At 40.3% G+C, this 72,089-nt stretch overlaps 2 protein-coding genes and 1 pseudogene across 2 annotated transcripts in view; 2 read left to right on the top strand and 1 right to left on the bottom strand.

Moving 5' to 3' along the window:
* Positions 1–22,196: 22,196 nt before the first annotated feature.
* LOC139450014 (dopamine receptor 4-like) lies at positions 22,197–25,143 on the bottom strand (annotated as a pseudogene).
* A 15,991-nt stretch (positions 25,144–41,134) lies between these two features.
* On the top strand, positions 41,135–59,709 carry LOC139450621 (uncharacterized). The gene is made up of 8 exons (XM_071232404.1): positions 41,135–41,426; positions 49,482–49,583; positions 50,141–50,319; positions 51,221–52,090; positions 55,146–56,603; positions 56,920–57,056; positions 57,691–57,809; positions 58,086–59,709. The coding sequence occupies exons 1-8, from the start codon at positions 41,195–41,197 to the stop codon at positions 58,277–58,279; spliced, it is 3,291 nt and encodes a 1,096-aa protein (XP_071088505.1). The 5' UTR covers positions 41,135–41,194; the 3' UTR covers positions 58,280–59,709.
* A 3,466-nt stretch (positions 59,710–63,175) lies between these two features.
* Positions 63,176–72,089, top strand: part of LOC139450618 (uncharacterized) — a 12,120-nt gene continuing 3,206 nt past the window's right edge. The window contains exons 1-6 of the mRNA XM_071232402.1: positions 63,176–63,267; positions 65,687–65,924; positions 67,519–67,620; positions 67,750–67,928; positions 69,096–70,025; positions 70,414–71,862. Of these exons, the coding sequence (XP_071088503.1) occupies positions 65,693–65,924; positions 67,519–67,620; positions 67,750–67,928; positions 69,096–70,025; positions 70,414–71,862 (2,892 nt within the window). The 5' untranslated portion in view covers positions 63,176–63,267; positions 65,687–65,692. The remainder of the gene's footprint in view (positions 63,268–65,686; positions 65,925–67,518; positions 67,621–67,749; positions 67,929–69,095; positions 70,026–70,413; positions 71,863–72,089) is intronic.

Here is a 72,089-nt window from a genome sequence, read left to right as displayed (position 1 = left end):
AACCAGCGCGGACCATAACAGCAACTGCCCCAATCACAACATCAACTGGAAAAACACGTTGAAATCTTCTCCAACATTCTCCATGACTTTACTGAAGCAGTCCACATTCGCCGCCACAGGCCATCAATCAACAGAGATCAAGGCTATTTCATCCCATCCACCTTCTATGAACTGTTTAAGCAAGAATCATCCTACCTATGTATACTTATCCTGTTTAATTGGCTTCCCTCTTGTTGACTTCCCCATTATGTGTTCTCTGTCCATCATGTTGTGACAAGTATTATCCTTCTGTTGTCGTTACTTTACCTTCTCATATTAATCTCCCACATGTATGCAATTGTTGTGGTTAAAGCTCGTGGATTGCTCGTCACGCCGAAGACCCGGGTTCGATTCCCGACTTGGGTACAATGTATGAAGCCCATTTCTGGTTTCCCCCGCCGCGATATTGCTTAAAGTGGCGTAAAACCATACTCACTCACTCACTACTGTTAATCTTCCATATATATCCTGTACCATGTTCATCATTCAGGTTTGCTTGACATCGGTATAAGGATATATACCAAAACGTCGCCTATTCAGTAATAAAAGAAGTTGTTATCCATAACTTTGTCATCCGTCAGCTTCTAAGTAGTGCCTATTAAACAATTCAATGCTGATTCGGGGGCACGGGTGGCCAAGTGGTCTAAGGCGCCGCGATTCGCTGCGCAGAGTTGCATTCCTTGGGCAAGCCAGAAATCTATGATTGTGGGTTCGAATCCCGGTTCGCCGCGATTATGTTTCTAGGTTTGTCAGCACCATACCCATCCTCGTGGGTTTCACCGAAGTGGTAAACATCTGAGACCTGCATCACATCGGGCTTCCCTCCCACATTAAGCTGACATGCCGCGATATAACTGGAATACTGTTAAAAGCGCCGTTAAGCCCAACTCACTCAATGCTGAATCTATCAACACAACTTCTTACGGGATCGGGTGGTCGGGCTCGCTGACTTGGTTGATGCATGTCATCGATCCCAATTGTGTGGATCGATGCTCATGATATCAATCACTGGATTGTCTGGTCCAGACTCGATTATTTACAGACCGCCGCCATATAGCTGTAAAACATTGCTGAGTGCGGCGTTAAACAACAAACCAACCAAACCAACCAAATTTCTAAGTTTGCTGAAAACTATGATATTCGTTATCGATTTCTGCCCTGTTACTTTTTTCTAAGGTTTAGCAGTTTGTTTCACCTTTAAACCAAAACCAAATTACACTCTCAAACTATGAGACAAAAAAATGTAGTCTGTCTTATGCCTGGGTAAGGTGTGAATGCTGTTAATGCTCGTTTATTCTTCAGGAATTTTCTCATGTCATGTTACTATTTTTCCCTCATTTGTTACCATAGGAACAGGAGGGAAAGTAACAGTGAGGAAATCGTGTCACAAAAAATTGCTTTATGATAAATGTATGGTCCCTATGAAATTCAAAAGATGGGAGAAAATTGAAGAGCATTAAAAATCCAGTTAAGTGAACAGTTTCAAAAAAAATATATAACAGTGAGGAAATCGTGTCACAAAAAACTGCTTTATGATAAATGTATGGTCCCTATGAAATTCAAATGATGGGAGAAAATTGAAGAGCATTAAAAATCCGGATTGTGAACAGTTTCAAAAAATATTTTTTAAATTACACAGCATTATGACGGTCACGGTAGAGAACACTTTAGCGTATAAAATAAATATAACACACTGATGTCTTATCATTCCAGTCTTGTTTGAAGGACGTCATTTTCCGATTCTACATCAGACATATCAAAGATAAACAGTTATTTGGCAAATAAATCATTCTTGAAATGCAATCTTTGGGAGCAGTATGGGCCGGACAGGAATTTTAATACATTTTTTTACAATGACCCACTTACATCACAATTCAAAAACGGTTAACCGAGTTGTAGTTCTAGGCACAATATCGAAGACCGAACGAATATACAAACTATGTTGGCAAGACATGCTCTCAATTCCAAACCGTCCTTTCAATTGATATTTGTAATTTCAGTTAATTGAAATATCTCTGCTTTTCCAAATCCTGAAAGAAATGCGAAACGATCAGCTATGTAACCAAAATATTCTGATTGCCTCTTTTATTTGTTTAACAAATTGTATGTCAATTTGTTTTTTCCGATTTCACACAAGTATTATAGTCTACCTTAACATTATAATTTTACGTATGGACGTATCAGAATGATGTGCGAATGAAAGAGCAATGTTTTCATCAAAATGTATAGAAAATACTTGCGCAATCAGGTATATCCCTCATTTCTATACGCTCAGTGACATAGTAGTGAGATCTGTGAAGATCCGGGGTAGAATAGGTCTTCAGCAACCCATACTTACCGTTAAAGGCGACTATGCTTGTCGTAGTGAGTGAGTGAGTTGGGTTTAACGCCGCTTTTAACAGAATTCCAGTCATATCACGGCGTGTCAGCTTAATGTGGGAGGAAAGCCCGAAGTGATGCAGGTCTCAGACGTTTACCACTTCGGTGAAACCCACGAGCACGGGTATGGTGCTGACAAACCTAGAAACATAATCGGGGCGAACCGGGATTTGAACCCACAATCATAGGTTTCTGGCGTGTCCAAGCGACGCAACTCTGCACAGTGTTTCGCGGCGCCTTAGACGACTGGGCCACCCGTGCCCCCTATGCTTGTCGTAAGAGGCGACTTACGGGATCAGGTGGTCAGGTGACTTGTTTGATGCATGTCATCGATCCCAATTGCGTGGATCGATGCTCATGATATCAATCTCTGGATTGTCTGGTCCAGACTCGATTATTTACAGACCGCCGTAAAACAACCAACCAACCAACCACAAAGTTACAAGTGGCGTCATTGTACATCACGTTTGTGCATGAGCAATAACCAGTATGTCGACCGAAACTTTAGTTAGTGGCTTTACTGATTCTCGACTGGGTTTCTACCTATAGGCGACCGATTGGCTAACACATGTCGTTAAGTTTCGGGTGTAACACAAAAAGAGACACACTAAAAGAGAGGATTTAGGAAATTTAAAGTATAGATAGTCCAGCTTCATGACGAAGGCAGTTTAAGATGATTTGGTTGGTTGGTTGGTTTGTTGTTTAACGCCGCACTCAGCTATATGACGGCGGTCTGTAAATAATCGAGTCTGGACCAGACAATCCAGTGATTAATATCATGAGCCTCGATCCACGCAATTGGGATCGATGAAATGCTTCAACCAAATCAGCGAGCCTGACCACCCGACCCCGTTAGTCGCCTTTAACGACAAGCATAGTCACCTTTTACGGCAAGTATGGGTTGCTGAAGACCTATTCTGCCCCGGAATCTTCACGGGTCCAGTTTAAGATGAGTAGGTAACCAGAACACTAACTCACTCTGTACAAACTATATGTGCTGGCTTGACCTGCAATAATGCTTGGCACGCTTTCCATCTTCCGATGTACTGCATTATTCACATTCCGTTTTGTCCCCCAAGAAATCCCAGGGCTGTTGAAATCTCTCCACGTTCTGCAAGAACTACTTGACTTTAATGTACCGAACGCAACTATTACAGCAAATGGAGACAGAATGTAGGCCACAAAAGCACAAGTGCTATCGCTTAATGAAGGCAAATAAGTACACCGTCTGACCCATTCATAAAGTCATAGCTAGGTCTAAAATCCATAATTGTGGTGCTTGAGAATCTCAGTGGAATCAATATGGAAACGTCTAATCTTCACCACATCAATTTCACACAAATCCCTAGTGTATTGTTGACGTTCATGTGACCTTGTAAAATCTGGCCGTTTTAGTTGAAGGTTGCTGTTGGTTTTATCCCTGACACAAGATAAGGTCTGCATAGACACCGGGACATGATACGGTTCCATTTGATAGTTACGTAACGCCGCAGTCAGCAATATTCCAGTTGCATGACAGCGGTGTGATAGATATTATGAACAACGATCCACGCAGTCATGTACAATAACATGGAACCAAGAGATCAACTACCCGTGAAGATCTGGGATAGAATAGGTCTTCAGCAACCCATGCTTGCCGTAAAATGTGACCATGCTTGTCGTAGAAGGCGACTAATGGGATCGGGTGGTCAGGTTCGCTGACTTGGTTGATGCACGTCATATCATGACACCGTACTATTAATAAGATATTACACTACCAGAAAAACATCGGCCGTGTGTTGTCAAAGCTAACGATACAATGAACAGATGATTAAGGTCCCGTTATCCCTTACTCCAGCATTAAATATGATTTTACAGAACGGAAATAAACTCGCATTGATTTACGTCCATACCTCGGAGGCGTAACGCTCGAGTATAAAATATCAATATCATTTACTGCCCTTGATGATTTTTCTCCCCAAAGATATCCGACCCGTCGTGATATTGATACCTGAACGAGGCTATTCACTCAACGCTTCTGATACTATCAGCTCAATTGAAACCAATAAACAACGAGACAAACTATCCGGGAGGTGTACCAGTGACTGAGTGGTTATATTGCAAAATCTAAGCATACGTTCAATACAATTTGATTTTCTGTATAAGATTGCTATACTCTGCTGGGGCAAAGTAAATCAAGATATACATGATCTGAATATCATCTGAATTATTATCTCTTTTTTTAATGTTTCTGTATAATTATGGGGACTGTTGGTAATTAAACGATCGTATTCACTCCCAGTAACCCATGATTCCCACAAGCGACTATTTAGAATGGGAATCATGGTCCAAGTAACTCCTGAATAAACAACGTCATTACTTTGACCTCTGTGTTATTGTCCCTCGAAGACCCGTGAAGATTCCCGGGTAGAATAGGTCTTCAGCAACCCATGCTTGCCGTGAAAGGCGACTAAGCTTGTCGTAAGAGGCGACTAACGGGATCGGGTGGTCAGGCTCGCTGACTTGGTTGATGCATGTCATCGATCCCAATTGCGTGGATCGATGCTCATGATATTAATCACTGGATTGTCTGGTCCAGACTCGATTATTTACAGACCGCGGTTATATAGCTGGAATATTGCTGAGTGCGGCGTTAAACAACAAACCAATCAACCAACCAACCCTCGAAGAGGTCGTTGCAAACCTCATCCATCTCTTGTTCTTTCCCTACTGAGACTGGACTATTTCAATGATCTAATGTTCTTTCACACATCACTATATAACCACGAAGAAAATGCTTCAATTGTTGACATGTACTTGTTTCTGATGGTCGTCATAACTGTGAGCACTGTGCGAACTATTTGTGACTGAACTAGTTAATATTATCAAAGACAAGACACACAGAACCACATATAATTATTTGTTGTTTTACGCCGCACTCAGCAATATTCCAGTATATGACGGCGGTCTGTAAATAATCGAGTCTGGACCAGAAAATCCAGTGATTGACATCATGAGCATCGATCCACGCAATAGGGATCGATGACATGTATCAACCAAGTCAGCGAGTCTGACCACCCGATCCCGTTACTCGCCTATTACGACAAGCATAGTCACCTTTTACGGCAAGCATGGGTTGCTGAAGACCTATTCTACCCCGGATCTTCACGGGTCGAATACGCTTGGAATGTTTTCCCTGTGTGAGTGAGGTGTGCTACCGTAAGGGCGGAACATGTTTACCCTTCTTGCGAATACCTGGTGTCATCACAGTTATGTCATTCGTATGTTGACACTTGTTGATTACAACATGAAATTCCAACCAATAATCTTGATTCTTGATTCTTTTCTTATTCTTGTGTCTCATGTACAAACATTAGATTGACTGTAACAGATAGAAAGGATTTCATTGAGTATATGGCTTTTACATTTCCTTAATTTACACATTAATTTATAATACAGCAGTATTATACTAGTTTGGGCTTGTTTACTTTACAAAGGCATGAACATTTAACAATAAGGTAAATTACAACACAAACCTGGAAATTGCACTAAGTGCATAATAGTCCAATAAAATGTACAGAAACAATGCCTTAACTGCACTAAATAAACAGGAAGCTTAATATTTCATATACCTTTCATAACTTTAGGCCATGAGAACATTTGTAAATAAAGTTGAAGTCTAGGGCGTATTTCCATGAGCCAAGTCTAAATCAGCCACAAACCCTCAATTATGAAAAACTAAGTTACTATGGATGGTAGAAATTAAGAAGATGCATTTATAAACAAATTCCTATTGATGAAGTTTCAAATGAGTGAATAAATTTGCCTTTTTTCATTACTTTAGACCTCACTGGCTCTTAGCATGACTTCCTCATGCATGCTGCTTAAAGCACATGGTGATATGACCACACCAATCCATGCTTATCTCCCTTCTTATTAAGGCTGATATAAAATTGGCACATGATTAAAAATGAAACATAACATTCAAAACCAGGAAATTAAATAACCATCCTCACCATAACAATTATGTAATATTGTATACTACTGTTGTTATATGCAAAACATAATTTGTGGAAATTGTAGAACCCAGATGTCATACCTCCTTGACCAATTAAGCTATCATAATTGATAGAAAATAGAAATAAACATTTTGACCATTACAACACTGTTAGTTTCTCGACATGATTTTCAATATCGAAAACAAACTTCTTATTCAGTATGACTTTTAATAAAAGTGCGGATGGTAATGAGAGTAAAAATATGTATATCACACAAATATAACTACACTCGTCTCAAATTGATGCTTTCCTTTTTCGTGAAGACCTCGTGTCATCACCGATTTGCAGTGATCCATGCATATAATTTTCACCGCTATTTTGTCATTTACGCTTAAGACCCGTGAAGATCTTGTGTAGACTAGGTCTTCAGCAACCCATGCTTGCCGTGAAAGGCGACTAACGGGACCGGGTGGTCAGGCACGCTGACTTGTTTGAAGCACGTCATAGATCCCAATTGCGTGGATCGATGCTCATGATGTCAATCACGGGATTTCTGGTCCAGACTCGATTATTTACAGACCACCGTCATGTAGCTGGAATATTGCTGAGTGCGGCGTTAAACAACAACAGAAAACTTAACGATCTCTCTTAACTCCCTTGTGCATTAACTGATGGTGATCCCTTAAGAGACCGTACACAAGAAGCTGCCATTGTTCATTCTTTTCTTGTCCACATCTATTTTGTAGCTGCCAAACCTGTTTTGTGTTTCCGAGAAGTAAGCAACGTAAACCAATCACACCAGATTGCAGTGTAATATAAGCGGATCCCGCACAATTTACGGTGACAAAGACATCAATTTACAGGCAAATGTACCAGCACTTTTAACACTGACGAGCTTCACAAGTAAATGACTGCATTAATGTAAGATTTAGTACACTCGTTTGTATACTAAGGATATCTTTGCAATTATTTCAGGAAACACTTCCCATGATGTATAACCTTAAATAGCCGAATTCTCACGTGGCAGTTTCAGGAGAATTACATTGTGAAAAGAATTTCCAAGTTAAATCGTCTTTTGTATGAACTCAATTCCCTTGGCACAAATGTGTCTTCCTCTCTACCAGCAGCTTTATGTGATGCTGCTGAGGAAGTGCATGATCCCCAGTTAGGTGGTCTAGCTTTGGTCGCCAGTGCTCTCTAGCCAGGTTTTACTTTCTAATAAAATGTACAGAAACAGTGCCTTAACTGCACTAAATAAACAGGAAGCTTAATATTTCATAAACCTTTCATAACTTTAGGCCATGAGAACATTTGTAAATAAAGTTGAAGTCTAGGGCGTATTTCCATGAGCCAATTCTAAATCAGCCACAAACCCTCAATTATGAAGAACTAAGTTACTATGTATGGTAGAAATTAAGAAGATGCATTTATAAACAAATTCCTATTGATGAATTTTCAAATGAGGAAATAAATGTGCCTTATCATTACTTTAGACCTCACTGGCTCTTAGCATGACTTCCTCATGCATGCTGCTTAAAGCACATAGTGATATGACCACACCAATCCGTGCTTATCTTCCTCTCTACTAGCAGCTTTATGTGATGCTGCTAAGGCAGTGCATGATCCCCAGTTAGGTGGTCTAGCTTTGGTCGCCAGTGCTCTCTAGCCAGGTTTTACTTTCTAATAACTGTATTGAAAACGTCTTTGTTTTACTATTGCTCAGGCAAGTTTTATGTCTCCACTGTGATAATTACCTTAATGTTTTACTGTCCTTTGACGACAGAAATTTTAATATAATCAATTTGCGTTTACTACTTGTTTTGGTATCTTGATTATGTTCGATGTCAAAATTGCATATAGTGTGTTGAACTATATTTATTAACCGGTACCTTCTGAATACTGCTGACACTGAAAAAATGAATTCAAATACCTGACATTGTTTCATGCTTTGAGATGTTAACATGCGTTGTGCGCAAACAAATATTTGTATTATTGAACTTATTATGAAGTCTGATCGTAATGACATACAATGTATGTGTTGAAATAATACAAATGCTTGTATCTTCTAATGGGATTAATGTTATGAGTGAGTGAGTGAGTATGGTTTTACGCCGCTTTTAGCGCTATTCCAGCAATATCCCGGTGGAGGACACGGGCTTCATACATTGTACCCATGTCGGGAATCAAACCCGGGTCTTCGGCGTGGCGAGCGAACGCTTTATCCACTAGGTTACCCGAATGTTATGAATGAAGATCGTTCTGTGTATTCTGAGGAAATCCACATCATGTACCCGTGCCAGCTGCATTGGGATGTTCAGAGCGGTAATTGTATGTTAAACATATCACGGTGAAGGGGAGCTGAGCCAGTTTTACTACCATACCTGCTGCCTCTTTCACTGAACACATTGTTATGTATACATACGCATATGTCTTTCATACCCGATTGCTTACTTTTTTGTTGTTTGTTTGTGTGTTGTTTAACGCCACATTCAGACCCGTGAAGATTCCGGGGTAGAACAGGTCTTCAGGAACCCATGCTTGCCGTAAAAGGCGACTATGCTTGTCGTAAAAGGCGACTAACGGGATCGGGTGGTCAGGCTCGCTGACTGGTTGATGCATGTCAACTAAGTCGGCGACCTTGACCACCCGATCCCGTTAGTCGCCACTTACGACAAGCATAGTCGCCTTTTACACCAAGCATGCGTTGCTGAAGACCTATTCTACCCGGATCTTTTCGGTTCCTGATTGCTACGTAATTCAAGTAAATTGAGATATTGATGATACACCATGCAACCGATCGAGGAATTCTAATCATGTTTTATTCTTTAAAGTAAAAGGCAACTATGCCTGTAGTAATGGTTGGTTGATGCATGTCATCGATCCCAATTGCGTGGATCGATGTTCATGACGTCAATCAATGGATTGTCTGGTCTAGGCTAGATTATTTACAGACCGCCCTCATATAGCTGGAATATTGCTTTGTGCGGGATTAAACAAACAAACTCTTCTTTTAAGAAGAGATATCGATAACATTGTTAAAAAAGTATACAAGGTAACCCAAATACAAAGCAATCCTTGTTAATGACACCTTTGGGGAAAATCATTCCTTAATCGTTTAGTTTTGTATTTAAAAGGAATACACAACGTCCCTTGATACATTGGTGTTAGTGGTAACAAATGAAATAAGATGTCCATATGTTCCTATGTTTTTTTTTAGGTGAACAGTTGATTTTCTTTGCTTGTGTTTGTGACGGGTATCGATGGTACAGGATACGCTCACGTTTTCGACCACCTGATAACATCACTATTTGATAGTGATTCATACACACGTGTTCATGATATAATCGGAATGGTACAATCGATTCTGCTTTGGGCTGAGATTTCTTATGAGTATGGAAAGGGTTTTGTAGCTTTATTATCATTATCATTATTATAATTATTATTATTCTTTACAGATTAAAATATAAATTGCAGCAAAGAGGGTTTGGGTGATCCTGGCAGTCAGGCTGGTTAGGCTCATCATCAGCTCAGGGCTGTTACAACCCTTAATGTAAGAATGACTCTTAATGTAAAATAAATTACATTAAGGGTTGCGGGTTAACTCTTGTGTGTGAGCCTTAATGTAAAAATTACTCTTAATGTAAAAATATTTTACACTAAGGGTTGCAGGTTCACCCTTGTTACAACTCTTAATGTAAAAAATACTCTAAATGTAAAAAAAATTACATTAAGGGTTGAAGTGATAGATAATATTTATTTTTACATGAAGGGTTGTCACTTTCATGAAACTTCGCAGATTTAATTGATCGTTACTTTTACTAGATGTGCAAATGACTAATCATTTTTAGATTCCCCCTCTACAGTGACCACCTGGTTGTTATATTCAGGCTTCATAAAAGGGTTTATGACCCCTAACACTTTCAACCGATTTTTATCAAACTTACTGTTTTACAAAGGTTATTTTTCGATACTCTGCGAGGTAACTTCGATACTATCCTAATACCTTAACGACGGAAAGGAGGACTCAGCCCAAGCAGATCAGACCAAATTGTAGATGGTGGTGGGTTGTTAGAATGGTCCATTAACAGAGTTTTAGGCTTAAAATAATGGACATTCTGTTCCAGTATTTTGGATATGACTGTTAAGCATACACCAGAATCATATGCTGGTACAAACGACAGGAATTCCAATGCAATGATGTTTGGTTAAAAAAATCCGTAGGTTTCCCAAGTACCGTGCCGAGTCAAATATAGCCACTTCAAGTTTATATTTTTCGGACATGAAGTCTATATGTTTTCTATAGCAGTTTAGCATATCCTGCGGTAAGACCACTGTTGGTTGCAAATAGCGAAAAAGAACATTAGGCATACGGCCTGTAGAGTATTGTATGTCAGTTAGGAACCGACCATTCGATCTTCTGGGGGAGCTGACATAGGCTCATCACGGAACTTCGTACCAGGTGACCTGTAAATTCTATCTTTCGACATATTTTATAAATAAATTGTACTGGATTGTGAAGAAATTTCGCATGACGGATGACACACGCCGTACAAAGACCGATGGCGATACGTAACATAAGCCTTTCGGACATCTTGCATGTATGGATAAAAAATAGCCCAGCTAGAACTGTCCTCTGGGAAATTAATGAAGGCATGTCGTAAAAACAACAACAAATGCAATGATTCCAACGACATGTTGAAGTGGCCGTGTGTACAAAGTTTAATAAAAATCAGTCAATTAGTTTGGAAGGAATTATTCGGAAAGTTATTTTCTGCGGACAGAACGACAAACGGGCTGACACGCTGATTCCATTATACCCGCTAACTTCGTTACGGGGCTACAATGAACTAATAATCTAATGAAACGATATTCACGAGGGTGTCCAAAGGATTTCATAAATAGATATTTACTTATTTAGAGTGAGTGAGTGAATTGGGTTTAACGCCGCTTTTAACAGTATTCCAGTTATATCGCGGCGTATCAGCTTAATGTGGGAGGAAAGCCCGAAGTGATGCAGGTCGCAGACGTTTACCACTTCGGTGGAACCCACGAGCACGGGAATGGTGCTGACAAACCTAGAAACATAATCGGGGACGAACCGGGATTCGAACCCACAATCATAGGTTTCTGGCGTGCCCAAGGGACGCAACTCTGCACAGCGAATCGCGGCGCCTAAGACGACGGGGCCACCCGTGCCCCCCTTACTCATTCAGATGTTTGAGATCTCTAAATTACAAAATGGCGACTATGAGACCATCTTGGATTCTTGAATGAGGTTACAACTGTATGTTGTGCTGATCATCCACACCTAGTTTCATAAAGAGCACTTATTAGTATGGTAAAATAGTCTTAAATAGGGTTAACTATCTAAATTTCGACCAATCAGAGGACTCCATTCCGTTGGTATTTGTAAATAATTTCAAGGAACTTATACTAATTAACAGGACCATGAACACTTGTCTTGCCTGAATTGCAATATTATTTAAGAATTCGACCTCAGTAATCTATTTCTAAAATACAAGCAAAGATAACTTTATCCAGTAACTACATCATACGCATTTCCATCATAATACCAGTTTTCTTAACGTGATAAACCTCCCCTATTTTTGAAAAAACAACTATTTTTGTTTTCGATAGATTGACTGGCATTTCCCATTTACAACAGTCATCATGAAAGACATTCAACTTTATTTGTACGTTGTTGACAGTATTGCACAAAAAGGTCTTCCGCAAATAGAAGCAGAAAAATATAAATAAATTCCGGATGTAACTTAATATCAAAACGACAATTTGGTTCCATTTCAGTAACCAATTCGTATATAAAAAAACACACCTGAAACAAACAAAGACAAAGCATACACCCTTGCCTCACACCCATGAAGCAACAAATATACCAGATACTCTGTTGTTTGAAGGAACACAAGCCTTTACGTTACTCTACATGGATTTTAACATTTACTTTACCCCTTTATAGCACTCAAACCATGTTTGTACAATGGCCAGCTGATTTATTATGTTTCTTGGCACTGATGCTTTCAAAAAGTTCGGATCTGGTGACCCCCCCAAAAAAACCACACAAACGTTTAGAGTCTTTTTATAGGTTCCATACAGTTATCTATATTCATTGCAAACTTTGTTGTAATTGATAAGGTATATGAGCTATCTTTAGTTTCTTCTGAACACATTTCAATAATGGCACCGTTCATGTTTTTTTTACAGAGACATTCATCATCATCGGGGAACACGTCACTCGATGCAAATCTAATCTATCATACTACACCCTAAGTGCCCAATAGGCGCCGCAATTCGCTGTGCAGAGTTGCGTCCCTTGGGCACGCCAGAAACCTATGATTGTGGGTTCGCCCCGATTACATGTATATTGCTAGGTTTGTCAGCACCATACCCGTGCTTGTGGTAAACGTCTGAGACCTGCATCACTTCGGGCTTTCCTCCTATATTTAGCTGACATGCCGTGATATAACTGGAATAATGTTAAAAACGGCGTTAAACCCAACTCACTCACTCACTCACTCACTCACTCACTCACTAAATGCCCAATAATTGTTTATCCTTTGAATTGAATAAGACTACGTTCTGATATTTTTGCTGCTAAAATAAATTTTGATACTATAGTCCCAACTCAGCTTTTCTCTTCTCCACCATGGCATTTAGTGAAGCGAGAGATGGATCTAACCTTAACTAAACTCCAGAAATCTGAAACGAATTTATCAACAACAATATAACGAATTAAGAAACAGATATGATACTTACAAATCTATATTTTCAGATGGGTCCAAGGATGGTGACGCTGTTGCCAGCGCCACTGTCATCGGATCCAGGGCTATCTCATCCCGATTACCCGAAAACTGTTCTATTTTTACAGCAGAAGCAAATGCTATTTTATCAGCTTTAAAGTACATCAACAGCCAAATTAAACATAAACAGTTCATTATTTTTCGGACTCTTTCCTGCCTCCAAGCTATTAAAAACCTGTCGACAACACATCCTCTTTTAATAGAAATTGTTGAATTGTTCAATGATCTTGTCCAATGCGACATCGTTTTTTGTTGGTTACCCAGCCATGTTGGAATCACTGGGGACACAATGGCCGATGCTGCTGCAAAAGCAGCACTCAACGAATCTGTGACACCACATCTGATCCCATACAGCGATATCAAACCTGTAATTAGATGTTACATCCGAGACCTAATGCAAAGGAAGTGGAACACCCAGGTAGGTATAAATAAATTGCATGAAGTTAAACCAAATATTGGTTACACCTACTTGGGTTGTCTGTTCATATTGAAAAGGCCATAATACGACGATGTCGTATTGGCCATAGCAGGTATACAAATGAATATTTATTGAAAGGTGAGGATCCTCCATTTTGTATCCCTTGTGATGAAAGAATCAAAGTCAAGCATGTCCCGCTTGACCGTGTTGATTTCTTCATCACAAGGGATAAATATTTCAAATCATCATCAAATAAGGATCTTTTTAATACTATTAATTCTCATATAATTATCGTTTTTTTAAAAGAAATTGAAATCATAGATTAATTCTGACTTGTGTAGATAGCTATATTTTATATTGGAAATGTATAATTGTGACTTAGATGGTTAGTGGCTGTATCCTCAAAGGGGGTTGAAGTAGCGTAAAATTATTGTCCCTCTGAGAAGATATGTAAGGCCACATCATTCAAAGTACATTATTCATACATCAGTTTTAAACGTAGAATATTTGTTTATTTTAACTAATGGCTTCACTACGTACCATCAACAGCAGCTGAAGGTGTGGTGTAAATCCTGCTGGGGAACCATGCAGGTAGCAGAAGTATTGTAGGTCCCCGCAGTCACTCACTCAGTCACTAACTCACTCACTCACCCAATAATTGTACAGTCGCCGATTTGATACTCAGTTCCAAATCTTCCATTCACAAGATGTATGTTCAGAATTGAACACATTTCCCAAAGAGTTTTTTTTCCGTCTCAAATTGTGTAAAACAATCTACTAAGTTATTATTACTTTCAACATGGTGAATAACATCGTTCTCGAAATAGTCCCTCGACACACCGGTTTTACTGCTCATATACAATTGACCCGTGAAGATCCGGGGTAGAATAGGTCTTCAGCAACCCATTCTTGCCGTAAAAGGCAACTATACTTGTCGTAAGAGGCAACTAACGGGATCGGGTGGCCAGACTCGCTGACTTGGTTGATGAGTGAGTGAGGTTTTACGCCGCTTTTGGCAATATTCCAGCAATATCACGGCCGGGGACACCAGTAATGGGCTTCACACATTGTATCCATGTCGGGACTCGAACCCGGGTCTTCGGCGTGACGAGCGAACGCTTTAACCACTAGGCTACCCGACCGCCCGACTTGGTTGATGCATGTCATTATATCCCAATGCGTGGATCGATGCTCATGATATCAACCACTGGGTTGTCTGGTCCAGACTCGATTATTTACAGACCGCCGTCATATAGCTGTAATATTGCTGAGTGCGGCGTTAAACAACAAACCAAATCCCAGGAAACGCTGCCGAGACGAACCCACCCAAAACTTTTCGGAGAATGTGAAGACTCCTCAACACTGCAGCCTTCTGCATCACCCAAGTTGTCAGAAGGGATGTATTCCTGTTAGCAAAGCCGGGTACTCTCCCAATGTCAGTCAACAGATTAGAAGGTACCAAACCTAAGGCACCGAGAACAACTTGGTACTTTGGATGCAAGCGTGACATTTCGAAAGCGAGGTCCGCATATTTGCCATGTTTTTCCTCAATCTTGTCAATCACATTACTGTCAAAGGGGACAGACAATTCAATGATATAAATGATTTCAGTGGATTTATCTAAAAGGACAATCTCAGGTTTGTTGGCCTGGATACGTCGAAAACTGTAATTGGGCCTATTCCAAAGAATTTTGTATTTATCATTTTCCATGACGCCATTATTTTTATTAATATTATTATTGTTGTTGTTGTTGTTGTTGTTTTTGTTGATGTTGTTGTATAGCTGGACTCTGCTTTTAGTAGAGATTTCTTACGATAATGGAATAATTACAGTGGAAATGATAATTATTCAGACTAGAATATTGATTGTTGATGACGTACGTCCACGTTGTTCAGTGTCGCTATCGCGATATCGCTACAACACCTGTGCCCCTGACATCGGACGCAAATGAGTGAGAGATCGCCCGACGTGATCTTGCTGAAATATTGTACCATCTTGTCTGGACAAGGTAAACCCGTAATCTGAAGCTTGTAAAACGACCCAACCCTTCGAGGGACGCACAATCAGCAAAGTCACCGTGAGTGGCACTAAATCTCCATTACAGCTGGCTCTGCCGACAAGCATGAGGTTCTGTGGCATCACATTGCCCTGGAATCCCCACAGGCTGCAGAAGTCTTTAAACTCAATCATGTATAATTACCTCCCAAAGCGAGATACACCGTGAGCTTGTAATATAATACTGTCTAATATAATATGAGAACAGTCTAATTCCGGAAGTCTGGCCTTTGGTGACAATAAATAAGGCAGGTGTTGGGTCTCTCGGGACTAGTTATTTTTGGCTTAAACCTTAAAGGTACGGAAGCCTTTTAGGGACATTTGGTTTTTGTGTGTATTTTTTGCGATACTATCTTGAAATTTCAAGATACTAAGTTGAAATGTCAAGAAACTAAGTTGAAATTTCCAGAAACTAAGTTGAAATTTCAAGATAGTATCGAAATTATTTTTTTTAAAACAAATGGCCCTAAAAGGCTTCCGTATCAAGGTGTTGCGAGTCATATTAAAATGAAGAATGACGTTAGAGGAAGTAATACTTAACTTAAATACCCCCCAAAGGCAATCATTTTCGGCAGAGGTTAGAAGTATGATCTATCGACTAAATACATACTGCAATGGCCTTTTTTAGCTCACTGTTGTTTGTCATTTCGTCACCTCTGACACTACAAGGCACCCGGACCTGAGGCTAAAGTTGCTCACGTTATCATAGTCCGGTTCTACACATGAGTTAGTTGGGTTTAACGCCGCTTTTAACAGTATTCCAGTTATATTACGGCGTGTCAGCTTAATGTGGGAGGAAAGCCCGAAGTGATGCAGGTCTCAGACGTTTACCACTTCGGTGAAACCCACGATCACGGGTATGGTGCTGACAAACCTAGAAACATCTGGCGTGCCAAAGGGACGCAACTCTGCACAGCGAATCGCGGCGCCTTAGACGACGAGGCCACCCGTGCCCCCTGATTCTAAACATGAAAAATGCCATTTGGATTCATTAGCTAGCATTTCTGCATACATCGTTACGATATTGATACAGAGCAAGTGTATGGTTTTCGGATTGACAAATAATACGATTTGGAGCATAATTCTATTTTTCATCTAGCTTGGACGTTTGACTTTCAAGTACCCTGTGGTGGCATGTCTTCCGTGGCGCACAAGTTTCAAATGAGGTAACGTTACGTAACGTTGGTGCGGAGAGTAGTTGGATGGGGGACTGCGTTCGGCAGCTTGACTCAGCTTCAGTCCTTCCCCACACTGACGTAATGGTAATGTGACTTACAAAGCCTTACAAGCAGCTAGGGTTGTTTACCCCTCAGCCAGCTGAGAATATAATCAAGTGACGATTATTTAACAATGCTTTAATAATGCATTATAAACATGAAATCTCGAAATCTTCTCTGTAACTACAAGGAGTGTGGAGTCACGGCAGCCATATTTGTAAAACCTTAAAAATGTATTCAACTTTACCATAGGTAAAATACGTTAAAGGATAGTACCTGTTTCCCTGCCTGGATCTCGGCATTAAGGGGATAAATGGTCTTTTGGACTACGGCATCGCATCTCAGCGGGCTAGCAGTACAAAACCGGCTTTGCACCAGCAGATTCGCGCACACACAAAGCCTATACCCAAGCCATTTGTGAAATGACAAATCGATGACTCAGTTGAAGTAGGTCACACAAACCCTAACTGAAGTACCAACAGCCTTTGTACTCTGATGAATGTAACCTTGATTCATATGACCTCAAGAGATTTTAGCATTCCAAGTATACTACTCTGTTAGTGGTTAGGTGAAACTACGTACGTCACCGTCAAATTGTCAAATGGTTCGAATTTTCACTTTTGACATTTTGAACTTAAAGTGACTCTTTTGATTACAAAACCGTAATTAAATTTACCGATATCTTTGTTCTGGTGACATCAATAATAAGCAAATCTAAACTTCAAAATCATAGAAGAAATAGGCGAAAAACATTAATTCTTGTGTGCATATTCGTTTTACAATTTAATTCAAACATATTCAATGACATGGGTCAAGATCATATTGACAAAAATCCAATACAGTAAAACGAAATTCATATTGACGGAAGACGCACTATATGTATCACACGTGAATTACTACTCATGGTGTATTTTCTCAAAATTGTGAAAATCAATGACACGATTTATGAAAAATGTATGGATTCGTTGTGTACAGTTTCTGATCTATAAATCTATTGAGTAAAAATATCGTTATTTTCCCCAGTGACTACTGCAACTTTGCTGCTTAATTGAAGCTTTCGATTTGCATTTGTGTCATTTATATAGCAGTTGGCCAAGAAATTGAACTTAAGCTTCAGGTTTATCTGATATAGTTTAATAATTGTCAAATAGCTAACTTCTTTCATTTGATTTACCCACGTGACCCAGAAAAAAATCAGTGAAAACACCTAATTTGTTTCATATTTAGATATATGCATTATAATCCGAAGTGACAAAAAATACTCCCCACTGACTGTATGACAAGAGGGATTACTTCAACCTTCCAGAAGTCAACTTTCCCACTATGTCGAGGAATATTCGAGCGCGCGGTTCCCGGCTTTGGTATCTACATTTCACAACTTTTCAGGCACAGTCATTCTACGAAGATTTGAAAGACCCGTGAAGATCCGGGGTAGAATAGGTCTTCAGCAACCCATGCTTGCCGTAAAAGGCGACTATGCTTGTCGTAAAAGGCGACTAACGGGATCGGGTGGTCAGACTCGCTGACTTGGTTGATGCATGTCATCGTATCCCAATTGCGTGGATCGATGCTCATGATATCAATCACTGGATTGTCTGGTCCAGACTCGATTATTTAAAGGCCGCCTTCATATAGCTGTAATATTGCTGAGTGCGGCGTTAAACAACAAACAAACCAACCAACCAGCCAACCAAAAGTTGTTTGATCAGGGTTACAACATTCAGTGCCTTAGTATAGCTTTTAAATGTTTTTTTTGCAGACATGTGAAGGATTTTAAAAAAAATTGTCGTATAAGTGACTAAAAGTATGTTCGATGCAATTTCCAATTTGACTTGTACCATATATTGCCATATTTATTAGGTGAACAATTGATTTGCCTTTGCTTGCATTTGTGACGGTTGCCATCAGTTGGGCAGAATACACTGTCATGGCCATGGTACAGTCGAAATCGTACACTGGATATTACGTACGATCTTTTCTCAATGGATCGTTTTTTTTTATATATTATTTTTTACATAAACCTTTAAATTGATACGTCTTTCGTATATTGTGTACATTCGATTCTCAAGTAAATAATATGGCATGCGTATTATGTCGGCCACAAAAGATTGATAGTTGTTATAAAAGCGTCTTAAGGACACTGTCTAAAACCGATATTCCTTGTATAAGGTCCTGATATCCTTCTTGTCTGATCTTGAGGATCTCGTGCCACTAGATATGATCAGAAGGTCTGAATGTATGTCTGATACCATGTCCCTTTGATGCAGCTGTCAGCAACATCTCCACAATGGTGCACAATAATACCATGAGGCTTTAAGATCGCTGGATGTCGTAAATGCGATACTACCAGGCTTATACTTTTACGACAGTGTACAAATAACAAGAGCAATGCGAACGAACGACAAACTAAATATTGCTTACAATAACAGTTTTGTTTTTGTACATGTAAGTGGTCAATTCAGACACAATGGAGATCGATAAGTCCATCGCGCCTAATTAACTGTTGCAGGATTCTGAGCAGATGGAACTAGTGCAGCGCCTGGTGGATGCGTTACCCATCATTAATGAAAGTCATGGTCATATGGGTTGGAGATAAATCGCTGGATGAATCATCCAGGTGTGTAGGATGTAGAAGGTAAAACACACGCACGGCAACGGCAGTGAAGACATTAATTGGTTTTAGTCAGATCTGACTATAAACGAGGAGCGTTAGGTGTTGCAGATTCACAAGGACAACCTGCAAAACAAGAGGGTTCGAGAACAATACGTTGTTAGAAGTGTGATGATACAATTCATACAAACGATATCATCTCTATAAACGAACATATTAATCCTCTTTACTAAATAATACTCACTAAGCAATCGATCTTCTCGAACAGATTAAGTTGTGTTTAGAGTAAGGTTTCTTTAGTCAGTGAAAGGATACAGACACCTGCTGGATACCACAGCATTGGCTTCTCAGTTGTCAACTGCCTATGGAAGAATTGTTCCAGACAGAAATCTGAAATTATTACTTGTTGTGAGTTCCTGCTGGGAGCCGGGGGTAAGTAGCTAGATTCTGCCGAGCCCTGGCACAGGCGCTGATCAAATCAAATGTCAGTAATGACTAAGTCCCTGGAGAGGAAATGTCGACGGTTGAGAAGAGACAATAAGCGTCTGAATTTATCGCCTTTGCTCTAATCCATGATGGCTGTAGAACTCTTAGGTAAGACGCGGCGAATGCTTACAGATGATTTGACACAAGGTCTTGCAGAGTGCTAAGCAATTGATTTGGGATCTATGTGTGGATAATAGGATGTTGTATTCTGTTATACACCGATTATACAATAATTATTATATCATTACAACTTTTCACTAACATTACCATTTCACATGTATTGATAATTCAAACTGGTTCTCAGTTAGTGTTGTGTTAGTGTTTGAGTTAGTGCTCTACGTTTCCTGAATCCTGATACCTATCAACACCCATATCTTCTTTCAGTGTCTTAATCATTACTAGAAAACACGTCCCGTAATTAAGTGATGAAATCGTGTTGCGTGCATCTTAGATAGAAGAGGATTATCCATTTGAGAAGTCCCTGAGAAGTATATTTAAGATTAAAGAATCCATAGTAACAAGTGTTTGAATATGCCGATAAATTACTGTGTACATAATATCTGAATTGAAATATAAGTGATGAAAAGAACATGAATGATACAAAAATAAATTAAAGAAACTAAAATTTATATATACAAGTACTGAATTTTACTGCAGAATATTACGCTCTTGTTATACCTCGGACAATTAACATACTGTTGTGGAATACAAAGGCCACAAGTTACAAAGAACATTTGCAATATTGCTGTCCGTCCAGTATTCATTGATGCATGCAAAGGAGGGACATTTAATGCGTATAAATTAGATAAGACTTTCAGTAATGGTAAACCAATATCCTGGTTCGATTTAACACTGAACAAGAAATTGCTTATGCCTACAAGAAAGGAATATTCGTCGTAACGTTCGACTTCCTAGTTGTAATGAATGAATTATCCCTGAACTCGGTTCTTCTGGCCAGCACATTGCACTGAAACTGTCTCGTCAATGAAAGCATTCCTGATTTATCGATCGGGCTGTTGCATCGTAAACTCAAAGGGAGGGAGAAGAAGTCTGTAGGATTTCCCAGTTACCTGTTATGTCCACGCTGCCATTGGTCTCTAATGTGATTTGACACCGTGAGCATTGCGATAAATATTTATTGCCCTTTTGTACACAGACGTATGTATATTATTGATTCACAGAGTACCACATATTTATAGTTCACCGAACACCGGACACTTTGTCACATAGAAGATCTTTCCATTATGCCACTGTTCACTGTCCATAAGAACCCCCCCACCCCCCCACCCCGAAGAGAATAAAATTTAAAACAATAAATAATTAAAATTTAAAATTAATTAAAGGTTCTTCGCTAACCTTTCAACAATTCAAATCATTTACCAACTTTGTTTCAGATGGAATTCATGATCACACGGGAAAGAAATAATAACTATGGGAGAAGTAACTATGTTTTCCTGCATTTAAGTGAATAGTAAGAGGCTTTGAACCTATCAAATACTATTCACTACAAAGCCTGACAGTGATGAGTTGATTTGTTTTCAAATATTGCATTGCAACAATCTCTATTATCCCCACAACTTGTCTACAGATAATTGTAGGGCAAGGTATTCTCTGGATAGAAGGTGGCATTATGAAGAGAACATACTCTATTTACATAGCCTTCATTCATGACATGTACAAAACATAAACATCTTTATGTTAAATGATGTATTTCATATCAAAATAGATATACACCATCGTTGTATCTTAGAATTCAAAACAAAAGTAAAAAGAAAGAGTATGAAGCAAGGTACATGTACCCATGAATAAAAGTTTGGAAAGTGGGTAAATGACACATATAATTCAACACGAACGATTATAAACTTAAGGATGAAATTGTGTAAATACACCATGAAAGACCATCTTTCGCTTACAATTAAACATTCATGATTTATATATTTTAAGATTCGGAAGACCGCATCAATATAGTAACTGCCCTTGCACTGTAACAGATATATACTTGAATTTGGTGTACAGCTTCGGAAAATATTTACTTCTTATGGATATTAATGTATTGCATATAAGTACCTCACTATGAGTGCGTGAGTTGAGGTTTACGCCGCTTTTAGCAATATTCCAGTTATACCACGGCTTCACACATGTTGGGAATCGAACCAGGGCCTTCGTGACAAGCGAACACTTTAACAACTAGGCCACCTCACTGTGAGAAAATGATAATAGTTTGTGTGGCACTAGTTCTGATATGTTATGTTATACTCATATTATACTGTGCGGTGTTACATAATACACTAAAATATGCCAATAAGTCATTAATAATAAGTCATTGTCATGGGGAGATAAGCTACGTTTTACATATCACAGGGTTCATAATTTAGGTATTACACAATACTGAGCGAATTAAGATGAAATGAGTATATGTATGTACTCCCTGGTATTCTACACACATAGTTTGTATTTGAAACCCTTGTCATAAAATGTTCAGTAATAAGAAACAACAACATATGCACCTTAGAAATAGAAAGTATACAATATTAAATTTTGAATATGGAATCAAAATCTGGAACCTGAACACAGGCAAGCATCGTTATCATTTATGCTCTTGAAACACCTATATCGCCCTTGGAATTCAAGGTTTACAACTGTTTGGGTCTGCATTATGGGATCATTGTTAAAAACTATATTTTGAAACGTAACACACGCATGTATAGTGATTTATATGTACAATCGATAGTAGCGACATCTGAATCAACACGACAATGTGTCCTACTTTATAAAATAAGAGAAAGCAATTGTGTTCGGAAGAAAAAAAACATTTCCTGTTATTATCCATTTTCCTTGATACACATCAACCTGACATTTAAGCATGTGTAGGGTAAGTCTTCCTGTCAGTGGCAGATGATGGAGCATGCAGCTTGAAGAGCACTTGTGATCTTGTGACTGTCACCACTACACGTACAGAGATTAAAGTCAGCCATGCTACAGTTACAGCCGTGAGTCACCACTGGAGTGGGAGTTCTTAGCAGACACCTCCTGATCACTGTCCAGTAAGCTTGTAGAAAAAGCTTGTTGGGGAATATCCAATGACAAACACTGCTGCTTGGTTCTCTGATCCCGCATTTGGGCCAAAGCCTTTTCTTTTCTACACACGTAATGCCGAAAGGCACCGAAAATAAAAAGGTCCCAGAATCCTCTGGTAAAGGAGAACATTTGAAGCACTTTATACGCACTGGCGTCATTTGTTAAAAACGACGCAGCTCTGTGATCGATTAAAAAGGAAATGATCTCCAGCGGTAGGTGACAGGCTACAAAACATACAAAAAGAGCGAATGTAAACACTATTACCGACATGGAAGGTTTGTAAGGCCTACCTGGCTGATAAGCATTCCGATTCCGAGTTACAAAAATCACAAACAGACCGAAAGTTCCGATTGATGGAAATAAGAAAATGATAAGGAAATCCAGGACAAGAAATATCTGGTAGAGATACATGAAGGACTCCGAGACAAAGCACAAGGCAACTCGTGTAGGTAGGTGAGTGTTGAAGGTGTAGTACTCAGTGGAGTACAGAACCACAGACCAGATATTGTAGGACGCTGCGAAGAACCAGCTCAGACTTGTGAAAAAGAGGCATCTTCCTGGAGACAGTAAACGCACTTTGTGGTTTAAAGCGGCCATGATTCTCTCCATAGCTAGCATTAGAATGCTGTAGCTGATTGCTGTTCGTGCTACGTTCGAAAAATAGAAGTAACTTTTACACAGATATGGCGAAAGGTCGTTGACAAATTTTTGTACAATATCCAAAGGTATTGTTACAATAGCTGTAATAAGGTCACCAACGGCTACCGAAAATACCAATATGTTCGTTGATTGTCCCAACAGCTTCCTAGTGAAGTACAGAAACAGTAAACAAACATCACCAGCGATTATCACTAGGTCAAATGCCACTTCTACAACCACAAAAATCCAGTGGAACTGGCGTTTTTTCCAAATTCTCGGCTCCACCTGGAAAAGTTACATTTGAAAATGTGTCCTCCAACATAATGACTTATATTCACTTTAAATCCATTTGGTGTACTGATTCAGCGTGTCACTCCAGCACCATCAAATCACCTCGAACATTCCTCCAAGCGAGTCCCTGTGTTGCCTATTTGTATAGCCGTAACACGATCCCCGTTCTATAGCCATTGGCGTTACAGTTTCCCATCTCGTACCATACTACAATGCAGTCCTCAAATTAGGTCGATGTGTGAGGATCTTTAATCAGTAGTGAATGCAGAGGTTGAGGAAGGGCATGAAAGGCTACAAGTTAGTCTGGGTACAAGATAATGACTTCACTTGGGCTGCATACCTTCTGGCAAGTTTAACAGAAGAATATGCTTGTCAAGAACGCCATTGCCGAGTGATGTTTCACTGTCACACATCATATATGATAAGAAGAAAATATACTTTTATAAATTTATACCTAATTCCGAATACTTTCAAATTATCTTAATAAGTCATGGTACTTCAGAACATGTCTTATGCCGTTTTTGTGAGTGTAGACATATGCAGGTCATTTCCGAGGAGGGTTCACTGATTGCCTGTTGATGTCCTCCCATAGGAAATCAATCAATTTACATGAATTGGAATAATCTCCGAGCTATAATCCTCCCGGCAATCATTCACTACAACAAAGCAGATGTCATCGATTAATTATCCTTCTTTGTCACCACTTGTCTAGTGTAGATCCTTGTTGATATGTACAATATATCCTCTTTACAGTAAACGTCAAAGGAACATCATAATCACTTTACTAATGTCCACAACACTCATCTGACCTGTGCACTGTACATCTTTCACTTATCAGTCCTTAATACCAGCATGGTGGAGTCCCAATTGGCGTAGGTTCAGATTTAATAATCTTGTATGTTATATGACAGAAAGATTGTAACTCAGTCTTCATGCGGGATTCTCAAATGTTACCCATTTCCAGGTGAATACACTTCCCTATCTGGTGTCCATGCATGCCACTACACTGCATATCAATTGAAAACACTGAATATTATCCTCATCCTCCGCAGAAACTATGTCCACGACTTCTCCTCTCGCCACCAGCAATGCAGTACTGCCCCCTCCATCTCCGCGTTGGATATAGTTCTGCCTCTAGCTAGCGAGGGCTTCAGTAGTGAACAGTGTGGCGTTAGCACTTATGACCAGGCTGTTTCATTGATCAACGCTGCTGTTGTTAGTGCATGATCCAATGAGAGAGCGGTCATGTGTCCTTCTTTTAACAAGTGCAGGATGTAATTAACTGGAAATGATCGATTTATCCTCCCACGATCACAATTGTATAAGACTAATTTCCACAAGGAGAGACTTTTGTGATAGCATCACTGTGTCTTGTCTTCACATCACGCCAGCAAAATGTTCTTAAAGGAAACTGATTTTTACGCGTATCCTGCTTTTACATACACGTAAATTAAGGGTCTCGTTTCAAAAGAAAAACAGTCGAACACACTTTGTGCTTTTGCATATACAATTACAGTTTATGCAGTTTCAGGTAAATGGGTTTCGAAGTTAATTCCGACTAAAGTACCGTTGTCACGCCAGGGAATAATACAGTTTCTGTCGGTTCCAAATTCATTTAACGCTGTTAAAACTGCAGGTAACCGAGCCCTACGATGTATACAACAGTATGCAATAATGTATTATTTTTAAGGAATCTGTATCAAGCTGCGGATGTCTTCAGTTCAAGTCTGTATGAACTGTTTCACCTTTGGGAAACGACGCACACATTTTGTTGCACAAGACCACAACCAGAGACGGATGTGAAGTTTATATACTTTACATGACTGAATGGTAGTATTGCAAGTGAGAAATCATTGAATAAATTCTTTTCAAAACGGTTGGTTGGTTGGTTGGTTGGTTGGTTTGTTGTTTTACGCCGCACTCAGCAATATTCCAGCTTTATGACGGCGGTCTGTAAATAATCGAGTCTGGACCAGACAATCCAGAGATTGATAGCATGAGCATCGATCCACGCAATTGGGATCGATGACCTGCATCAACCAAGTCAGCGAGCCTGACCACCCGATCCCGTTAGTCGCCTTTTACGACAAGCATAGTCGCCTTTTACGGCAAGTATAGGTTGCTGAAGACCTATTCTACCCCGGAATCTTCACGGATCTTTTCAAAACGGACCAGCGTTACATGTTTACCATCACGATAGGAGTAAAATATTCCTTGCAAATTACAAAACAACATATGCGATATTGAAACTGATAAAGAATGATACAGAATGTTTCGAATGTGACCTTCGGTATATATTGGAATTATACCTTCTCATGTCGTTCACATGTAAGCGTACCTGTGTCAGTGTGGTCCATTCATCAATGTAGGCGATATGGTGATAGATTTCTTGGCAGGATAAAGCCAACGGATAGAAAGTGTATGCGTTTGTGTATCCAAATACAAACGGTAGGTATTATTTTGAGTATTCACAAACAAACATATGTCGTAGCCCTTGTCTATCATTGAAACACATTGTTACGCCATTCCATGTGTTGCAATAACCAGGGTCTAAAACGTTTCAGTTGGAAGCTAAATACAAGAAAACAAGGACAATCACCATCACAAACCACACTCCCGTAATAACCTCTACATGTTTCTTCTGCGGCAGTATGTTCCCATGAAAAACATATACATGTATGTTCCTACTATACTGCATACCTTCCTATACCTTAGTAAATTGTTCTTCATTACAGTCTTAGAAGACCCGTGAAGATCTGGGGTAGAATAGGTCTTCAGCAACCCATGCTTGCCGTAAAAGGCCTCTATGCTTGTCGTAAAAGGCGACTAACGGGATCGGGTGGTCAGGCTCGCTGACTTGGTTGATACATGTCATTGATCCCAGCGTGGATCGATGCTCATGATATTAATCACTGGATTGTCTGGTCCAGACCAACGAAACCAACATACAATTTTAGAACAACATTTCATACATAACACTATTAAGAAAGCGTACAACTTTATAGAAAACAACTTCGGTTTATTGCATACAGCGACGTTTCGATACAGATTCTTATACCGTTATCAAGCTTGATATCAAGTTGCCTCAGTCTGGGAGTGCGGATTCGAAAATGTACTTTACTAAGAAAGTGTTGTCCCAAATATGACATTTGTTACATTTGACCACTTTCTAAATGGTATTGTGTATCATAGTTTTCAGCCATGGGAGCCATGCCAATTTACTCTTGTCAGAGGGGTACACAAAGTTCGTTATCTAGACCACCAGTTGTCGGACTAAGGAGGTGTTATCCCAAGTATAACATTTGTTACAATATAATCATTGAAATGGAATGAACTCACATTTTATCATTGTTGACGTCAATCGTATGTTAACAGTATTAGTGTCTCAACACGATTTTCAATATCGGAAAAAAACTTCTTCATTTTTTTATTGAAGTAAGGATGGTAATGAGAGTAATAATGTGCGCATCACATTAATGTTACGATACTCGTTTCAACATTAATGTCATATTCTGAAACTCATTTACGTTGGGAAGGACACGCTTACCCTTTTCGTGAACACCAGGTGTCATCATCAGTTGGCAGTGATCCATTCATATACCTGATTCTTTCATATTACAATAGTTAATCTCTCATGCCATGGCAGATTAACATTACCAATATGAAAGAATCGGATGATCCTTAACTTCTTTTGAGTAGTATATAATTGTCACCACTATATTGCCTTTTACGCTCAATGAAATCTGTTTTGGTGGAAAATCGAGTCTTGTTATGCTATGTCGTCGACGTTCAATTTATGTTAGTAAAGACACACGCTCATATCATAACGTCTGTCTTTCGCATTGATTTCTGGCTTTACTTTCATTGTTGGAGTATCACGGTTCTACCCAAGAACTGCCTGGTATGGATACACGCATACACCTTGTCGAGGAAATGTGACAACGTTAATATTGTTCTGCTCTACATAACTATTCTAGCAATATCACGTCGAGGGACACCAAATAGGAACACGTTGTACCCATGTGGGGAATAGAACCCTGATCTTCGGCGTGATCCGCAAACGCTTCAATCATAAATGTTCCCCACTGTTAATTGAACAAATTGTAAATAGCAGTTTTATGAACTCTTTAACATCACTTAAACAGAGGTTTTAAGAAAACGGGCAATAAGGTTGTTGTCACTTTTTTACATATTAGTTTTTTTTCCAGCTCAATTAACAAAAACGTATAAAATTAGTCGTTGGGGGCGTTGGGGTAGCCTAGTGGCTATAGCGTATGCTCGTCACACCGTAGACCATGGGTACAAAGTGTATGTAGAGCCCATTTCACGGGTCTCATTGAATGTGTTTTCCATGGATGCCAACTACAACAGCAGTTTCTCATCAGACCAACACATGTGCAGAACCAAAAAAATAATCATGACTGAACACAGAATACAGAAATAGGAACTTCGCACAACAAACACTGTTCTGTTTTAAATCCCAATGACTCACCAACACATTGCGACAACGGAGGCTGCGTGCAGTGTCAAATGATGGCGAGTTGATATTCGATTGATGAGGACGCGACAACCTGTCTTCGGGAACAATTAAAGTAACACAATATCTTCAACTGCAATCAACACTGGGAAATGATCAAGGTAGTAATGAAAATGCTTCTGCCACCTGGAATTTGCCGATATTGCACGGCTTAGGGTCAATAGTTGGGGCGTATTGATTAGTAATGATGGTTCCACATGTGAAGCTAAACCTATTCATTTGATGTTGTTAATGAGGTGTTAATTGGGTGAAAAGTATTTTGAGCTGCTGCTCTGTATCACGAACAGATTGTGAAAGCGAACCCATAGTAGTGGGTGAGCAAGTTGGGTTTAACGCCGCTTTTAAAAGTATTCCAGTTATATCACCGCGTGTCAGCTAAATGTGGGAGGAAAGCCCGAAGTGATGCAAGTCTCAGACGTTTACCACTTTGGTGAAACCCACGAGCACGGGTATGATGCTGACAAACCTAGAAACATAATCGGAGCAAACCGGGATTTGAACCCACCATCATAGGTTTCTGGCGTGCCCAAGGGACGCAACTCTGCACAGCGAATCGCGGCGCCTTAGACGACTGGGCCATCCGTGCCCCCCCCCCCCCCAAACCCATAGTAATTGACATGTTGAACTGAAGCTGACTTTGTTTTGGTTAAAAAAGGTGAATAAAAAAGAAATCGGTGTACGATCATTAGTAGCATCTCTGAACACCTTAATATATATATATATCACTGACCGAAATGATATGCACGTCTCAGTGATGAGCAAACACCTGTTGTCATGAATCACTGTATTGATATGCGAAAGCCTCATCACAATTGTTCGCGTGTATTGTTTGGTTCTGGTCGATATTGGGAAGGTAAGAGATAGTGATAGTATGAAACCAGATCAAACGTCTGCAATGTACATCCACTTGTGACCCGTGAAGATCTGGGGTAGAATAGGTCTTCAGCAACCCATACTTGCCGTTAAAGGCAACTATGCTTGTCGTAAGAGGCGACTAACGGGATCGGGTGGTCAGGCTCGCTGACTTGGTTGATGCATGTCATCGTATCCCTATTGCGTGGATCGATTTTCATGATGTCAATAACTGGATTGTCTGGTCCAGACTCGATTATTTACAGACCTCCGTCATATAGCTGGAATATTGCTGAGTGCGGCGTTAAACAAAAACAACAACAAACAAACAAACATCCACTTGTAAATAATCAGTGCAAGAGAATTTTGGATTGTTCACATAAAAATATGGTTATTTTTTTTCTAAAAACTGAAAATAATAAAATGCCTCTGACACTGGACATGTGTTCTTGTTCTATGGACACTAAATATATGGGATATGTTTATTGCTGGTGTGTCGAGATACAGCTGGACAGAATTTGCCCATCCTTCCCGGGATGTGATGAGGGAGCGGTCGTAGTGAGAGAGAGGTCAACCTGGTAATCTATATGTTTGTGCTGACTTCAGTGTCATAAACAGATGTCCCCAAGGATACGTGATGAGACACGCATGCTGTCAACACACATATGCCACGTCAATGTCCATAGTTAATGAATGGAATATCACAGTGTATTCACTGACGTCCCATCATTAATTGTACTCGAGCGTTGGGTACTTAGAACATGCAGCTGACCATTAATCAGAGACGATCATAGATAAACATTATTCACAGCAGCAGTTCGCGTATGTGCTACATTTTGTTGAAATACTAGCCACAGATCATGTTAGTCAGATAACGGTGCAGCCACGTTCATTTCATAATTATACGTCTTAAAACTGTTAGTGTAGTTACAGTAACTGGCGCTAACTTCGCTTAGTGAACGCTTAAGTAGATACAAGCAGGTATGTCATCCTGTCCAAACTTTATTTATTTATGTATTTTATTTATTTTTTGTTTAAAGCCGCACTTCCAGCTATATGACGGCGGTCTGTAAATAATCGAGTCTGGACCAGACGATCCAGTGTCTGACATCATGAACATCGATCCACACAATTTGGATATGACGATATGCATCAACCAAGTCAGCGAGCCTGACCATCCGATCCCGTTAGTCGCCTCTTATGACAAGCATAGTCGCCTTTTACGGCAAGCATGGTTTGCTGAGGCCTATTCACCCGGGTCTTCACTGGTCTCCAAAAATATATGAGCACAACAAATGATTAAAAATTTTGTTCTCAATCAGAGACATTTGTACATTTTTCGCTTAACAGTTGGTACATTGCACCATTATTGAAAGGTTAATGTCCTACGCACAACAATGTCTACTGTAAAAGCCGACGTTGAAAGCAGATACTAAATACATGTTATGTCACAGTGTCACAATTTAAGTGTATGACAAATTGATGTCTGGTGTCCCCATTTAAAAACATGTTATGGACAAACCTAATGACATAAGTAACATTCAACAGATGCATGTATTTTGTAGTTCGGTCTCTAAACAAAACTGTTCAGCCATATTGTCTACACCGACCACTAACACCGTGAAGCCACTTGTGTCATCGTGGAAAAATTATCCAACTGTTCTTTTAAACTCTACAACGGCGAAGCTGCATGACATATGGGCAAATAAAAACTGATCATCATCATTCGTTTCGGTCTTCTGACATACATCTCTAAAAAAATTTGATATTTGATACTTTTGTTTAACTTTAAAAGTGTCAGTTCTAGAGAACATGTCACAAATTTAGAAAGTTACTGACCCAGATCTAGACGAGCGACGCTCTGTAACATAGGTTTGTGTGATCATACGGGCCAAATGGACTAAAATGTCCCTTATCATATTTTGTCACATTAATGCGTCTTGAATTAAGTTTTTTTTCAAAATCATTTTTGTCCAACAGACAAAATATGATGCACCATAACTTGTTCTTTGAGTACTTGGTGTCAGCAGAAAGACGCTACTGGACACGAGACATGTCTGGCACTGTTCAACCGGCGTGCACTTATCAACCACCAGTAAGTGCAGGCTTATGGGCTAATGGATTTCTAAAGTAGGGACACAAGGAAGATATAATTATGACAAAGCTGAGATAGCCCCATTTAAGACTAAGCTTCCTGTTCATGTCACCAAGCTTAGCAAGTCAAAAACATCTTCACGGCGAGCTTAAATGCAGGCATAATAGTTGCCTCGGGTTATTTTGTAGGGTAGGTGTATTCAGAAAAGCATATTCATCGACAAATAGACCCCTACAGACAAGAGGAGCATACGAAAAGCACTTCTGACATGGGACACACGTAGTGTAGGAATAATAGGTTTATACAAAGACGTCTCAGATGTTTACCACTTTTGTGAAACCAGTGAGTACGGGTATAGGTCCTAGCAAACCTGAAACATAACAAGGGCAACTGGCATTCGGGCCCCCGATCATAAATTACCTGGCACGCCTAAGGGACGCATCTCTGCACAGCAAATGGTGGAACTTTATTTATGTATTTTATTTATTTTTTGTTTAAAGCCGCACTTCCAGCTATATGACGGCGGTCTGTAAATAATCGAGTCTGGACCAGACGATCCAGTGTCTGACATCATGAACATCGATCCACACAATTTGGATATGACGATATGCATCAACCAAGTCAGCGAGCCTGACCATCCGATCCCGTTAGTCGCCTCTTATGACAAGCATAGTCGCCTTTTACGGCAAGCATGGTTTGCTGAGGCCTATTCACCCGGGTCTTCACTGGTCTCCAAAAATATATGAGCACAACAAATGATTAAAAATTTTGTTCTCAATCAGAGACATTTGTACATTTTTCGCTTAACAGTTGGTACATTGCACCATTATTGAAAGGTTAATGTCCTACGCACAACAATGTCTACTGTAAAAGCCGACGTTGAAAGCAGATACTAAATACATGTTATGTCACAGTGTCACAATTTAAGTGTATGACAAATTGATGTCTGGTGTCCCCATTTAAAAACATGTTATGGACAAACCTAATGACATAAGTAACATTCAACAGATGCATGTATTTTGTAGTTCGGTCTCTAAACAAAACTGTTCAGCCATATTGTCTACACCGACCACTAACACCGTGAAGCCACTTGTGTCATCGTGGAAAAATTATCCAACTGTTCTTTTAAACTCTACAACGGCGAAGCTGCATGACATATGGGCAAATAAAAACTGATCATCATCATTCGTTTCGGTCTTCTGACATACATCTCTAAACATTTTTGATATTTGATACTTTTGTTTAACTTTAAAAGTGTCAGATATAGAGAACATGTCACAAATTTAAAACGTTACTGACCCAGACGAGCGACGCTCTGTAACATAGGTTTGTGTGATCATACGGGCCAAATGGACTAAAATGTTCCTTATCCTATTTTGTCACATTAATGCGTCTTGAATTAATTCTTTTTTTCAAAATCATTTTTGTCCAACAGACAAAATATGATGCACCATAACTTGTTCTTTGAGTACTTGGTGTCAGCAGAAAGAAGCTACTGGACACGAGACATGTCTGGCACTGTTCAACCGGCGTGCACTTATCAACCACCAGTAAGTGCAGGCTTATGGGCTAATGGATTTCTAAAGTAGGGACACAAGGAAGATATAATTATGACAAAGCTGAGATAGCCCCATTTAAGACTAAGCTTCCTGTTCATGTCACCAAGCTTAGCAAGTCAAAACCATCTTCACGGCGAGCTTAAATGCAGGCATAATAGTTGCCTCGGGTTATTTTGTAGGGTAGGTGTATTCAGAAAAGCATATTCATCGACAAATAGACCCCTACAGACTAGAGGAGCATACGAAAAGCACTTCTGATATGGGACACACGTAGTGTAGGAATAATAGGTTTATACAAAGAAGTCTCAGATGTTTACCACTTTTGTGAAACCAGTGAGTACGGGTATAGGTCCTAGCAAACCTGAAACATAACAAGGGCAACTGGCATTCGGGCCCCCGATCATAAATTACCTGGAACGCCTAAGGGACGCATCTCTGCACAGCGAATGGTGGAACTCGCCCCCCCCCCCCCCCCCCCTCTCAGAAAAATATTTTTCAAATGTAGACGACTAAAGCTAACTTTCCAATTGAAGAGAGGAGGTTAGTTTGCATTCTTCTGAGCTAGGCGCATTGTTAACTACTGTGCCAAATTCATACTTTACTACAGATACAGGTAGAAACATCACTCACGTTCTTTACAGTTTTGTTTAAAAGTATAATTATTAGTGTTTACCTTTTAAAGATATTTAACCACTCATGGATAAAATGTCCGGCTGTTAGAAAACACCACAATATCGATATGTTATATTAGTGTGTTTAGTTTGTAACAAATGGATAAAAACGATTCACGTTTTGTTTGAATTATACTCCGTATGACGATTTGCTTTCTAATCTATGACGCCTGCATGCATCGCAATATTTTGGCGATAGGTTGACTTAAAATATGTTGCAAGAGGACACCTGTTACACGACAGATCCATTTGCGTAGTAAACTCAAATGCATAGAATCAGACGCCTTGGTTGTCTTTTGCTGTCTTGTAGTTTATATTTTGTAATTGGTCTGTCGTTTTGTCCTAATTCAAAAGACACGAGACAAATCATCAGAGGAACCAATAAAGAGAGTATTGTTTTATACACATCGCCATACAAACATTTAGCAACTGTTTCTGTTAATTCACAATACAACAACCTGGCCTGTGAGGGTTGTCCATACTTAATTTGTTGACAAGGACAGAGGGAATACATGCACACACGCTATCGCACACAGACGGCGCCTATATACCACGACAATAATCTGTTTGTGCAACCTTGTAGTAACGTTACGTTCAGGTCACATGGTCGCATGGCATCTTCAGGTTATCGCATCGCATCTTCATATCATCAAATCGCAACTTGGCGTTTCGCCTTTGCCTTCGCAACAGAACGCGAAGCTGTGATATCAGAAATGCAGTGTACTAAGGCTGCAACCTGTCAGACCAGTGATCGATGAAGTGTTCAGAATACAAGGTCATCTGAATTTTGAGGATCTCATCCCAGACCGTCGACTAACTCATCATGTTTCAATAATGCCGCAGATGTCTTTAACTTCAGTTATAACACGAGCACTGCCTGGGCGACACTCTGCATGACCTGGTATATAAGTATTGGCTACTATTACCATTAGCAACGTCGTGGAATAATCACTATTTAATTGGTAAAGATTTTCAATCTGCCAACCCAGTTTCGACACTGTGATACCTTTTGGATGTTTGTGTACTGCTCATAGAGAATTCATAAAAAATGCTAGCCTTCCTATTACACATTACAGTTTAATCATCTATTACATGCACGTATTCATTTTCATCCTTACTTGTGTATGATCTGGGACAATGCATTTTCTGTGTTACTATCGTTCGCATGCCAGTGACATTAACACATATGAAATATATACATATGCACTATAACACGATGTGGACACAAATATATCGCAAATACATGCTACAGCTATAGCTGCAGTGAAATCCATAGGTAGAATAGGTCTTCAGCAACCCATGCTTGCCGTAAAAGGCGACTAACGGGATCGGGTGGTCAGGCTCGCTGACTTGGTTATTGTATGTCATTGATCCCAATTGCGTAGATCGATGCTCATGATATCAATCCCTGGATTGTCTGGTCCAGTCATGATTATTTACAGACCGCCGTCATATGGCTGGGATATTGCTGAGTGAGGCGTTAAACAACAAACAAACAAACAAACAAACACAGTAACAGGACCAACCGCAGCCTATATGAAGTAAAGTGAGTATTTGCAGCTTTATCATACACCGGATGGAAAACACAAGTGCAACACAAATACATTTAATTATGCTATAAAACCTTTCTTAATCATATGCTTCAGTAAAAGCCACTCTGTCAGGATCAACCTTAGCCTAAACCATGTACACACAGGCGTATTAATTCACTCATTGCCAGATTATGATACGAGATAGTTCATTTGATATATCACAGCTTCCTATTTATGATGTGACTATTTCTGTACCTTCTGTAGCATCCCACACCATCACAATACATCCTTGAGTATCTGCGTCCATTAGTTCGATATCTCCTGGCGCATGGTGGTGTTAAGGTAAAATACCGTCAATTATGATGTTTACGGCAGGCCAGGCTTCGTAATGACACATGTCCAGGGAGTGCCATGCTTTAGGCCACTGACTGGGGCTGCAGAGCTTTGTGTAAATGGATGTCCCTAGAAGTAAATGACTTATTATGGGGCATGTGCGAGATTGCATTTTTGAGGCCTTGGGGGTGTCGTGTCAAACCCTGCATGGGTTAATCACCACCTTTCATTCTAATCGAACAACATCAAAGGATGTGGGTATGAACTTCAAACGATATGAACAAATGCTCGAGATTGCTTTTTGATCAATTGATCAGTGTCGTTACATATAGGTTTCTTCTACTAGCGAACCCAATTGCTGTATGCAAGACGTCATTCTTGCAACGCCTTTAAACGTTTGTGGTGTTGGAATTTGAGATTATGTGTGTGACACCATGGCAGCAGGTATTACAGTACACAACATTATTCAAGAGGAATGTATCGGATGTGTCTGTGGTGCGCGGTAGCTTGTCTAGAGTACCAAATTTGGTTGTCTTGTATGACTACGGCCTGTAATCGAGTCTGCACCAGACAATCCAGTGATAGTTATTGATTGTAAGACCAATGCTTACGGGGCATGATGACAGGCAATCAACCGAGTCACTGGGCCTGACTACGCGATCCATTGGGTCGCCTCTTACGTCCAGTACAGCTTGGGACGAATGTGACTGACTCGTATCATTCGTGACCAACTCGTGTTATTCTTGCAGGTTACGGAAAGGGGCGAGTGGTGACGAATGTGACTCGTATGTATCGTGTCTATACCGATTCAAATGACATTTCAAGTCAATAACGGGTAGCATTTAACATAAATTAACAACACTGAAAATAAAGCATATCACCAAGATGTATCACCAAGCAAACAAAGTGGAATACCCAGTTAGGTATGAACAAACTGCATGCAATAAAACCAACTCTGGGATACACCTACTTGGGTTGCCAGTCTGACACGATGAAGTTGTTTTACGACGATGTCGCATTGGCCATAGCCGTTATACCCATGAATATTTGCTTAAAGGTGAAGATCCTCCGTTTTGCGTCCCTTGTAATGAGAGAATTACTGTCAAGACTATTTTGCCTGACTGTATAGACATTTCTCTCACAAGGAATACTTATCATCATTCAACGTCTTTAAAGGATCTTTTTAATAATATCAACGTTCGTGTAATTCTCGTTTTTTTAAAAAGAAATTTAATAAACTCTGAATTTTGTGATATTACGTGTGATATTATTAACAACTGATATTATTGAAGGCGGTGCCACTCAGGGAGTTAAAGTAGTCTAAAATTATTGTCCTTCTGACTCTGGCACGCAAGTCCATCTAAATAAAAGTGTAAATTATCAACTAGTGTTTTAATTACTTGAGTATGGTTTGATCTTTTAAAATTGGATAGCGTTGAAGATGACCACTTGTGACCAAAGTGATGACATAAATCCTGCTGGGAATCGTGCAGGAAGCAAAGTCACTGTAAAGTCCCCATGATCCCCAGCTGCAGTTAGGTGGTCTAGCTTTGGTTGCCAGTGGCATATAGCCTAGTTTATCTTGCTACCTAACCTACTGAATTCTTTGATTTTATTGTGAACTGGTTTGTTTTATATCTAAGCTGTGATACATGACTTACTGTTTTACTGTCCTTTGTCGACAGGTATTTAATAATTAACTTGTTTTCATCGCAATATTGCCGATGCTATGTAAAATTTTAACTCACTCACTCACCAAGCCTTTGACGTTAGAATGCAAAAAATCCGGAATTGTGCGCGTATTCATTTTTTGTCACAAATTCAAACCGTCAACACCAGAGAATTATATATCTCGATTATCTGTGGAAACGGATTCCAAAGGGTAAAAACACAAAGTAGTTACGTAAATTATTTGCATTGATCACTGAAAATAATGACAGGGTGAGCGTACCTTGCTCTTCCGGTAGCACCCGCCACTCACACAAATTCATTTGTTTGTTTATGTTTATTTTTGGCCTAATACTAGCTGCTGCCATATGGCGGCATACAAATGATTCCATTATGGACCAGACAATCAAATTATTGTTATTTGAATAAATGTGCACCTGTGCATTGCAGCCACATATATTTATTCTTCATATTTTTGGAACAAAAAGAAATTGCCTGCCGCAAAAATTGCATTGTCGCAATGCATTATTTAGAAAGAAAAAGAATAGTCTCATAGTTTTAATTAAACAAAATGACCCGTGAAGATCCGGGGTAGAATAGGTCTTCAGCAACCCATGCTTGTCGTAAAAGGCGACTATGATTGTCGTAAAAGGCGACTAACGGGATCGGGTGGTCAGGCTCGCTGACTTGATTGATGCATGTCATAGATCCCCATTGCGTGGATCGATCCTCATGATGCCAATCACTGGATTGTCTGGTCCAGACTCGACTATTTACAGACCGCCGTCATATAGCTGGAAAATTGCTGAGTGCGGCGTTAAACAAGAAACAAACTAACTAATTAAACAAATATCAGGTTTTGAAGCTGTAGCAATAATTTTGCAGCTGTAGCAATAATATTCACCTTTATTCTGACCACCAGAAGGATTTCTTTGCAATGTCAGAAAAACCGAAGGCTTTGCCTTCATCGGAGAAGACGTTTGATGTTGTTACTGATCTGACTGTTCAGTCTCTGGCTGATAGTGATCAACCCAAGTCTCATCCATGGTCACAAATCGCTCAAGGAAAGCAGCTTGGTCTGCTTCAAAGGACCATGAATCCCACGAGACATGATGAACCTGAAACGTTTGTGATCAGAAATAAGATGACTTAGAAGAAGAAAAACATTTCCATTATCATAATAAAGAGTCCATTATACAATTCCAAATATATCATAGGCATGTTTTCATCAATCACTAGCAGGTTGTGATGATGCCAGGTGTTAACAAAGAAGTAAGCGTATACTGCCCAACTTGTGCCTCCCGTCACAAACACATGCAGAGGCCAGTCAATTGTCACCTGATAAATGTGGAACGTAAAATATGGACCAGGCAATTGCATCGGACATAAATTTTGTACTTGTGCGTCAAAGTTAGAAATATCCTCCACATGTCTACACTAAAACTTCTAAAGGTTTTGCCAAGATCTTGAATGTTGTAACCCTGATGAAACAGCCTTTGAGCAAGAGTTGTAAGAGAAAGTACTTGTTGTAAAATGTAGACACCAGGAATATAGTTTTCTTTCTTGACATACGGTCTTTCTTGAATTTCTTGTCTGCATACATGCAGATCTAAATACGAAACAGATAAAGCAGTTTCACTGGTCTCCTAGTTTTGGTGGGGAAATCAGTAGAAGGAAGTCCTATTTGTCCATTATTGAACGATATCAGATCATCGATGTATTTGAAACTTCTTGACCAAATTCCTTTGTATTGTTTTTTTTCCAATCCAATCAAGGAATTGCACAGTGCATATTTATGGATAACCGAGAATTGCGAAACTGTACTAGATTTTATGAATGCTTCTCAAACAATTAACTTTGCTATAAGGAATACAAGTACAAGAGATGTTTTGTTTGTTGTGTTGACAGACAAATAATCAGCCAACATGGCCCTGATCAAGAATATTTCTGTTCGTTACTCTTAATGAAATACCACAGAAGCACACGTACGTATAATACATAGGTGAGGTGAAATTGGGCCTAACGTCGCGCTCGCCCCTTGAAGATCCGCGGTAGAATAATTCTTCAGAAACCCATGCTTGCCGTAAAAGACGACTATGCTTGTCGTATGAGGCGACTAACGGGATCGCTTGGTCAGGCTCGCTGACTTGGTTGATGCACGTCATCGTATCCCAATTGCGTGGATCGATGCGCATGATGTCAATCACTGCATTGTCTGGTCCAGACTCGAATATTTACAGAACTCCGCCATATAGCTGGATATTGCTGAGTGCGGCGTTAAACACAAACAATCGTCGCGCTCAGGGTTATTGCCATTACATAGCAACAGGGCGTGTGTGTGTGTGTGTGCTGGTTGTACTAGCCCGGACTTCTGACGGATACATGTACCATGGTGCAGTTTAAAATGGATACCCCACTTAGACACAGTTTACTGTTATATTCCTTCAACGCCGAGCGCCAGGCAGGGTAACAACAATTACCATATTTCAGTGTAGTTAGGTATGACACTGCCAAGGGATCGAAACACCGACCTTCCGCTCTCCGGGTAGACGCTCGATTAAGTAGACCAAAGAGGCGGCCGTATAATATACTGCAAGACACAGTGAATGAAACACATACATGGATATCCCTGGTCATCAAAGGATTAACTGTTAGTCTTGGTGTTTGTAATTATGTCCTGTTTAGTTCTCCATAATTTCTTTCATGTTACTGTGGCTGAAGCCTGCATTTGTCAGCATTCGGTGCGTACTTCGCGAACCCCGTTCTTGGTACACGTTGTTCGTCAAATTGTTCCATCTTCAGAGTCAATGATAGCAAAAAAAGAAGTTAGTCAGGCTACCTGACCGCCCGTGCCTTAATGAAATATAGTGAGTGAGTGAGTTGGGTTTAACTCCGCTCTTAACAGTATTCCAGTTATATTACAGCGTGTCAGCTTAATGTTGGAGGAAAGCCCAGGGGCGGTCGGGTAGCCTAGTGGTTAAAACGTTCGCTCGTCACGCCGAAGACCCGGGTTCGATTCCCGACATGGGTACAATATGTGAAGCCTATTTCTGGCGTCCCCCGCCGTGATATTGCTTGAATATTGCTAAAAGCGGCGTTAAACCATACTCACTCACTCACTAATGTGGGAGGAAAGCCCGAAGTGATGCAGGTCTCAGACGTTTACCACTTCGGTGAAACCGACGAGCACGGGTATGGTGCTGATAAATCTAGAAACATAATCGGGGCGAACCGGGATTCAAACCCACAATCATAGGTGTCTGGCGTGCCCAAGGGACGCAACTCTGCCCAGCGAATCGCGGCGCCTTAGACCACTGGACCGACCGTGCCCCCTAGTGAAATATAGAACCCATCTACTTACCCCTCTTACCATGAACATCCGGGTTGGAATGGGTTGATACATGTCATCGTGGATGGGGTAGATAATAGGTTGAAGCGTCCGCTCGTCACGCCGTAGGCCAGGGTTCGATTCTCAACACGGTTACATTCCTCATGGCCCCCACCCTGACACTAGCGGACCATTGCTAGAAACGGCGTAAAATCCTATTCACTTACAAAATCGCAAATGATATCACAACGAATTGCAGGATGTTTTTACATAGAAACCGCATAATTGAACTAATTAAAACATCCCGTATTTCAACCTTTGTTGAAAATGACAAACAATGTATTCAAAATGTTGTATCACAGGTAGGGTTTTATGTTTCAAACGCCACCGCGTTGTAATGTCTTTACAATAATAGTCATACATGCATAATGCATAGCTAACACTTGTTTAGCTGGATCATGCCAATCTCGCGTTACAGTGAATCGTTAACTTACCTATTTTACTTCCTTGCCTTCGCTCAGTTGATCACATGTTATATGGCGATCAACAATTTAGTGACAAGGTGCTGTTCTGGCAAGCCTTCTTTTCATGGTCGTCTTCTTCAGGTGCTAAAATGGGTAGTGTTTGGCACGCGCTGTATGTCCTTGCCTGTGTACATGCTGCGATGCCTTTGGATCGCGATGTGAAAATGCCAGGCGATTTTATCCTCGGAGGACTTTTTCGAGTCCAAAGTGTCCAATCGGAGTGTCATGCGATGAGCACAGAATCCATGCAGTTGTATGAAGCAGTTAGATGGTTCTTCAGGCGCCTGAATGACAGAGACTACATTCCCGGGAAAACTCTAGGTGAGTGTTTTGTACAATAACTAGGGCTTCGGTCCTACACAACATTGAAACATGTGTTGCATGTCTTGTTCCCATGTGCAAGTTGCTGTGTTGGATATAGATACTGACCGCCAAAAGACAAGCGAACCATAGAAACGTATAGAGAAGTATGTACGTTAAGAAGAGATGTTTGCAGTGTGTACCAATTAATGCCAACACTAACAATCAGTCAAGAGTAACCACAGAGTGACTTTAAACTTATCACGATATGCTGCACGTGATGTCCAAATTTTACTCGCTAATCCTGCATGAGACAAATGGTGCATCTCGAGTCATGGATCTATGACGTCACATGTGAGGAGTTCATGATCATCTGTTCACACAACATGCCAGTATTTTCGTTTGTGCATAGAATCAATTAACATCTCTTGAATATGAGTAAGTCTTCATAGATTAACCAACATGTAAGGTATTCGCCTGTCTATTGGCGGTGAGTTTATGTTGACTATGAATGGGTACACGGTTGGATGGGATGGTTATATGAATGTATGATTTCTAGCGAACCACAAGGCAGTTTAGGCTGTATATTCCCCATGGAGCTGAAAATGAATTTCGAAATTACATTCCGTTATTTACGCTTGAATTTGGTTCACAATTAATAAAATTATTTTATTAATTACGAAAACCTTTCAACGAAAGCTTTTCTACAGAATGTATGGGGATTTGCAGTTTCGACTTCTTCTTCAAATCCAGTAAATTAATAACCGAGAAATTCTTTGTCAAATGAGTTCAAATTGTTTATACTGCATGGTTTGTAAGCCAACGACTATGAAATACTGTAACGAGGGAAATGTTCGCATATTCACGTTCTCGACCTTTGAAAACAAGCTAATTAAACAACTAGCGAAAATGCGAGGTAGGAGAACGTGAGACTTGCCCAAATTTTGCGATCTCGCATTCTCGTGGTTTTGGTAAATAGTTCGTTTTCTCAAAACTCGAGAAATCTCTAAAAATGACATGTGTGCGGTTGAAATAATTCTGTCCACTGTAACATTTTTCCTCAACACATGTTTTTTAACCTCGTGTGGATGTCGAGTTAGAATTGGTCACCATCAACCTATGCGACTACATTGATCGGGTGGTCAGGCTCGGTGATTTGGTTCATTGCATGTCATCGTACCCCGACCTGTGTGGGTCGTTGCTCATATCACATGTCTGTTGATTATTTACATAAATTATACAACATTCGACATGACTGAATTATACCTTTCTAAAAACCCGTTTAACTTCATTGGCTTTATGTCTCATAAAACGCTTTATTATAATTGAATTCCGTATTCCATATCACATCAGAATAGTCGGGTTGGTTTTTCCTAATTAGCTTTATCCGCCTATTTATCACGTAGGCACACTGTCGCATTCAGTAACATGTGTAAACACCGATAACATATAAACTGACGCCCAAAAGAAACTTTACCAACTGAAAATATAAATTTCAGACAAACTATAAAATTTTTTTCGATGAAGTCTATCTAAAACACATAACCTAAATACAACAATAGTGTATGCAGTAAAAAATAATCGTCTGTTACATGTTTGCGAGATAACACGCGAAAAAGGGAAAACACGTGCACCAAGGACAACTACAAATGCACGTGCGGGTAAGGGTATAAAACGATTGCAACGGCAAGTCAGACGTCCACAGTGATAAAAAACACAAAAGAAATGCCACGACTCACAGTCGAACAACGTGAACGAGCCTTGGGTATGGTACAGATGGGAGCCACCCACGCCTATATTGCACGAACCTTCGGTTGCTCCCGTGTTGCCGTTACCAACTTGATGCAACGTTACAGACAGACAGGGCGGACCGCTGACAGGCAAAGAACAGGCAGACCCAGGGTGACCATGCCCCATGATGACCGGTACTTGCGTACCTTGCACCTCCGAAATTGCTTCCTGACAGTGACGTCATCGGCGACAAATGCCTTAGGTCACAGGGGTAGTCGACAGACAGTAGCCAGGAGACTCGGGGCTCATTGAATCAGGGATTTTAGACCATACAGGGGACAGCTATCGACAGCGCAACATCGTCGTCCGCGATTGAGATGGGCCCGGACTGTACGACGTTGGCAACGACGTGACTGGCAGAGGGTTGTTTTCACTGACGAAAGTCGATTCTGTATGTCTAGGGCTGATGGAAGACAACGTGTTTACCGCCGAAGGGGTGAACGAAAGGCGGCGTGTTGCGTGCAGGAGGTCGTACCATATGGTGGTGGGAGTGTCATGGTGTGGGGAGGGATCTGTGGGCAGGAGAGGACACCGCTGGTCATCGTTGACGGAAACTTGACAGCTCAGCGTTACATGGATAACATTCTTCGTCTAGTTGTCCTACCATTTCCCCCACAGCATCCACGTGGTGTCATTTATCAGCATGATAACGCTAGAGCCCATACAACCAGAACTGTCACTAACTTCCTCGCAGCCAACAACGTCAACGTCCTGCCGTGGCCTGCACGTTCACCCAACATGTCCCCCATAGAACACCTCTGGGACTTAATGGATCGTCGTGTTCGACAACGACCACACTCTCCAGCCAACTGGCAAGAACTGATCTTGGCCCTCCAAGAAGAATGGCGTCAAATCCCACGTGACCTCATCAGACGACTGACTTTTTCTGTGCGTCGAAGAGTTTTTGCGTGTATTGAGGCATTTGGTGGTCACACACGCTACTTATGACTTGTTATTGAACGTGAGCGATTGTTTATGTACTCTGCGTATTGTCCATGATTCTGAAAGCTCGAGTTTTGTACCACACCCAACTTTGAGGGGCTCTGGCGTCATTCTCGGTTGCGGTATGATTGCCATTTTCAGTGTTGATTATGTTGATATATTGATCTTCTCAATACACTTTACTTCATGCATGTATGTTTTGTTGTTTTTGAGCGAGAGTGATTTCAAACTCTGGTAAAGTTTCTTTTGGACGTCAGTTTATAACGCATTGATATTGGTGTGCCAGGGTACAATGAGGCATTAATATTGATGAAATATATTATATACAGTGGTTAAAACGTTCGCTCGTCACGGCGAAGACCCGGGTTGGATTCCCCACTTGGGTACAATGTGTGCAGCCTGTTTCTTCTGGTGTCCCGTGATATTGCTGGAATATTGCTAAAAAATATATATTATATACACCGTTTTTTAGCAATATTCCAGCAATATCACGGGACACCAGAAGAAACAGGCTGCACACATTGTACCCAAGTGGGGAATCCAACCCGGGTCTTCTCCGTGACGAGCGAACGTTTTAACCACTATGCAACGCTACCGCCCTTATAAACACAAAGATCCAGCAATGCATATAATGAAACATCATTAATATATCATGTTGTAAGAATTCTCTCAGGACGATGAAGAGATAATGATCTAAATTACATCGTAATGCTTACCCTTTTCGCGCACATCTGGTGTTATCACTGTTTTTCAGTGATCCCCTCATAATTTTCATCGCTATTTTTCCTTTTTCACCCAATAATCTGTTTCGCCGAATGGACTTATTGACACTTATATATGTTAACACAAGTTGGTTACATTGTCACCACTTGATCATCTTTTCGCGAACACTTTATGTGATAGTGTGTAAAACCGATAGAGTGAGTGAGTGAATACATGTAGCTTAAAGCCGCATCAGCAATATTCCAGCTATTCGCGGCTTGAAAAAACAAAACCAATTTCCTTTAGAAAAGGACATTATACACTGAACCGCAGAAGAAACGTCACCCCAAGTAACATTGCATGAAAAATTGTTATTTAAATATTCCTGTTAATTTTTGTCAAAGTTTCTAAAATTTAACATTACCTTGTCCGGAAAAATGAAATTTGATGATAAAAAAGGAAAGCAGATGACAATAAAACCGATCGCCCAAAAGCATCACGGCAACGGCCATGGTAACCCGATGCACGTGAGTTCCGTGAAAACTGAAATGCATATGCGTTCCCCCATTTCTTGCCCTATAAAAGTCCACCAAGATCCGATAACATTCATTCGTTATTGAATTGCTACTGCATGCCAAGATTGACAAGAAATCAGCGACACCAAGCCCTTGGATAATTGCAAGTAGCCAATGCATTTCAAGTACACGTAAGGACCATATACGGATTCCAGCAACGGTACCAGACCACCAACATTACAGATGACCGACCACGTAGTGGAAGACCAAGGGTCACCATCCGACGTCAGGATCGTCAGATTGTGCGACAGCATCTTCAAGATCGCTTTGTTACTTCTGCGGAAACTGCTCGACAGACCATGGGGACACACAGGCGACACATAGTGCGGACACCGTGCGTCGACTATTTACGAACAGACACCTCCACTGTCACAGACCACACCGAGGACCCATTCTGACACCACGTGTTTGGACAAATAAGGTTTCTCATATATCTATCCATGGTGACGTTTCTTTTGCGGTTCAGTATATATAAAATGATATCAATGATCACAAAAAATACACAGTAAATAATAAAACTGACATTCAAATTTGTAATCTACATCTGATCATACAGTATAATTTCCTTCAAATATACTAAAACTGAATGGTTAGAAACGGTACTGAAAAGTTCAGAAAGTGTTTAAACAGTATAAAAACAATGACGAATTAGTGCAAAATCCACACATTCCAACAAAAGATGCTTCATAGTCAAAGGACTATGACAAGGAATACATTGAGGGGGATCCTCTCCCATCAATAAAAGGGAATGAGCAGACTGATTGTGTCCAATGCGACACCTTCGGATAACAACTTCATCTTGAAGACTTAATCCACTAAGGGTATGATACCCAATCAAGGGTTGTATGCTTGAAATTTATTGAATAATTGGTTGTTCAACCCTTACTGCAACATATATCCAACATATTGGCAAATAGCAGGTGTATAACCGATAGAACCTAGAGCAGTATTGTTAATAATAACACTATAAAATATATAAACGTCAAAGAAAGAGAATAACCAGTCTTGAGTATACACCGAAACAAATTCCATTTGGCGTAAAGGGCAAAATAGCTGTGAAAATTATATGAATGGACCACTGAAAATCGTAAACAGGGAATTTATAAAGTTGTCTTTCTTGTCATTGGCTCTTGGTACACGTCGGTAACAAATCCACAGCACGAGATAAATATCTATATCAGTGAGGACAAACTCAACAGTCACGTATTTGCTGTATCTCGATTTCCATAGCTCGGTCATTTGATATTCGGGCGGTGGTTGATAGGGTTCGTAGATAAGGGGTTTGAATAATGAGGAAAGTTTTGTTCCTGTTGAATATCGTGATCTACATTTGGTTATACCTTCCGTGTTTCCTTATGCATTAACAGGAAAATGTGAACTTGTTATCCGTAAGAGCATACATATTGTGAATGGTCTGTTTCACCGGGTACCATTAGTGACAAAACAAATGTTATATTTGGGATAACACTTTCTGAGTAAAGTGCAGATTCTCGTACTGTTTTGGGTTGAGTCCCGTCCGGGATTCGAACCCACACTTGCAAGAGTGAGGCAGCTTATCCCCAGCACACAAAATCAGCGATCCAAACCAGAGGCTTCCACAACTGTTAGTCTTGAGTGTAATTGTGTAAATTGGCACGGCTCCCATGGCCTAAAGCTAAAGTCCGGAATTCGAACTTTGATTTTAAGGAAGTCTCGGTGGCGGAGTGGGTTATTTCCCCTACATATAATCCTCTATTTATTTCACAACATGCTTATCAGAGACAACACTTCTTCAAATACATGTGGTTATTACTTACGTATTTCATTCACGTATCTTACACCATATACAACACACAACTCACAGAAAATATATCTCATTATAAAAACATTTTACCCTATTCTTATCTACCTTTTTATCAGGGAAAACACCATGCCTTATACTAATACACTTTTCGGTTATCAGAGAAAACATCTTACCTTATTCTAATACACTACCTGGCTATTAGGAAAAACGTCATGCCTTATTCTTACATGCTACCTGTTTATCAGAGAAAACACCATGCCTTAAAATGCTCATACACTACCCAGTTATCAGAGCAAACATCTTACCTTATTCTTATACACTACCCGGCTATCACAGGAAACATCGTACCTTATTCTTATACAATACCCGGCTATGACAGGAAACATCTTACCTTATTCTTATACACTACCCGGCTATGACAGGAAACATCTTACCTTATTCTTATACACTACCCGGCTATGACAGGAAACATCTTACCTTATACTTATACAATACCCGGCTATGACAGGAAACATCGTACCTTATTCTTATACAATACCCAGCTATGACAGGAAACATCTTACCTTATTCTTATACAATACCCGGCTATCACAGGAAACATCTTACCTTATTCTTATACACTACCCGGCTATGACAGGAAACATCTTACCTTATACTTATACAATACCCGGCTATGACAGGAAACATCGTACCTTATTCTTATACAATACCCAGCTATGACAGGAAACATCTTACCTTATTCTTATACAATACCCGGCTATCACAGGAAACATCTTACCTTATTTGTATATACTACCCGGCTATCACAGGAAACATCTTACCTTATTCTAATACACCACCCGGCTATCACAGAAAACATCTTACCTTATTTTTATACACTACCCAGTTATCAGAGCAAACATCTTACCTTATTTGTATACACTACCCGGCTATCACGGGAAACATCTTACCTTATTTGTATACACTACCCGGCTATCACAGGAAACATCTTACCTTATTTGTATACACTACCCGGCTATCACAGGAAACATCTTACCTTATTCTTATACACTACCTGGCTATCACAGGAAACATCTCACCATATTTGTATACACTACCCGGCTATCACAGGAAACATCTTACCTTATTTGTATACACTACCCGGCTATCGCAGGAAACATCTTACCTTATTCTTATACACTACCTGGCTATCACAGGAAACATCTCACCATATTTGTATACACTACCCGGCTATGACAGGAAACATCTTACCTTATTTGTATACACTACCCGGCTATGACAGGAAACATCTTACCTTATTCTTATTCACTACCCGGCTATCACAGGAAACATCTTACCTTATTTTTATACACTACCCGGCTATCACAGGAAACATCTTACCTTATTTGTATACACTACCCGGCTATCACAGGAAACATCTTACCTTATTTGTATACACTACCCGGCTATCACAGGAAACATCTAACCTTATTTGTATACACTACCCGGCTATCACAGGAAACATCTCACCTTATTCTTATACACTATCCGACTATCACAGGAAACATCTCACCTTACTCTAATACACTACCCGGCTATCACAGGAAACGTCTCACCTTATTCTAATACACTACCCGGCTATTAGAGAAAACACCATGCCCTAATATGCCTATACACTACTCGGCTATCAGGGGAAACATCTTACCCTATTCATATACACTGCCCGGATATCAGAGGAAACATCTTACCTTATTCTAATACACTACCCGGCTATCACAGGAAACATCTTACCTTAATCTTATTACCTGTTCATCAGGGAAAACAGCTTACCTTATTCTTATACACAACGCAGCTATTAGACAAAACATCTTACCTTATTATTATCATACATTACCCGGCTATAAGAGAAAACGTTGTGCGGTATTCTTCTACACCACATGATAGTCACAGAAATCATAATACGCCCTGCATAAAAAGCCATACGTCACAAACAATGAGTCAGAGAAATATGAAACGTCAACACCAGAGAGAATAATCAGTTTCAATTATCTGGCGAAACAGATTCAATTGGGTGTAAAGGGCAATATAGTAATGGCAAGTATGTGAATGGACCACTGAAAATCAGTGATGACACTAGCTCTTCGCGAAACCTTAGCTGATACCATTGTATCTCTAGCACGTGTGGGTAGCTCCAATTTAATGATTGTTTCGGTAGTGACAACCAAGTTACATGTGCCTGAAATTTTTGGTACTACAGGTACATGTAAGACCTAGTAGTCATATTTATGACGTTGTCGGTTCCAGGTTTCCATGCATTCAACACCAATGGACAGCCCACACAGGCGGTCAACCAGACGCTGCATATGCTAAGAGTTTACAACAACGCATCAACCGACACTCTATATGGTATCACGTTTTCACTTTATTATATGCCTCCCTCACGTATGCTGTCACAGTCATCACGTTGTCTATTCACTAACTGTTGATGATGGCACTAATATTATCAGAGTCGACGGGTGGCCTAGTCATCGAAGGCACCGCATTTCGCTGTGCGGCTCTTTGGAACGCCATAAACCTATGATTGTAGGTTCGAATCCCAGTTCGCCCCGATTATGTTTCTAGGCTTGTCACTGCCATACCACAAGTGGTAAACGCCTGAAACCTGCACACCATGGGCGTTCCTTTCACATTGACTGACACGCCATTATGAAATTGGAATACCTCCTCTCTCATTAAAATTAGTTTTATAAATTTACAAACGATTGATGATGATGGACATTCTGTTGTTAATTCTGTTGTCACCTAACTTGATGATGATGATGTCATATCATTCCTGAAGTTATCACCAATATCCTCCGAGTGCACCTTATGATGACGGTGCCACTACTTCACCATGTTACTTCACTGGACATCAATACACGCGGTGTCGCGTATACTAATGCTAATTGTGATGCTCTTTGTAGGTTTGCTGGGGCCAGAAACTAGTGGTGAGACGAAACTGGTTTCAAGTCTGTTGAGTTCTCTCCCTGAGGAAGATCGTCTGCTGCAGATCAGCTACTCCGCCACCGCCGCTAACCTCGCTGATACGAGTATTTACAAAAATCTGTACCGGGTCATAGAAACGGATGATGTTCAAGTAGAGGTGAGAAATATGCATGTGTCACCTACGGGCGTACAGTTACGTCGTCATTTACACGAGAGAGAGAGAGAGAGAGAGAGAGAGAGAGAGAGGGAGAGGGAGGGAGGGAGGGAGAGAGAGAGAGAGAGAGAGAGAGAGAGAGAGAGAGAGAGAGAGAGAGAGAGAGAGAGAGAGAGAGAGAGAGAGAGAGAGAGAGAGAGAGAGAGAGATGTATCAATTATTACAGGATTATGATTTACAAATTCGGGAGAGGTAAAATTCGTAGAAACGTTTAAACTATGATATGGCTTCGCTGCACGTTAGAGGGAGAAATAACAAATTGTGCATACATTTTTAGGCTCGCAAGTTTTCTCAAGCTACAGTTGCTTGAATCAGAATATCATTATTATGATTTGAAAACTGAATCTTACATATCCCCCCTGCACCCTCTTAGGCTCAGTACCCCAAGGGATGCCGCGTTATATTGTTGTTAACATAAAAAAATAGGCCTCTGCACACAGGGTTGATATACTGAACAAAGACATTCGGGATCATGAATATTTGTGACAATATTTTTATGAAATTGTGTGCTCAGTCCTTACTGCAAAATATAGTCTACAAAAACATCACGATCCCTACCTTTGTTTCCAAAAACATCATCACTCCTACCTTTGTTTCCAAAAACACCACGATCCCTACCTTTTTTTCCAAAAACATCACGATCCCTACCTTTGTTTCCAAAAACATCATCACCCCTACCTTTGTTTCCAAAAACATCACGATCCCTTCCTTTGTTTCCAAAAACATCACGATCCCTACCTTTGTTTCCAAAAACATCACGATCCCTACCTTTGTTTCCAAAAACATCATCACTCCTACCTTTGTTTTTCCAGTATAGATTTAAGGGATTTTTTCTTTTTTTAAGGTCATTGTGCAAGTGATGTTGTCTCTTCAATGGAACTACATAGCTATCGTATATGAAATGGATGTTTATGGGGAAACAGGTGCTAAAGCCTTAAAAGCGCTTGCAGAGGAACACAAAATATGTGTTCGGGTCTTCTTTGGAATCGAAGCAGATGCTGGAACCGAGGACATACGAAAACGTGTTACCGAGATAGGTGAAATGCTAGAGCCAGCACAAGGAAGTTCAGTGATCGGCATGGTGTTCATGGGCCAGAGAGACGCTGCTAGTGACTTGTTAGATTTCCTTAAAATCAAACTGCCAAAGTTTCAAATAATCTTCACAGAGTCCCTAATGCTGAACATCGAACATTTAAAGAATGACAACTCTTTGTATTCAAGAGCCAAGGGGCTGCTGACAACTAGCCCACCTTATCAAGATGCTGAGATGTTTCGACAATACTGGAGTAAACTCCATTGCAACCACACGTTGGGGACACAACAGAAAGAAAATAATAATTGGCTGGAGAATTACCTTCAATGTAATACACTGTATAATTCTTCTGGGTTGTGTGACGTCAACAACTATGACTTACCCTTGTCTGTACATTACATTCTTCTAGCTTCTGCAGCCATTGCTAAAACGATGAAGATGATGCACGAGGAGGGATGTCCTGATGCATGCCTTGGTGGTTTAAGGGGTAGAGTGCAATCCAAAATCTCCATCCTGAATGTTGATTCCTCAGCGGACTTTCCAGAAGAGCTCCGACCATACAACGAGAGTTTTCATTTTGAGAATAGGAAAATACAGCATCGTAACGACGGTAACATCTCCTCATACAGCGTGTACAACCTACAGACGTGTAACAACACACATGGCTTCTGCTTCCGCCAGGTAATTATATAAATTGATCACTGAAAATGCATTAATGACACAACAGTTTGACACATATAATTTCACAAAAGAGTCTTTTTGAGCTAAGGATTCGACTATTATATATTCTTGGGTTGGGTGTGGGGTGGGATTCGGGGTGGGATTCGGGGTGGGATTCGGGGTGGGATTCGGGGTGGGATTCGGTGTGGGGTGGGGGGTGGAATTTGTGGGGTGGGGGTGGGGTGGTTATATGAAAAATATATATTGTCTGAGAAAAAGCTTGAAAACACTAAATTGTCAACCAGAAAGGCTACATTGCTACGTTCCTTCTAAAAAATATATTCAGGCTCATAGTCTTATATATAAGACAAGTATCTGTTTTTGCGTCTGGAGTCTCAATATCATAACCCACGCCCCCACAAAATATCTAATGGTCGGTCCATCATCATAATTATTTTACGGTTGGAATCATACTGTGGGTTCTGCTATTGGCAGCGCTTTCTAGCTTTTAATCAATATTTAGAGTAAACACGGATCCAAGGTTTATGGTGCATCTTGGAACTCTTATTAGCGTTAAGGTTATTATTAGCAATGCTGAATATTTGGTAACATTCGTCATGTATATCAAATCTTACGAAAATAGGTCACCAGTATCCAATTCGTATCATAGCCATGTAAAATAGGGTTCGGTTAGTCAGGATGTCTTTGCTAAATATGTGTCATTGTACTAATATAATTGTACTAGTATTAATCGTCAACTAGACCCCAGTAACCAATATCTTTAAGGATTTGCATGGGTTAGCAATGTGTACAGCCCTGGATGCACTGCACTGCACTGCACTGCACTGCACCTTACATAACTGTTTTTATACAGAACTCTATAAAAATAATAGGAAAGGGATTTTAAAACATGTTTAATTTCACACGTTATGAGTCGGAATCAAACAATATTTCTTGATGAGGGTGCAACTATTTCTTTTCTTTAGGTGGATGGGGGTAGGATTTTGGTCAGGCCAGGTCTTTTTTATCTTTTCTTCAGTGGCCATCCATTGATTTCGGTACACCACGGGTCTGCACCTGCCTTGAAAGAAAGTCAGTCGGCACCTGGAGAACAGCGCATGTTTGTGGCTGAACTTGTAGATGTAATCTGCTGGAGATGTCCTATGGCTGTTCTTCCGCCGAGGTGACTTCAGCAGCAGTTTGGCCTTACCTCTTCTGATTCCTCTGCTGAGGTCCTGCCCGGATGGTTCATCGCACTTCTCAACGTTTAGCACCCCCTCACATCCCGCTTGCAACCGTCATTGAAGCAGAATTGAGGACGTCCAGGTGCCATTTTGCCAGGGTCAAGTTGGTTGTTCAGGAGGTCCTTCGGGACCCTCCCTTGCAACTGACGTGACGAGCCAGTGAAATCAATGCTGTTGGAGCATGGTGAAGAGACTTTGGTTTGTGGCGCAGAAGAGAACATCAAAGTTTGTGACTCGGCCACTCCTGTTGATTCCTAGGATGCTCCCGAGGTTGCTCGTCTGACTCGCCTTTCTTGTCTGGAGGAGAGGGTTCAAGAAATGCTCTGATGAAGTTGGGTCTGTAGACAGCAGCCTTGGTGCGGGTTGTCAGCTTGCTGTTCTCCCATGCCCTCTTTGCAATTGACAGCCTGGCTTGGGTGGGGGATGCTTTGCCGATGTGCCTGTTGATACAAGCATCTGATGACAAGATCTCTGTGATGGTTGAGGTAGGCGAGGTAGGTTCACCACCATCTCCTTCTCATAGATGTTGATGTAGATCGTTGCTTGACGCCCCATTCTCGATGCCCCTGCCCTCATGTCCATCTTTTTCAAACTGACGGTCAAACTGAAGTCCTGGCATCTGCGTGAGAAGTGGTCCATCGAATTTGTTCCTCTGAGTGGGTTGCCAGAGCCATGTCGTCTGCATGGTGCCTGTTCTTATCTGGACACCCTTTCCAGCCTCAGGAGTTCCATCCAATCCAGGCACATACCTGCATATTCGATGCCCTTGCTCAGCTCCTACAGCAATCGCTTATGATCCAGTTCTACAATAACCGACAGGCTCTAAATGTTTTCCTATTTCCTGCCGTTTTCCTGTGGAGGTTTTGTAACCAGAGCACCGTCCACTCTCTGTCTTGTCTTAGCTTTGTGTGCTGCATCCTCTCCAACTTGAGTCTGGTCCACAGTCATCAGCACTGTTTTCCTTGTTATTTCCCTTGTTGACGCTGGACTTTTCTCACCAGGCAACAGGCCCGAGCAGCTTAATGTGGAGTTCTAGCTGTTGCCCATGTAGTGGGCCCCCCTCTCAGATTCAAGGGAAAAGTGAAAATCTGCGCTACTTGGCGTCAGAGGACCTGCCATACGGATGTTGAAGGCAACACCAGACTTCCATTTACTACCTTTGACTGAGGTTTACTCCTTTCCCATGAATGGGAAGAGCGTAAGGTCGGGGTTCAATCCCCAGATGCATCATACCAGAATACACAAAAAGATGGCACTTTGATTGTTGTTACCCTGTTAAGACGATAAAACTAGAACTGGGCCCACTTGCACAAAGCGATCTTAGCGCAAAGACTATTGTAAGCCTATGTTAAAGTATGGGAGTTACAATCATCTTAGCGCTAAGATCGCTTTGTGCAAGTGAGCCCTGGTCAGATGCAGTCTGTATGCTGTCTGTGTGTGGTACTTACAATATAAACAATCTGCCAGAAAAGGGCGCATTGTTTCTTTTCTTCAAAGCGAGACACATGTCATTATGTTCAGATAAACAAGGGCTTGATTAATTTCTTGGAAAAAAAGCCCCCCCCTCCTCTGATAATCAAATGGTTGCTCCCGGGTTTTGTTACTTCTATTTACAAAATAATAATTTCTACCATGCAAAATATTTCCTTCACCGACGAGGTGCATGCACTTAAGACACATAACGAAACTACAGCTGTTCTGTTTCCTCAGTGAAGTAATGAGTAACACATTTAGAGAAAGTGGTAATGTTGTCATTAGAGTAAAACTAGTTTCTGTGTGCACATATCCAATTATTCTCTAGATTGCTTCCAATGTGACGTTATCTGTTTTAGGTTGGAACCTTCGTGAATAGAACGTTAGACCTGAAGAAATCCTCAATTAAATATTTTATAAACAACACTGAAATATCTGGATTTGTGGAAGCACAGTGTAAAGTGGGAGCAACGTGCAGTTCGTGCGTTGTGAATAATCGTGTGGGACACATTCTCCACCTGCCTGGGGACTTCTATCTTGTTGGACTGGTTCCTGTGCATAACAGGGGACGAACGCCTTTAATGTGTGGCGAGTTAAGAACCAGCCTCAGTGTTGACATTGTGGAATCCATTGTGTATGCAGTCAAGGCAATGAACGAGAAGAAGGGATTATTTAGATCCATGCTAGGAAGCAAAACACTGGGACTTGTAATGATGGACACGTGTGGGACTCCTTATCTGGCTATTGAGAGGCTAATTAAACTTAATAGTGGCATGGTGCAACTCGATCCATCCACTAACAGTTCTCAAATAGCAAGCAAGATTATAGGATATGTTGGTCCCTACAGGAGCTCCGTAAGCGTTCCCGTCTCTACAGTCATGAAAGAAATTGACGATCTGTATATTTCGTATTCCTCAACAAGTACAACTCTAAGCAACAGGCAACGTTTCCCCAATTTTATGAGAACCTGCTCCCCTGACCACAAGCAGGCTTCTGCCATCATGGAACTTGCCAGTAAACTGGACTCAAAATATGTCCAGATCATATACACAGAGGAGGAATATGGGATTGCTGGAAAGAATGCTCTTTTGGTAGCTGGTAAAAAACACAAGGTATGTGTTGCTCAGTCACTAGGTGTGAAAGATTCAGTAGACCAAAAAGATCTACTGGGGTATGTTTCTTCATTGAGAAAATATCCCCAAGCGAAGGTCATCATCATATTTGTGCTATCCCATGTAACGCCTGTGTTGATGAGTGTTCTTGCTAAAGAAATCAAATCTGGAGAATTTGCTTTCATTGGTGGCGAAAACTGGTCAAAGAGAGAGGCAGTCTTACAGAATAACCAGAAGCTGACTGGTAGTTTGACAGTGGCACAGCTCCTTCCAAAGAATGACCAATTTGAGCAATATTACATGAACATTAACGTGGAGCAGTCTAACAATCCTTGGCTGCGGGAGTACCTAGAAGCTAAAGCCAAATGTCATTATCCACTGAGTTTTCACAAACAGTACACGCGAAAATGTACACCTGAGATAATTGCAGGTAATCTTCAAACTGATCTTTGGGTCCCATTTGCAATCAATGCAGCTTTTTCTCTGGTGCTGGGATTCAACATGTCAGTGGTATCATCATGTGGAGACTTTGTACTTTGTGAATATTACAAAACTGGTGATCTCAAGGCGAATGTCAAGAACATAATGCTAGACATCTACAATGCAAGCGAGAATGTGCGTGTCTTTGATGACAACGGCGAAGGACATGTCGGATACACAATATTCCAGGTGGTAAAGGACGGAGATCAACTTTCATACAAAAAGGTAATATGTAATGGTTTTCCTTTTGTACACACCATTTAATAACATACATGCAATACTGTAAGGGTTCACGCATATTGATAGTCACTTGAAGTAAAATGTAATATGACACAACATAACTGATATGATTTTCAAACTGGCATTAAAACTAACTCTCTCAAAATTTACTGTATATTTTAGCCTTCATCCTTTTTGAAGAATAACATGTAAGTTGTAACACATGACTTTGTATGTCTCTGTACCCTAGTATATATATATATATATATATATATATATATATATATATATATATATATATATATATATATATTTATACCAGGTTGGACTTTCTTCACCAGAGGGAATTTACCTTGACATACCTGCATCTGAATTAGCAAAAGGTGGGGCATTTGTGTCCCAGTGCGAGAAAGAAGTTGAGTGTAACATTTGCAATAAACAAGACGTCATAGAATTCACGTAAGTATGTCATTTTATGAATTCGGTGCTTGGACATTCTTTGAGGTTCTTGGGGATTGGTAACTCTGTTTTAATGTCACACTGGATGTGAATTCAACAAGCATAATTGATGCCTTTCAAATGGAATGGGTTATTATTTTCATATGAAGGTAGTAAGATGACTAGCATTAATTTTAGTGGTGCTGTAGGATTGCATGTGTTTCCCAAATAAGAAATGTCATTGGAGTGGAACAACATGTATGTTCCTCATTGTGTAGTACTTGTATTTAGTTTGAGGTTGTAGAAGGTCATTGCATCACTCTGGTGGAAATACATGATGGGACGTAATGGTTTCTGACGCTTCCAGAAAAGTGTTTCAGACAAATTATATATTTTTCCAAAACTGTTTTTCTTTCTAAACATATCAGACTGCTTGCCACCCCAGAAGGTAATCTAATACATTATTGGTCTTCTTCTAGCTAATAAGCCTACGTAGATGTCATTATTTCGTGTCAATTGTTTATGGTACTCGTATTAAAGGTTAAAGGGCAATAAGGTTCGCCCCAGCGGAATTCATTTTGCCATACATGGTAGATAACTGAAGTCCATTAAATGTTAAACTGTTGCTTTAACAATTATGTTCTTTCATTATCAGGTCAGACTGGCAGATCAGCATCCCACTAATATCAACTGTCAGTGGTCTGGGTGCATGCGTCTTTATTTTGACATGTTGCCTCGTCAAGACCTGTCGACAGGAAAGAGTTCCTATAGAAGGTTAATATTATTTAATGTTAGTGTCATTTGCGCATTCAAACATGACTCCTTATATGTCAAACAACTTCCTGCAAAGGATGGAATACATGTATATCAGATTGGTTATCTTGAAACTCCAATTTTGATGTAATTCATATACTGCTTATATTTTATCACATTTTATATCTTACAAAGGAAGAAGCGTGCCATGCAGGCTGGATTAAGATCAACATGTAAGACATTGCAACGTCTGTGACATTTGCAACTGCCGTTATAACAATCTTCTGTTTCTTATAGATCCTTATCTTTCCATCAACCCGGATCTCATGGAGATCCCTGGGAGTTCATACCAGGACCTGAGTCCCACACAATCCAGCAGTGATTATATCACAGCCAAACACGTGGATGAAACTGAAATGAAACCTTTTGACGATGGGGCCATGGACACCATGGAGAGACTGGAGAACATGGAGAGGCTGCAGCACATGTAGCTTGTGTCATTTCTCGATATACATGTACACGCAGCTGAAATATATATATGTTGTCTCTGTTGAATTGTTTCATTTTACTGAACAGAGAGTAAAATATATGTACCAGCGGTAAACATACATGTAACTCCACATAGACCAGTATAATGTTAAAGTGAAGTTTTGAGACACATTGCGTCAAGAAACATGTCCAAAAGTATAAATTCCATTTTGAAATTCTGTCCAGAAATACTGGTGTTTTGTCAACCTGTCTTGTTGCACTATAACTGCACTGTAACGGCACTGTAATGGCACTGTAACGACACTGTAACTGCACTGTAACCTGGAGTGAGGGTTTCAATGATGATAACAATTTTAAACATAATACAAAAAATATAAATTCCATTTTGAAATTCTGTCCAGAAGTACTGATGTTTTGTCAACCTGTCTTGTTGCACTATAACTGCACTGTAACGGCACTGTAATGGCACTGTAACGACACTGTAACTGCACTGTAACCTGGAGTGAGGGTTTCAATGATGATAATAATTTTAAACATAATACAAAAAATATAAATTCCATTTTGAAATTCTGCCAAGAAGTACTGATGTTTTGTCAACCTGTCTTGTCTCACGATTAATAATTTTCAATATCGATGTGCTTACAGTTTCGAGGGGGAATATATATCCATGTCTTCTTGTAGTACTACGACCACGTTCGCATGAGTAGATATTGATCAAAGTACACAAGATATTTGAGTTCTTGTTCTGGTTGCATTAGCCTCAGCTGTATCATGCTCATGTATAGTTTGATGTATATTGATTCTCGCCGGTTTTGCTGTGGGATGTATGTTTTGCTCAGTTCTAAGATAATACAGTTTGGAAGCAATCATGTTACGATGACAGCTGTGCATACATGTAGTGGCCGTATTATGTTCGCAATACGTCTGACACAATTTTGTTGAGAAGTGTTTGTATACATTAACATGATTCCATGAGAGACGTTACTTGAAATGAAACTATACCAAGAAAGATGTTGTGTTCACGAAAAGAAGAGACCAGACAATTCAAAGATGTATTATGTATTTTAAAAGGAATGCAATGTGTCAAGTCACAATCAGCCAAAATATAGAATCGCGAGGCACGATTAGTAGACAGGAGCCAGCTGTTCAGTATTCGATAACACACCATTGGAAGGGTGGATACGAGAAAGTCACTTCTGAAGCTAAAGGTCACACATGTCAGCCAATATTGAGTACGATATCCCTGTGCACCAATACACGCCCTTACTCTGTGCTGAGCAGAGAAGGTCCGACGCCTGATTACATGAACTTGAATCTGAGGCCTTCCTCCCTGAGCGCCTACATTAACCTATGTCTGTTGTTGTGTAAATATACAGCTTAATTTGTGCTAACAATTATCAGGTTAAGGTGCATGATAAGAAATCATCCTTTATAAGGGTAACGCTATAAGGGTAACGCTATTTTTCAAGGCATTATCATCTGCAGAAGCCCGAGGTCTTCCATTAACTGCCCGATGAAGGAGGGCAGTTGAAAAGGCCGAGGGCTTCTGCAAATGATAATGCCCTGAAAAACAGCGTTACCGTTATTATAGATAAAATGGATGGAATTTGTCATCAAATAAAAGGAAACAACAATATCGGTTTTGAAACATTTACTGCAATCAACACGAATGTCACTGACCCACTTTTACAAACATGGAAACGTCATAGAACAAACCAGATGACGTCACTATTAAACGTGACGTCACCTAACAACGGGCGTGTTAATGGCCCGTCGTCAAGTAATATGAGGACATTATCAAGTTACAGTGGCCCGCCAATTTCTGATAACATGCGGGCGGTTTAATGATAATTCTATCCATTTTAGCTATAATAATCACATAATATATGTTATTTTGTTTACCTTGAACACCTCTGACGTAGAAGCCTCGTGTAGCATGTAACAATATCTTGTGTCGGCACCGTGTGACTACTTAGATTCCTGTTCACACCTTGAACACATGTTGTCCATTGGTGTTTATCATCCAAAACTGGCTCCCTCAGGAGATATCGCTTAGGTGAGATCAAGCGATATCTATACTGTAGATATCGCTGCAATGAAATTGCATCACAATGCTTTGCAGACCATTGTGACGTCATTGGTTACCATGATCACAATCAAATGACATCACTAATGGCTCTGCTACTGAAGCTGTTAGCAGTACTTTTTACACTTAAGACACTGCTTATTACTTTCTACAAACTGAAAAAGTTGGAAGAATGATGTTGGATGCTAAATAAAATCTCACCCTCGTGTCTTTTGATATCAAATATATCAACACTCGTTGATAAAAGTGGAAATAAATCCTCGGCAAGCCCCGGAGTTTTCCCACTTTTATCAACTCGTGCTGATAAATTTGATATCAAAAGGCACTCGGGTGAGATTCTCTATTTAACCACATTGCAAGAAATGTACGACAACCAGAACTGGCAAACATATATTTCGACATTTAGATAAACCCTATCCTTTGCACGCAAATTTTTCTCCTACGTCGAAGTCGTGATATATCGAATAACCGGACATTAAATATTGCTTATGGTAACAAACAAGCAGAGGTAAATATGTTCGTGGAAAATGACAATTTCAGATTTGTTTATTCATGTAAAGTGTCACCGTTTATCTGGCGCATTGAAAAGATATGCGCATGAGGATAAAATGCATGCTAATCTCTTGTTAGCCTTGAACATTATATTGTGAATACACACCTATACACGTAAATTTACACTTAATGAATAAACGCTTTCATTCCCATACACTGTGTTCAAACTAGTTCCTTATACACACGGTGGTATATTATATCCGTTGTATTGGCATTTTTGGGGAAAATATCCTTCCTTTTAACAGGCAAGGACCTGCAAACGATCACCTGTACCACTCTGCAGTACTCATATAAGTAAACAGGTTTGAGTCAATATTGCTTTATTAACGCCGCTGTACGCACTGTTGCAAAGTTGCGTAGTAAGGCGTGTCCGAGACCTTTCGTAATGTAATGGTGTGACCTACCATATGTTGGAATATGAGTGAGTGAGTGAGTTGTGTTTAACGCCACTTTTAACAGTATTCCAGTTATATAACGGCGTGACAGCTAAATGTGGGAGGAAAGCCCTAAGTGATGCAGGTTTCAGACGTTTACGACGAGCACGGGTATGGTGCTGACAAAAATAAAAACATAATCGGGACGAACCCACAATCATAGGTTTCTGGTGTGCCCAAGGGACGCAACTCTGCGCAGCGAATCGCGGCGCTTCAGACGACCAGTGCCCTTTGGAATGTGTGTCATAGGTTTCTGGTGTGCCCAAGGCACGCAACTCTGCACAGCGAATCGCGGCGCTTTAGACGACCAGTGCCCCCTGGAATATGACAAATAAGAGAAACCGTCATACATCTGAATCCTGATTCCGATGTAAAACGAAAATGTGATAAAAACATACATGCGTAAATATGTAGATGTTGTTTCACTTGATACGTCTTTTATGGAATAACTGTTAAGCTATCATTGTTTGTTTGTTTGTTTGTTGTTCAACGCTGCACGATATTCCAGCTATATGACGGCGGTCTGTAAGTAATCGAATCTGGACCAGACATTCCAGTGATTGACATCATGACCATCGGTATTACGCAATTGGTATACGATGACATGCATCAACCAAGTTAGCGGGCCTGACCACCCGATCTCGTTAGTCACCTCTTAAGACAAGCATTGTCGCGTTTTACGGAAAGCATGGGTTGCTGAAGACCTGTTCTAACTCAGATCTTCACGGGCCGTTAAGCTATCATCTGTTTTCGACTCGCTGTTAGCCATGCGGCATAATCAGTACATACGATGTTTCAGCGGCGTTTGTTGTGACCTGTTGTTCGAGTTTTGAAAGTAGGAGTGGAAAATACTCGGTTTTGTGGTCAGAAATGACACTGTAGACCCATACTGTCGACTCGTTTCCTTCAACAAGCCGTCCTTCTGCCGCCATTGTAACCCCCGTAAGCACCTAAGACAGGCCCAACGCTGTCTTGTTTTTGTTGTAAACTTAAGATTACTTAGCGCTAAGACAGTTTCGTGGATAGGCCGCCTGGTCATAAATGCGACAAATTGGACACATGGGTGATGGCATGGATCGATGCTCACACTATCAATCACCGGATTGTCTAGTCAAGACATGATTATTGACAGGCCTCCGTTATATAGCTAAAATATTACTGTGTGCGGCGTTAAACAACAAACACCGACAACACCGTCAAAGGTACCCCAGAGGATTGGTTTCCTCACATAATGACAAAAATAAAATGTACCTTTCGCTTACTAATTGGGGGTAGAATATGCACCAGTGTATACAAAGTGAGTCAGAACACTTTTGTTCAAACACAGTGAGTGAGTGAGTCGGGTTTAACGCCGCTTTTAATGTTATTCCAGTTATATCGCGGGCGTGTCAGCTTAATGTGGGAGGAAAGCCCGAAGTTATGCAGGTCTCAGACGTTTACCACTTGGGTGAAACCCACGAGCACGGGTATGGTGCTGACAAACCTAGAAACATAATCGGGTCGAACCGGGATTCGAACCCACAATCATAGGTTTCTGGCTTGCCAAAGGGACGCAACTCTGCACAGCGAATCGCGGCGGCTTAGACGACTGGGCCACCCGTACCCCCTTGTTCAAACACAGCTTTACATATGTAAATCGTCATTGTGAAAACGATGTCATATATAAATATTTTTGTAGTGACTTTGTACTCTCAATAGAAGTTGCTACTGTCACTGTTCCGCTGTTCCACACCCTTGTTGACAAGGAAGCATTCGAGCACATTAATGTTTGAAGTAACCATAGAGATCTGACTTACCAGGAAGAACATTTACCTGTAACCGCTATCTCAGTTTATAGGTATTATGTTGTGGTTACAAATGAAAGGGAAATAGTCTCCAGCACTAGTGTTCAGAGTTCTGCAAAAACGACTACAACTAGGTATGTCATATGCAACTCTTTTTCTTCCTTCGTTAACCAATTTGTATCTGTTATCGTGAATACAATGACTTGAAGCTGCTATTCAAAACAACGTTAATGTTATACACCCTGTTTTAACAGCGTGTGACTTATCGAACATGTATACGTTAATTATTCTTTTACGATTTTTGTTTCCATCAGTTAAAACAATACATTTCTCCAACTAAGATGTTTTCCGTGAATGCGTGTTTCAATTTATCGTAACATCGGCTGTATCACACTGCTATTTGACAGGTTTACTGTGTAGTTCATAGTTCTGCAGATAAAATCGACAAAACCGTTTCCATATATATATAAGAAATCTCTGCTGAAAGCAGAATCGATGGTACTATTTCGACGATGACATGAGTATGTGTTTATGAATAACAATTATATAATGATGATACCAGGTGTTTGTGAAACGGTGAGCGTAATCTGCCTCGCTGATGTACGTCAAAAACACATGCCAAGGCATGTCAATTGTTCACCTTATCGAAACACGGAAATAATGCGCGTTATTTGGAACTATCCTCCTCACGTATACCAGTAAAGAGTCAGTGTACGCTTTGTCAATATATTTGAAAAAGATATAAAGTGTAACGCTGATCATTCCTCTTGTTCATCACTTAAGAGACCGCATCCGTGGTCCAGCGGTAGAGCGTCCGACCGGAGAACGGAATGTCCGGTGTTTGATCCTCGGTCGCGTCATTCCAAAAGACGTTTAAAGATGGTACTTGTTGTTACCCTGCCTGGCGCGAAAACAAAACTGGTCGGCTCGGAGTCAGTATACTGTGTCTGAGTAGGGGATTCATGTTCAACTGCGGCATGGTATCTCAGTGAGCTAGCACAATAAAATCGGCATTAATCCGGACAAGTACACGCAGACATACACATACATACGTGCATGCACGCCGCTACATAAGTGCAATAATCTTGAACGCGACGTGAAACTCCACTTCACCTCACCTCATCACTTAAGAGAAACTGCGTCTGTAACATTTTATCTTAAGGTGTAACATGCCTCAAATATCGATTGGTTTCAGAGTTCAAATTTCAAACCCTTGTATCGATTTCTTATCAGGCAATGCTAATAAGAATCATCATAATGCTAATAGTATGGAGTGGCTCGATCATTTTATTACCGTCATGACCCGTGAAGATTCCGGGGTAGAATAGGTCTTCAGCAAACTATGCTAGCCGTAAAAAGTGACTATGCTTGTCGTAAAAGGCGACCAACGGGATCGTTGGTCAGGCTCGCTGACTTGGTTGATGCATGTCATCGATCCAATATCGCTGGAATATTGCTGAGTGCGGCGTTAAACAACAAACCAACCAACTATTACCGTCTTCGCCATGCTTGTTGCTGTAGAAATCGCTTGGTTGGCCTGAAAAGTGAAACAGATTTAAGAACTTCTGTTTGCTGCTCAGGACCAGTCACTACCCACTTGAAACCGTCAATGTGTGATTTTGCATCAATATGTAAATATGAAATGACCAAAACCCCTTTGCTGCATTTTGTATTCTAATCTCTACATAAAAATATTATGTAATGAATTTAATGAGACTGTCCAACACATTGTCAGTGGATCCCCAGCTTTGACACAAACACAGTATCTTAAGCGACATGATGGTGTGGCTCGAATGATTTTATTACCGTCTTAGCCATGCTTGTGGTTTTGACGACACAGAGGTCCATCCATGGTACGACCCGGAATATGTAGAGGGCGTCATGGAAAATGATGAATACAAAATCCTTTTGAATAGGCCCGTATACAGCCTCAGACGTATCCAGGCCAACAAACCTGATCTTGTCCTTTTTGATAAATCCAATGAAATCATATATATTACTGAATTTTTTTGACACCATGTGATTTGACATGATCAGGAAAAACATGGCAAATATGCGGACCTCGCGTTCGAAATGTCACTCTTGCATCCTAAGTACCAAGTTGTTCTCGGTGTCTTAGGTTTGGTACCTCAAAATTTGTTGACTGACATTGGGAGAGTACCCGGGTTTGCTACCAGGAATACAGCCCTTCTGACAATCTAGGTAATGCAGACGGCTGCAGTATTGGGGAGTCTTCCCATTCTCCGAAAAGTTCTAGGTGGGCTTGACTAGGCAGCTTTTCCAAGGACAAGTGCGTGTAGAGGGGGCAAGGGCTGATGATGAGCCTGACCAGCCTGACTGTGCCAGGGTCATCCAAACCCTCTTTGCTGCATTTTCTATTTTAATCTGTAAATAATACTAATAATGCTCCTTGATATAATAAACACGCAATTGGTGTATCACGATATATACAGACACCCACGTCAATGGCTACACATAAAATTCTGTTATGTCCTTGAATTGATATTGAATGTTCTGTCAGTGACCGTTAACATTTGGATTTCCATGTTTCAGAGGACTATGATGTTAGTTCAGATTTGGGTGTTAGGTCTCCACCTACACCTTGCACTCTCCATCAGCGAAGACGTTGACATGCCAGGAGATGTGGTGTTAGGAGGGCTCCTTGAAGTACAACACTATGTGGATGGATCTTGCACTGATCTGCTTTCCGAGTCTGTTCAGACCAACGAGGCAGTGAGGTGGTTCTTCAGACAACTGAATGACAGGAACTACATTCCCAATGTTAAACTAGGTACGACATGAACAGAAGTTTTTTTTCCAGATGCCATTGGGTTTTAGCCCCTTAACCGGGGTGACACTGACAGGGTATGGAATTGACAACCGTTTTGGGACCACCTAGTACAGGACACAACTGTAAAGTGATTCATGTGTGCATGTCCTTAAATTGTTGCATTCGTTTCAGTTAATTTCATTTCCGTTTTCTGGCGAACGAATACAAATAATACACATCATGGGTAGTATCAGTTGCCTCAGTCGCAATATTTCATTACATGGCCTGGGAACCTTTATTAAGCTTTCAGCAGCTTTCAACTCCTAAGATGTTCACTTATGTACATGTGCCTATGAGTTTGTCGACATTCTACATTCAGCAATCAACCGTTTATACAATACGTATTAGTTTGTTTTAAATGTATAATCATTGCTGAAGGACATCAAATACTACTCGTATATTCAATGTTTGGTTTATGTACATGTATATGCGTTCTATGCAACATATGAACGGGTGGATTGATAAGGCCACACTTTAAATTGATGGTTTACCTCTTTCTATTTTCCATGACTTGGGTTCGTGGAAATAAAGACATAATTTATTTGTAAAGATTTAAAAAAATAAAATTGGCGTGAAGATCTTCTGATCTCTCGGTACAGGCATGCAGGATTTATGAGCTTTATAGTAACTCATATATTTTAACACATTATAATTTAGCTTTGGAGTTGTGTCTTTTTAATGCCGCAAACGTGTAGACGCCGGGCAAAGTTTCTAATCTGGCTTATTGCTCTGGTCAGCCGAAATTCGTAAATTGTATGAAGGTGTTGCCTAATTATAAGGTAAATTATCCAAGAGGAAGGGAATCAAATATTGTACTAAGTGTGTGAACAGTGAGTGAACAGATATTAAATGTCTTTTTTGTAACACTGATAACTGTTTCCTTATCAGTTATGGTTACAAATATTTCAAAATCGATTTTTATAAATCACGGGTGATGTCGGCGAGTTCAAATTGAATGTAATTTCTTTATTTGGTATTGCAATTTGTATGTAATGCTTAGCAGGAAGCAGGAAAAGATTGCTTGTGCACTGAACATTTTATCTTTACAATGTTGTGCACCTGACAAGGGACCGACCAATAAAAGTTGTTTTTTGTTTGTTTTGTATGTGTGTGTGTGTGTGTGTGGGTGGGGGGGGGGGGGGGGGGGGGGGGGGGTGTTGAGATTTCACCGTTCAAAGTAAATTGGCCGTGAAACTTCTTGAAAGAAATAATTATGTTTCAGACTGTTGACAAAATAGAAATTGCCTGATTTAAATAAAAAGGGTATCTAGAACTGAAACCAAGGTCAATACTGTGTACCAAGGTAAAACATATTATCATTTGTCAATGCAGGAGGGTGGTCTTTTTAAGCCTAATCTTAAGATACATGTAGTTCATGCGTTGCTGTCATCAGCTATCTTACACAATTAATGTCAGCGAAACATTCGAGTATCAGAAAACGCACCAAGGCGAAAGATAAAGGCTTCTCTAATCTGACAAGCATTTCTCTCTTGAAATTATATTTTGAATGTCATAATAGATATTTTACAGTGTGACACATTTTTGACCATTTCAGGTTTCCATGCTTTCAAAACATGTGGTAACGCCGCACGAGCTACAGGTCAAACCATAGATATGATGACCAAATACATGCACGGTCAAGGACCTCAGCTCTTTGGTAAGTTAATAAGCTGTCTTCTGAGTAAAGCGCAATAAACTCGTTCTCAAGTATGTAATACATTGTTGTACCGTTGGGCCTTGTGAATTGTGGCATTGTACATGTGCTTTCCATTTTGCCATATCACAGGAATATTGGGACCAGATTACAGCTCGGAAACCCAGTCCGTGTCTCGTCTGCTGAGTTCGCTCCCGGAGGAAGACCGTCTGTTGCAGATCAGCTACTCCGCCACCGCCGCCAACCTCGCTGACAAGAGTATCTACAAAAATCTGTACCGTGTCATAGAAACGGATGATGTACAAGTAGAGGTGAGAGGTATAACATGGTTGACGACTACCTGACATTCAGTGATTGAGTGATCGAGCAAGAGAAGTGAGTGAGGGTGCGTGGCTGTGTGGGAGAGTGGGGGCTGCGAGCGAGTGTCAACGTTTCTTTGACCAACAGTATTCCAGTTATATCACAGCGAGTCAGAGAAAGGCCCTAAATGATCTCAGCCCTGGCGTTCACCATATTGGTGAAACCCATGAGCACGGGTATTATATATAATGTAATGCATGTAAAGGGATGGCGTATGCTTAAAATTTGTACACAATGACAAAATCGAAACATGCTATTTGTAATCTGAAAAGCATACAATAGAGACACAGGGTAAGTTTATTCTGAAATTTACATCTGATGATGGAGCCAAGTCCACGACAGCTTGTGGGTTATTAGTTTTCCCAAACTACAGCAGAAAGTATTAAAGGTTTTCTAAAGTTGAAGGAATAGTTTCAGGTATTTCAGATCCAAGATTCAAGACAATTGTTTGCATCGACCATGTCGACAATAGTAGACACTTACTCATAACTTAATGTTTTTAGTCACAATTATTGCTAGTTATATATATTATAGAATACTCACAGGTGTTACAACTTTTCATTATAGATGCATAAACATTTGCATGAGATCTCTCCAATTGCATGGTTGATGAACTAAGCATAGACTTGATGTATGTATTACTTATCAAACTGTTTGTTGGGTTTGAAGCTACCATGTATGTTTACTGTCGGTGCGAGAATTAATAGCGGTATATCAAGAATGTAAAATTGTTCTTGGGGGCAAAGTGGCATGTTTGCCCAATTCAACCAAAGCTATTATTCAATCTCTCAGAAATAGCCTAGTCACTTAGCCTGGGGTATTATTCATCACTATGCATTATGTATATCAAAGACAGTCAGGCAATGCTTACAGATTGTTATAACCCTAATGACGTAAGAAGCATGATCAGCGGTTCTTGAAACATGTTCCAAATAATGAAAATTATATAAAGTCTCTTTTCTGATGGTATAAGTTTATTAATATCGCATGTACTCCAACTCATAACGTGAATGCAGTTTAATACTCTGGAATGTCGCTTTATAGTATAATAGTTAGAATATAATCAGGATTTGAGTGTTGTCGACCTGTTGAGTAACTACTGTTATGTTATCCCACAGGTCACCCTGAAGCTCATGCAAGCTCTGAACTGGAACTATGTTGCCATCGTGTTCGACTCTGATACCTACGGCCGGGATGCTGCCTATGCCCTCAGAGCATCTGCAGAGGCGGATGATATCTGCATTCCTGTGTTCTTCCCTTTAGAACTGGGTCAAACTGACACACAGCAACAGACTGCATTCAGTCAACTAATCCACCGTCTTCAGGTCGATGAAGAAAGTACTATCTTAGGGTTGGTCTTTTTTGGTCGAAGTAAAACAGCGAACAACTTGTTTCTTTACATTGAAGGAAATTTGGATCTCACAAATTTTCAAATGATTGTTTCAGAGTCCGTAGCTTTTGACCAGATAAATGTGCAAGATGCAAAGGGTGACACTATCATCCCCAGAACTCACGGACTCTTAACCCCGAGTCCACCCTATTATGATGTGGCGCTGTTCAGTCAGTTCTGGGCTGACCTACACACAAATGCCACACTGATGACGAATCACACAACAAATAATGATTGGTACCTTGGGTACCTGCATAAAATTACTGGATGCCACTTCACCGAGCACATGGACAATGCTACCTCCTGTCTTAATAAGGCTAGCGAATACATTAACAGACATGAGAAACTGACGTTGTTTACTCACTATGCTTTACGTGGAGCAGCAGCATTTGCCAAAACAATGAAACAACTACACGCAGAAAAATGTGGTGCAAACACTGGACTTTGCGATCAGATGAGGAGTCTGCCGAAAATACGAGCAATTTCAGAGATGACTCAAACTGTTATCAGTACAAGCGTTGACTTTCAGCAAGAACTGGCTAATGTTAACATTACCTTTAGCTTTGACAAAGGCGAGATTCGCTTTTCAAACAAAGAAGCACCTGCATATGCTGTCTATAACTGGAAGTCAAATGGTAGCTCATTTGGATTTTACAAGGTATACCATCAACATCCAACACCTTTTTTCAATATACTTACTTGACTACTTAATATTTATTTTTTTACATGCCTATGTTTAACACATAACTGTAACATTTGAAACAAAGATGCTTGACATAGTGATACTTTCTAAATTCTCTAGAAATTCCTCTGTAACAAAAACTGGAGTTCTCGTACTCAAGAATGTGTCTGTTTCATTTGTATGTAATACTATAACATCTCACGTTGAGAGAGAGATGTTATTTGAACAACTTATGTACATTATAGTCTCATATCCCGATTTTCTATCAGGCCTTATATTGATAATAATAATGATCATCAACACTATTTAAATATCCAACAACTTAACTATTTAAGTAATGGAATGTTTACTCCTGTTTTTGTAGGTGGGAGAGTTCAGAGATGAACAGTTACATATAACAGACACCATCGTGGCATACAACAAAGCTCACAAAGAAACAGTCGCTGTTCACGCACAATGTCAGCCAGGCATGGATTGTAAAAAGTGCTTAAAGGCAAACGGGGATAGGAAGGTCTTATACATTCCAGGTGATTTCTACATCATTGGTATGGCACCAATACACAACAAGGAAGGGAACTTCCTGAAGTGTGGGAGTCTGCGGTCTGAGTCTCTAAGTGTGGACCTGACAATAGCAATGCAATTCGCTGTATCTACCTTGAACAACAAGTCGGGTATACTTGGTGCAACACTTGGAAACAGGACAATAGGCCTTGTAGTACTAGACACATGCTCCAATCCCTACAAGATACAAGAGCAAATCACCAACTTGAATGATGGAAGCTTACGTCTTCGCCATGGTTCTAACAGTTCAAAGATTTTGGACAAAATAATCGCTTATATTGGTCCTGCGTTTAGCTTCGTAACTGTACCTCTTTCAACATTATTGACTGACATTCAGAAGTTGCAGATCTCCTACTCTGCCACAGCCTCCAGCTTGAGCAACAGACATAATCATCCGTATTTTATGAGAACGAGTTCACCAGACCACAAGCAAGCTGAAGTTATCATGCAGCTTGCCAAAACGACTTCCTCGAAATACATACAGATTATCTTCTCAAATGAGGAATATGGAATAGCTGGGAAAGAGGTTCTTCTTGATGCTGCACGGAAGCACGAGATATGCGTTGCACAGTCCATTGAAGCACAGAACACGGTTGATCCTACTAAACATACAGGCTACATATCTGGTCTCAGAGTTTACAGGTATGCCAAAGTTGTCATTGTGTTTGCCTTGCCGTCACTTACACGTTTGATAATGGAGAATTTGGATAAACATTTGGAAAGTGGAGAATTTGCCTTTATTGGCGGAGAGAGTTGGGCTCAAAGGGAAGCACTTTTAACTTCTAACTTACAAGGTTCTTTAACAATAGCTCAAAAGCTTCCTGAGATTACAGCTTTTGCTGACTACTTTAGAGATATAGACATCCAAACCTATCCAAACCCATGGCTGGAGGAGTACTTTGAAGAAATTAATCAGTGCTATTTACCTAAAAGTTTTCAAAAGAAAAAACGACAAAAATGCCCATCAACATGGATTGGAAACAGTATCCAGCCTGATCTGTGGACAACATTTGCAATCTACACCATATACAGTCTTGTCCGTGGGTTCGGTGACGCTGTGACATCAATCTGTGGGGATGTTGTGATCTGTCCAGGTATATCCGCGGCAGCCATGATTAAGAAACTGAAAGAAGTGAAACTTGATCTGTACCAGAATGGTGACAGCATCAACGTCTTTGATGACAACGGTGACGGAAACGTGGGTTACACTATTTCCCAGATTGTCAGGAAAGGAAGCCTCAAGTATGAAGAGGTAGGTAAGGTCATGTGAACCTTAAAAATGCTTAGGTAATAGAATATGAAATATATCTAGTATCTCCTTTTCACGGGAGTTCCTATTCTGTTGACCACCTATGTGGTCTAGTGGTTGTGCGTCTGCCTGGAGGGCGGAAGGTTTGGGGTTCGATCCTTGGACGCGTCAAACCAAATGACGTTTGTCTCCTCAGAGGGATAGTGACATGCTGTGCCCGGGAAATTGGT

Source organism: Haliotis cracherodii, unplaced genomic scaffold (genome assembly GCF_022045235.1).
Source record: "Haliotis cracherodii isolate W230 unplaced genomic scaffold, xgHalCrac1.p SCAF_8, whole genome shotgun sequence".
NCBI classification, from domain to species: domain Eukaryota; kingdom Metazoa; phylum Mollusca; class Gastropoda; order Lepetellida; family Haliotidae; genus Haliotis; species Haliotis cracherodii.
Note: the sequence above shows the minus strand (reverse complement) of the source record. Positions and strands in the feature narration are given on the sequence as shown.

Bases quoted from the DNA above. Each gene is read 5' to 3' on its own strand.
- LOC139450621 (XM_071232404.1), top strand. From the start codon at position 41,195: ATGGGTAGTGTTTGGCACGCGCTGTATGTCCTTGCCTGTGTACATGCT. The intron at 56,604-56,919 runs GTAATATGTAAT...TATTTATACCAG, and splicing joins ATCAACTTTCATACAAAAAG to GTTGGACTTTCTTCACCAGA. The intron at 57,057-57,690 runs GTAAGTATGTCA...TTTCATTATCAG, and splicing joins CAAGACGTCATAGAATTCAC to GTCAGACTGGCAGATCAGCA.